At 35.4% G+C, this 57,885-nt stretch overlaps 1 protein-coding gene across 1 annotated transcript; it reads right to left on the reverse strand.

Annotated features, from left to right (window-relative positions):
* Positions 1-28,172: 28,172 nt before the first annotated feature.
* On the reverse strand, positions 28,173-55,924 carry LOC143250952 (sodium-coupled neutral amino acid transporter 7-like). The gene is made up of 4 exons (XM_076502181.1): positions 55,758-55,924; positions 49,013-49,275; positions 39,386-39,585; positions 28,173-34,791 (listed from the first exon to the last, which is right to left on the reverse strand). Exons 2-4 carry the CDS (start codon positions 49,180-49,182, stop codon positions 34,601-34,603), a joined length of 561 nt encoding a protein of 186 aa, XP_076358296.1. The 5' UTR covers positions 49,183-49,275; positions 55,758-55,924; the 3' UTR covers positions 28,173-34,600.
* Positions 55,925-57,885: the final 1,961 nt, after the last annotated feature.

A 57,885-nucleotide genomic window follows, 5' to 3' on the forward strand; every position in this document is an offset into this window, starting at 1 on the left:
TATATTATTTTGCCAGGTTAACACGGTGTGGATACGATTGAATGATTACATTATTTTGCCAGGTTAACACGGTGTGGATACGATTGAATGATTATATTATTTTGCCAGGTTAACACGGTGTGGATACGATTGAATGATTACATTATTTTGCCAGGTTAACACGGTGTGGATACGATTGAATGATTACATTATTTTGCCAGGTTAACACGGTGTGGATACGATTGAATGATTATATTATTTTGCCAGGTTAACACGGTGTGGATACGATTGAATGATTACATTATTTTGCCAGGTTAACACGGTGTGGATACGATTGAATGATTATATTATTTTGCCAGGTTAACACGGTGTGGATACGATTGAATGATTACATTATTTTGCCAGGTTAACACGGTGTGGATACGATTGAATGATTATATTATTTTGCCAGGTTAACACGGTGTGGATACGATTGAATGATTACATTATTTTGCTAGGTTAACACGGTGTGGATACGATTGAATGATTACATTATTTTGCCAGGTTAACACGGTGTGGATACGATTGAATGATTACATTATTTTGCTAGGTTAACACGGTGTGGATACGATTGAATGATTACATTATTTTGCCAGGTTAACACGGTGTGGATACGATTGAATGATTACATTATTTTGCTAGGTTAACACGGTGTGGATACGATTGAATGATTATATTATTTTGCCAGGTTAACACGGTGTGGATACGATTGAATGATTACATTATTTTGCCAGGTTAACACGGTGTGGATACGATTGAATGATTACATTATTTTGCCAGGTTAACACGGTGTGGATACGATTGAATGATTACATTATTTTGCCAGGTTAACACGGTGTGGATACGATTGAATGATTACATTATTTTGCTAGGTTAACACGGTGTGGATACGATCGAATACAGAAATATTTGGTTGTTGTTGTTTTTTTCCAAAATTCCACTTGTCATCCGCTTTTCAGATTTTTTTGTGAAGAAAATCAAATTACCAATGAGTAGGGGCGAAGGAAAATAAGGGTCAAGGGGCTGTGACATGCACAAGAATGGCAGGACAACGTGTTGAGTGACTGAAGCAGCAATTGATGATTGGATATGGAAACTTAGGATGAGCCAATATCAAGGTATAGTTTCTCAAGTCTCCGCACCAACTGCGCCTAGGACATAAAAATTGATGCTTTCGGCCTGTCTGACTTCCTGTGGAGACTTGCCATCCTCTTATCAGCGCCGTCAGGCGAGATAACAAGCTGACCCCTTCTGACCAGCTGGTGGAGACTAGAATATTCAGGTGCTTCGTTAAAAACAAAGGAAGACACTAGAACGGCGCATTCAAAACTGTGCAACGTTTTGTTTAATTATTTATTTCTCATAAAGAGAGCCGGCCCGGCATGGTCAGATGGGTTAAGGCGTGCGACTCGTAATCTGAGGGTCGCGGGTTTGCATCCCCCGTCGCACCAAACATGCTCGCCTTTTCAGCCGTTTGGACGTTATAATGTGTCGGTCAATCCCGTTATTCGTTAGTAAAAGAGTAGTCTAAAAGTTGGTGGTGGGTGGTGATGACTAGCTGTCTTCCCGTTAGTTTTACACTGCTAACTTAGGGACGGCTAGCGCAGATAACCCTCGAGTAGCTTTGCGCGAAATTTAAAAACAAACGAACAATAAAGAGAGCCCTGTGATTTTGTTTGTTGACCGAAACCAAGCTTAAACATCCATGTTGCTGTGAGGCTATTCTGAGTTTTATAAATTAATTCGTCCACCAGGTAGAAACATTTCGTTTATTGTGTTTAACGTTGATGTACATTTCTGTATTACTGCCAGCCAATAGAAATAAAGTAACGTTTTTTATGGAGCAACTGATTTTTCTAATTAAAAATAAACACGAAAATATGTGTTTAAGTAAAAAAATATATAGCATAAACTATAAAAAACATTTTCTTCTACGATGAATATTATTCGGCGAAAATGATGTCTGGTATGAAAAATAAAGAAAATAAACATCATATGACACTGTAAAAAACAATTTATTAGCAGGCTCTATAGTTTAATTTTAAAGCTATCTACGTGTATTTCAATATGCGGCCCGGCATGGCCAGGTGGTTAAGGCACTCGACTCGTAATCCGAGAGTCGAGGGTTCAAATCACCGTCGCACCAAACATGCTTTCCCTTTCAGCCGTGGGGGCGTTATAATGATACGGTTAATACCACTATTCTTTAGTAAAAGAGTAGCCCAAGAATTGGCGGTGGATGGTGATGACTAGCTGCTTTCCTTTTAGCCTTACACTGCTAAATTAGGGACGGCTAGCGCAGATAGCCCTCCTGTAGCTCTGCACGAAATTCAAACCCAACCAACAAACAATTTCAATACCCGGATGACGTAAACAAATAACCATTATTTCTCTATTGATACACAATAAACCAGACTGTTTGTAGAAATAAAACTACGTCAGACTGTTCACTAAATGAATCCGTAGTGCAAACTGATGCACCACATTGTAGCAGAATGCAGATGTTCATACAAATTAAGTTTTTTCTTGAATAAAATGTTAGTTACTTTGATAAAATAGAAACAAATTATTCAGTCGTTTTGGTTGTGTAGTTAGGGCGCTTAACTCTCTGGTTCGAATCCCCCTCACTATCGGGATGTTATGTTGTGACGCTCAATCTCACTATTCTTTGGTAAATGAGAAAGCCAAAAGGTGGAAGTGAGGTTGATGACCAGCTGCCTTACCTCAAGTCTCACACTTTCCAATTAGAGACGGCTAGCGCAGATAACAGGAAATACAAAAAGAATTCTTGACTCGCAATTGGTTCGAATCCCTCCAAATGGGAGACAGTCACTTCTGCTATTCTTCAATAATACAGTAAACCCAATTATAGGCGGCGGGCGATGATGAATAACTGCCTTCTCTCTGGTCTTTTACTCTTAAATTACTGGTACCTATCGTGTAACTTCGAGTGAAATTCAAGTTACGAAAAATATAATAATTCATTATTTGAAATGGATTATCGTGAACAAATACACTTTTAAATTCAACAAGGCTTGTATTTATTTTAATATCACTATTTAACGATATAAGAAGTTTATTTTTTTCGAATAACAAATATTGCAAATTTTGTGGTTGAGACGGAAGACATGTCAAAGACTTTTTTATATTGATAAATATCAAAAACTTCACTAAGTGATTGTAGTATCAGCAACTTTAAAAAAAACTTATTTTATTTTACAAGTCTATAACAGCTTCACGTCAGTTTTATAATAATATTTATACGACATTAGACTTATTATTTTTACTTAACATTTTTTTTTTTGTTAAGGTACAACCTTAAAACCAAGGGTTCGATTTCTCTTGGTGGACACAACAGATATTCCAAGGTACTATAACGGTTATCTTAATATACATTTTTTTCTTTCTGGTTTATTTCTTTTTAGTCTTTTCTAAATGCACGTGAATTGGCGAATTGTAAACATTCTGATCGTTCTTCTTTCTTATTGATAGACAGACAAAAAAAAAAAATTCTCTTTCAATTAGTTACAATATCTATTTTTACTCCATGTCTATCCGATGTCATCTTTCCCCTCTTAGTTTGGAACATTATATATAGGCACCCTGCTAATTTCGCCATTTATCATGAGTCCCTGTAGTTGACACGTGGGATGTTGAACCCCTCTACCTCGTGACCTCGTGCCTCTGTACTGGGGCAGGTCATATTTTTGGTACGTACTTGAGTCTTTCGCAAGTGGAAATTGATGCTGACAGAGATAAAATTTGGCATCATACAACCGTTGGGTGTAAACCCACTTGTTGTTATGACAAGTCAAACAAATAATCCCTACATTTTCTTCAATACGACAATAAATCTAAAACAAAAACAAAATGACATCGAAAAATAAAATTACACGTGGCTTCCTCTTGAACAAGATGAAGTATTATATTAGTGAATCTAAATATTAAAATTAACGATCTTACTGAAGCCAAGAATATTGCTGCAACACTAAACTACTATAATACTAAGTATATACTACATACTAAAGTGCTATAATACTACATATATATACTATAATACTAAACTGCAGCCTACGTTCTTCAGTATATTAAAAGTATCTTTATCCTCACGGCTCAGCGGTATGTTTGTGGGGGTACAATGCTAAAAATTGGATTTCGATACCTGTGGTAGGAATAACATAGATAGGTCATTGTGTAGCTTTGATCTTAACTACTCCTTAATTTTTACTTTTGAACCTCTAGGGTACTAGTTACCAAACATAGGGTTGACAATGCTAAAATTCAGGTTTCGATACCCGTGGTGAGCACAGCTCATGTAGTTCATTGAGTAGTTTTGCGCTTAACTACATATTAATCTCTTTAAAGCCCTATTTACTAAACATCTGAAGTTTACGGATTTTTAAAGCTAAAACCAGAGGTTCGATTCCTCTCTGCAGACTCAGCAGATAGTCCTACATGGATTTGATATAAGAAAAACACACACACTCTCTTTTCATTATAATTCTGAAAGAAAAAAACTTTAAAAAAATATTATTTATATTTTCAGAATAGCTAAAATAAATTTTTAGGGGATAATTTTTTCTAATTTTATAAGATTATGCCTATGCAACTTAACTCTCAATATCAAGTTATTACTTTCCCCAATATACAACAGATCTGTTTATATTTTAAAGCAAAAGTGATATTTTTAGAATTACAACAAAAAGAGACTGCATGGCCAGCTGGGCTAAGGAGTTCGACTCGTAATCTGAGGGTCGTGGGTTTGAATCCCCGTCGCACCAAACATGCTCGCCCTTTCAGTCGTGGGGGTGTTATAATGTTGCGATCAATTCCACTATTCGTTAATAAAAGAGTTGTTCAAGAGTTGGCGGTGGGTGCTCATGACTAGCTGCCTTCCCTCTGGCCTTACACTGCTAAATTAAGGACGGCTAGCGCAGATAGCCCTCGTGTAGCTTTGCGCGAAATTAAACAAACAAACCGAAAGAATATCCCACCTTCACTCTTTCAGTCCAATAATTATATTTTCTAATTCGAAATATCTAATTGTAGACTTTAAACAATTATTTCTATTAGAAGTTACAACACTTTTTTTGTTTTTTTATACTCAAAGTATTTTAAAACTTATGTATATAAATGTGGAGGTTGCCGTTTAGCCAGAATTATTATAGAATTTTCCGCAATATTACTTTACTTCTTATTTGAAATATACAGCTTTATCTATTTGTTTTAGAATAAAATTAATACTAATTAACCAATACCTACAGATAATTAGTTGTGTCTGCTGATGTAACATTTGTATTATTATATCTAATTCTTTCTCCTCCTATCGGCTTAAAACGTCGACCAATAATCTTCTTTAGATGTTGAATTTTTATAAAAAATTATTTCAATTATTTCAATCTTATATTTGTCACGTTCGATAACACCATGTAACAATATTTTTACTTTTTCTTGTTCCTGGACAGAAAGGGTTATTTCCCAGTTGCTTATGCCTAAAGTGAATGGAAAAGACCTATTTTTCTCTTTCAAACTTTGCTTTTGTGACCTGGGAGCGTATAACGAAAACATGATGGGAGACTATATTTGGGGGCTGATACGTGAAAGTTATTTACATTACAGTCGCAAATCTCGAAAAGCTACTCACTTCTAAACATGTTTGTATAACTTTAGTATAAATACATGTAAATCTTGATTCATATGTTGTTTTATTCAGACCTTATGTAAATGAAAATGTGCAAATTTGCCGGTTTTTTACACAGAAAATAGGTTAATTTCTAAATTTCATTATCCAGGTCACAAAAGCAAAGTTTAAAGGGAATAATGGTCATTTTCTGTACTTTTACAACATAAGCAATTAAGAAATAACACATACTATCAAGGAACATAATTTGTGTTAGGTAGTGTTATGTATTAAGGTATTATTTTAACGTTTTGTTCAATGAAGATAACCTTCTACGAAATATAGAAGTTTCATAAAGCTTAAGCCTCGGTGAAAGCTCGAACGTTCTTGAAAAAAAATACAGTATAAACCACGTCAGACAGGGTGAGAAAGAATTTATAATTAGTTCAGAGATCGTTAAAGAGTATATGTTTAACAGTGTAAGTTGGTCTGTGATTCAATTATCGAATAAGTTATTCATTAGTTAGCAAGTTAGTCAGATAACGCACTCGTTATCCATCGATTAGCGAGAATTTTTTCAAGTGGCTTAAGCCTTGTCTGTGACTTAGGCATATATTGGATTTTGGCATATATTCAACTTTTGTTGAAGCCATGTTTGTGAAGTTACACCCACCATTGAACGTGGCCTGTATAGAACGTAACTGAAGAAATAAATTAATTTGTTAACCTTAACTGACTGAAAATCACATTATTTTTTACAAATAATCCAAAAAGAACCTGCTCAACAAACCTATCAGAAGTAGAGTTATTTTGGTGAAAATAAAATAAGTCTTGCACTAAGTTCCAAGATGATAAAGCAAGCACGAGGTGAGACGAACGAATTATGAAACTGTAGCGAAAAGAGACAGAGTATTAAAAGAAGAAAAAAAAGAGGGGAGAAATCCGGAAAATTCAAAGAGGATAAAGAGGAAATAAATAGAAAATTAAAAACACGAAAAGAAATTAGAACAAAAGACCAACGGTCTATGAAGTAAATGTGGTACAAAAGGCATACGAGGCTCATGTTGTAATAATTTCCAAAGTAAATGGATAGAGTAATGACCAATAAGCTTTTCATCTTGTTGCCCATTTCAAAGAACCTGACATTAAGTAACTTTTAAGCCGAGACACAACAACTATCAAGCATTTGCATCTATCTTATCCAAGTTTAAAGTGACACACTAGAAATAAGTTTCCAAAATGAAGACTGGAAGATTTGGAATGGTTTGTCTAATTTTCCACCATGATGCTCTCATAAAATGATGGACTAGTTGGGAAATGATCAGTTCATGACAGACAGATGCCATGACAGATGAAGATATATAAATTAGGCTGAAGTAAAGTAGATGTAAAACAAAATCAACAGTTAGTGGTAGAACATCACTCTATTAAAGTGGCAGATTAAAAAAGAACCAAAGTTACCAACTAGAAGCTTTGAGATCATCAGATTTGGTTGTTATGAACTATAAACTCCCATTAAAGATAGTCTAGAGGAACAGGAGAGATTACTTGGAAAAGTGATAACATGGAATGGATGAAATAAGCCAAAAGATATTATGTGTTTCAAGTGTAAATTTAAATGACATATTGCGAAGAATTTCAGCCAGAAGCCTGAAGGAAATAAATTATCCTTACAATGAAGACGACACCATGAAGAATCAATAGCTGATAATAAACCAAGCAAAATATTCCATAAGGATGAGTCTCTGAGTCAAATAGATCAAAGGATTGTAAAGAGCTAAACAGACATTGAAAAACAGAAATTAGTTGGATTGATGGGGTAAAGTTCAGTTGGAAATATTCCACCTGCTACAAATGAAATAAGAAGCTTATAATTTAATGAAACCAGTTCACGAGTCAATGAGCTTGTCGATTTCATGTTTCGCACTATGTTTTCCGGCTACAGCTGCTCGACCATATTTTGTAATGAAAGGTTAGAAATAACTTCCAAAGGAGATGAAATGATGCAAACAGCACGTGGACATAAAATTCTGAAAACAAGAAAAGTTAGAAACTACCCTTACCATGAGAAGCTTCTAAACGTTATATGAGGTGTGAGTAATAATATCTAGGTATTAGGGATGAATTTACATATGGTAACTGGGATTCAATATAACCAACCATTACATGAGAAACTTCTAAACGTTACATGAGGTGTGAGTAATAATATCTAGGTATTAGGGATGAATTTACATATGGTAACTGGGATTCAATATAACCAACCATTACATGAGAAACTTCTAAGCGTTGCATGAGGTGTGAGTAATAATATCGACCTATTAGGGATGAATTTACATATGGTAACTGGGATTCAATATAACCAACCATTACAGTGTGTTCTGAAGAATTAATGGTTGAAAGAACTCTCGTGAATCTGAAGAGCATAAACGTTATGAACACAATGAATTATAAAATTTAAATCAAGTCTAGATGGGACATTGGAAGATATGCACTTCTACAGGTCGTACTTCCATATCACAGAATATCAGAAGAAGGTATCTTTGAAGCGATATTTAGAAATTTTGATATCAAATAATCACGTAAAGATAGCTATCCACTTCACTTACAAGAGCCGTATGACAATGCTATGTAATCTTTACAGCTGGTCAATGCTAGAAATTACGCGACCTCATAATGGAACATCAAAGTACCTTCTTCGGTAGACTTCATGATTTTGGATGAACAAATAAAACATCTCATACAATTAATAATGAAGATGTAGCCCAATATCTCAGTTAGAACATTCTATTTTGCAAAACACACTGAGAGGTTTTCAAGAATATAGAAGAGTTGAAAAAAAAAAAGAGTAATAGAAATAATTACCAGACCTTTGGAATCACCAATTATACTTGTGAACAAGGAGGATAGATCCACAAAGTTCTATGTATACCATTGTAAGGTTAATGAATTTACAAAAAAGGATGCCTGCCCGCTTCCTAGGATTGAATCTACTTTGGATGACTTATCTGAATTCAAATGGTTTTCTACATTGGATCTGAAAAAAAAAGATATTGGCGAATGCATTTCGTGGAATCAAGTAGAGAGACAACGACCTTTACTGAAAAAACAACTTGTGAAAATATGTTGCTTTACTATCTGGAGTACGTAGTGCACCTGCAACGTTTCAATGACTAACGAAGTTTGCTGTTTCTGATCTACCTTGGAACAATGTGCTCATGTACATGGATGAACAATCACATATGGTAAGATCTCTGATAATTCTTGTAATGAGCTAAAGAAAACACTAACTTTGTTCAGGAAAAGAGAACCTTAAGCTGATTCCCATGAAGTTTAAATTGTTCCATTAACAGATGGATTTCCTGGGACACATTATAGACAGAAACAGAATGTCTATAGGCCCATCTGAGATCGAATCTGTCCAGAACTAGCTAGCAGTAAAAACATTAATAAGGAAAGATGATTCTAGGACTATGCTCTTTATATCATTTTCGTCTTTTACAAAAATTACTTAAAAACAAATAACTTTTTCTGGTTGCTGATTGTGAACAAGTATTAAGTAAACTGGAAGAAAACGAATCCATACTCCTGTATATGCACACCCAACCTTTGAAGATTCACTTCTATTGGTTGAAGGTATCTCTACATCTGCAGTGGAAAGAATATTATTACAAGTACAACACGGAAATAGGCAAGTGATTGGCTACCATAACATAACCACAGAAATGAGGTATTCAATTTTTTTAAAAAACTAGCAAATGCTGTTGGAGCCGGAAATAGTTTCCCTTAGTACCTAAATGACCAAACATTCATACTCTAGAGAGATCATGTAACATTTAAGTAGCTCATAATTTTTCGCATTTAAGAAGGCGAGATAGAAATATGGTTTCAGGAGTAAATGTCAATATTGTAAATCATTTTGGACAGAAACATAAAATACTGACTAATTATTTCAAAGATCATGTGTTAATAAAAATAACGAAGCTTAAGATAATACAAATGATCAATAATAAACTGAAAGGTAGTCAAGCAGAAGACTCGTCAAAAATCGTACAGAAAAAAAGCCCTCAGGGCAAATAGTTGGTCCATACAGCCCACAGGCACAGATGTACTGAGCAGAGTGCGATACATCATGTCAACATTCTCTGCATTAAGGAACACCCCATGTCTACAACCTTCTAACAGATGGACACTTAGCTGTTATTAAGACAATGAAGCGAGTAAGAGAAAGAAAGCCTCTATTATTTTGGGTGCCAAGAATTTATACTGAAGTGATGTAAATCGTGTGAAATATGTTGTGAGTGAAAGGAGCTGTAAAAAGAAGAGCATATATAGCTATCCTGGTGTGATGTTGGAGTACCACTTGAGACATTTGCTCTTGATGTGCACGATCCTCTGCTACAAAGTATAAATTGAACTAAATACCTCATAATTTTTGTGGACTATTTCGTGAAATGGTCAAAACTTTGCGATGCTTCCTTGTTAGGAAGCTGAAACTCTACCAAGAAAACTTCGTAATGAATTTGTTTTAACTGATGAATGGCTATGAAACTTGAATCAGTTCAGGAATGGGACTTTGAGTTAACTTTGTATAAATGTCTCAAATCCTTAGAATAAACAAAAACAGGACAACAAGCATTCATTCATCTTCAATTCAAATGTTAGATAGATATAGTTTTATAGTTTCATATGGATGAACATCAGAAAACGTGGGATTAAGATCTTTCAGTCATGTTTATGAGTTATCAAACGATGATGCCTGAAACTGTTGGCAACATATCATAGTTACTGATGTTTGAGAGAGAACTTGCACTCTGAGAATAATTGCTCAATACAGTCTTACATAGACTATGTAGAGAGACTAAGAAACACTATTGATACCATACATAACTTTACTCAGAAAAAAACTTAAATAAGCTTGTGATAAGATGAAAAACTCACTATGATATTAATGCTGATACATTGGATTTCAGTGAAGTGATATGGTTCAGCTAGACAATCCCCACTACGACAAAGTATGAATTCCAAAGTTAAGTGGATGTTGGAAAGAACCATATTATGTAGTCAAAAGAATTGCTGATCACTTTTACAGAATCCACAATAACAGGCAGTTCGAACCAAAGGTCCCCCATCGTGACTGTCTTTGGAAGTATGTCATTGAGAGAATGACCAACTGGTTGATTTCAGAGAAGTTTCCACCAGTAAATAAATCTATCTATTGAAGAGTCTAAGGGTTTTGTCAAAACAGTTTTAGGGAATAATTTGCCGATGGGAATTCAACTTACTGAAGAATCCAGGGTTTCTGTAGAGACACCTTCTAAAGGATCACCTAGGATAGAATCACCAGTGGATTTTTCGACCATTTATCTCGAGAGAGCTCCCACAGTGACAAGGCAGGAAGTGACAAAAAAGAGTCAACAATGTATACCATATTTGTACCGTGAGTCTCGGAAAATAACCTCGTCAAAATGACCTGATAAATGGACATTTTAGCCATATTAAAATAAGGTATGAAGATTCTGTTTAGTTAATCAAAATTTTTATTGTATTTTGTTTAAAACCGTCAATTAATAACATAACTGTTGAAATGTATATTTGTAAATAATGATATTTTCGTATATTTATATCCACTTATTACTTACATCAAAATGAAACGCGCAAACAAGCGCATTTATATAATAATATGCAAACACATTTTCAGGACAGAAAATACAAAGTATTGTTATAATAGATTAACTTTGACCCATAGTTCTAGCTTGGTGTTGTTATGAGTTAAGTAATTTACATACCTATTAACGTTGGCTTTGGAGGCCTCGCCTAGTATTTTGGTGGATTCAGTAATATACACGCCTATTAGCTTTGGCGGGTATGTCTAACCTCGATTTAGCTATAGTCTTTTAAACTTTTTTTTTTAATATTTGCTTAAAAATTATTAATTAGCAAACGAATCGATTCTTCGACTATGTACCCTCAACTGTTAGGTTCTGACACGTTTAAGTTAGTACCTCATATAAAGGAGAGGCCCTTAAAATCTCCATTTTATAACTTTGAGCTAAAAGAAACAAACACAAGAAAGTACAATATTAGTCAATTATGCATTTTAAATTAAGTAACTTCAGGGATTTTTCAGTATGTCACATAAAGAGGTCTTCAATGATCCATAAAAGAAGTCTTCAATGATCCAAACAAGAAGTCTTCAATAATCCATAAAAGAAGTCTTCAATGATCCAAACAAGAAGTCTTCAACGATCCATAAAAGAAGTCTTCAGTGATTCATAAGAGAAGCATTGAATTATCCATAAGAGAAGTCTTCAATGATCCAAAAAAGATATTTTCAATGATCCAAACAAGAAGTCTTCAACGATCCAAACAAGAAGTCTTCAATGATCTATGAAAGAGGTCTTCAATGCTTTATAAAAAAAACCTTCAGTCATCCATGAGAGAAGTCTTCAATGATTCATAAGAGAAATTACATTAGATTGGATTAAACATTTTCTGGATCTCTAGCAATACTTGCCAATTAATATTAGTTTAGTGACTTAGGCAATGAGGCATAAGATCAGATGTAAGTACCATTTTTCGGCCTTTCTGAATCTTCCAAATAATGACTGAAAGGTATTCGTAAAGCTTATCTTATCATTTTATTGGTGGCCTACATCACGACTCAACTTTAAAAAAAACGTTAAATTATTTTGATCTAAAAATGTATATACTAAAATAACACGCCAGGCATGGCCAGTAGTTAAGGCACTCGAATCGTAATCTGAGAATGGCGGGTTCGAATCTCCGTCGCACCAAACATTATCACCTTTTCAGCCGTGTGACATTACAATATGACGGTCAATCTGACTATTCGTTAGTAAAAGAGTAGCCCAAGAGTTGGTAGTGAGTGGTAATGACTAGCTGTCTCTACCCTAGTCTCACACTGTAAAATTAGGGACGGCTATTGCAGACAGCCCTCGTGTAGCTTTGCGCGAAATCCAAACTAAAATAATAACGTATAAATTAGTCGTTTGCATATATATTAGTGTTATTTAATTAATTCTTAAGAATGCTTGTTTCTGATATAAATAACGTTAATTACTTAATATGAACAGAGATCAATACTTAGTATTTTGATAACTGAAAATATTAACTATGTAAAATACAAAAACTGTCTTATGTAATTACAATAGCCCTCTTCCTGATTCTGGTTGAATATTTCGACAGAAAACAAGTACATTTTATTAAAAAAACTCTTTGAGAAATATTCATTTTTTATTCAAAATGGGCCCGGTATGGCCAAACGCGCAAGGCGTGCGACTCGTAATCCCAGGGTCGCGGGTTCGCGCCCGCGTCGCGCCAAACATGCTCGCACTCCCAGCCGTGGGGGCGTTATAATGTGACAGTTAATCCCACTATTCGTTGGTAAAAGAGTTGCCCAAGAGTTGGCGGTGGGTGGTGATGACTAGCTGCCTTCCCTCTAGTCTTACACTGCTAAATTAGGGACGGCTAGCACAGATAGCCCTCAAGTAGCTTTGTGCTAAATTCCAAAAAAAAAACGAACAAAAAAAACCAAAATTATTCAAAACGATCCTTCACTAGCTGCATAGTTATCAAACAAGCCATTTTATGGAAACAAGGGAAAACTACAAAATACTGTTTTCTGCTTTATTAAGTATCGTTTTGTTGTTTCTCACATAGTTGATGTACACAGAGAATACACTCAATATCTATAAATTTTATTGCTAATAAAATAGCAACCAGAGAGAGTTTTATTAAAAGACTGTTGTAACAAGGTTCTCATAAGATGGCCGGACGTGGTCTATTAGTTAGTGTTCGTGGTTGACGATTGCAAGGTGAATACACTACGCACTTCCAGCTATGAGCGCGTTATAAAAACAACAGTCAGTCTTACTATTCGGTTAAGAGAAGTCGTAGAGGCAGCGGATGCCGTTGACTGATTCCTTCCTTCTGGTCACAAGCTAAAAGTTAAGGATACCTAGGCTTGACCTTTAGAAAACTGGATCTGGCGGTTTGACCCTTGTGATACTTCGAGGTAATGTTCAAGTTAAAAATAACAATTACAAAAGAAAATGCTGTTAAAATTGCTGTTATTACGTAATTTATTTTAAAGAAAAAAGTTAAAATAGCTATATCGCAGTTTAGCTCCAGAAGCCAATGAAAAAATGAGAGAATACTGTAATTTGTATAGTTTGAATTCAAATTTGAAGAGTGATATACATTATTTTAGTTTTTCAAGTAGACAGGTGTTTGAGATACCTTCACTTATTCTGACGTGCTCATTACGCTAGTAACAGCGAATGTCTTTGTTTGTTTGTTTTGAATTTCGCGCAAAGGTACTCGAGGGCTATCTGCGCTAGCCGTCCCTAAGTTAGTAGTGTAAGACTAGAGGGAAGGCAGCTAGTCATCACCACCCACCGCCAACTCTTGGGCTACTCTTTTACCAACGAATAGTGGGATTGACCGTGACATTATAACGCCCCCACGGCTGAAAGGGCGAGCATGTTTGGTGCGACGGGGATACGAAACCGCGACCCTCAGATTACAAGTCGCACGCCTTAACACGCTTGGCCGTGCCGGGCTTGCGAATGTCTTTGTATGATGTAGTTAGACAAACTTATCAAAACCCTTATTTAGTCATGAATATACAACTTACAAGAGACACTCAACTCTTAAATACATTTATTACTGATATTTGTAACTCAAGGCTCAAAGCTATTGAAAAATTTTATTGTGCTTTTTACAAAAATTCGTCAAAGCTTTTAAAGTCGGTGGACATGTTCTTTAGCCCGGCGTGGCCAGGTGGGTTAAGGCATTCGACTTCCCGTCGCACCAAACATGCTCACCCTTTTAAGCCGTGGTGGCGTTATAATGTGACGGTCAATCCCACTATTCGTTGGTAAAAGAGTAGCCCAAAAGTTGGCGGCGGGTGATGATGACTAGCTGCTAAATTAGGGTCGGCTAGCGCAGATAGCCTTCGTGTAGCTTTGCGCGAAATTAAAAATAAACTTATTTCTGGTTTTGGCCCAGCATGGCGAGGTGGGTTAAGGCGTTCGAGTCGTTATCCGATGGTCGCGGGTTCGAATTCCCGTCGCACCAAACATGCTCGCCCTTTCAACCGTAGGCGCGTTATAATGTGACGGTCAATCTCATTATTCGTTTGTAAAACAGTAGACCAAAAGTTGGCGGTGGGTGGTGATGACTAGCTGCTAAATTAGGGACGGCTAGCGCAGACAGCCCTCGTGTAGCTTTGCGCGAAATTAAAAACAAAACAAAACAAAACAAAAAACAAACATTTTCTTTATTTTAATTTGCTCTAGGACATTCTAACTGACTCTTCCTTACAGGAATAAAAATATTAACATAAATTTATGGTAAACTGTATTACGAGATCAAGACTGCACCCTGCTAAAGAGTTAGCAAAGAACTGAGGGATTTATAAGCATGCAAGGAAATGGGTTTTATTAATCGAAAGTATTCATATTTGGGGATTGTATAATCAAACAAGAGTTTTACTAATGGAAGAGTACTGAAAGTTGGGGAGCATATTAGCATACAAAAAGGGAATTTGATAATAGAACGTATTGAGATTTGGAAATAGTATTAGCATATAAGTAGGCAGCTTTTATTAACAGAAAGTAGTGAAATTTGGGGAGCATATTCATATATAATTCAAATGGTTTTTACTCTTGCAATTATGTGAAAAAACAAGCATGTACTTTTCAAAAAATATCATATGCAGAGAATAAAAACACGATGTTCTAAATAAAACTATTACAATAATTTAATTATTGCAAATTTTCCGTTACTACGATATGTAGAAATAACAACCTAATAAATGTTTTATTAACAACAAATTAATGTATTTTATCAATTTCTGTATTAAATGTTTTTATTTATTTAACCTGTTCAGTGCCGTAGACGAGACAACTCGTCCAAGCCGATCGGTAACACAGTGCCACGGACGAGTTAATTCGTTCTCAATAATACCTAACTTCAAGGCTAGGTGTCAGCACAATACACGCATTTGACCTATTTACTAATTGTTTCACTTTCGATCCAAAATGGCGTCACGAAAAACCTTACAAAACGAAGAAGTATTTGAGTTGTATTGTAGCAGCTGAAATACATGGCAGTCATCAGGTTAAATGCTTTCGAAATATATTTCTTTTGTTACTGAGTACAGTCAAAAACACATACAAATTATTTATCAGAATGTTTTTATGATAAATATAGCAAGTAAGAACACGAAAGATTCACTACTATTAGTATACTATTAATTATTTTCTTATTTTGTGGTGAACAGAATGTGTGATAATTACAACCTGCGTATCAGCGCTATTATCTTTTAACAGTTACGAACAGCAACCACTTATTGAACAAATTGCAGGGTCGATTTGCCGCACTTTATTAATAACTAAAAAACAACAACCAGGATTATAGGTGTCGCTTAAGAAATGACGGCAATTTTGAATATATCATATTTTTGTTAATTTGTGAGTAGACTCACAACTTTCTATACTGATAATTCGTTATAAGTATTAATACGAGATTATTAAAAATATCATTGATAATTTGTACGATTGAATATTAGTTTCTGTGTTGTTGTTTTTTCTGAGCACGTTAAAGTAACACAAAAGTTGCACTTCTGTGAATCAGCCGTGTCAACACCTAGACTAACGCTGCTTCCCTCTTATTTCTGTAGTTTATAATTGAATCAAACTTGGACTATAACTTTGTAAACGACATGTAATGATCTCAAATGGAGCTAATAAATCGTAAATGAGTGGCAGTTACAGAGAACACCTTTTGACAAAGAATGCTACAAACACAGTAAGTGTTGTAGTACACAAAAGATCCCAGGTGTTGGGACGGACGCAGTATTTTACGCCAATCTGACATAACTAGAATTAAAGTCGCTCCCTTCTTGTCTTGATTTATTAGCGCCCAGTTCTCGGTGATAATATGCTCAAGCCTTGCTAATAGGTCTTAATGACGCCTCTGAGAACAAGAACAGCCACTAGTGCTAGGGTACAACGCGTACAAACCACGTCTTCGTTTCATCTTGTTCGCTCAAAGACCCGAGAACGTAAAGCCACAGGGTAATAACACATAAAAAAATAATGACGATAGGCTTTCATATAATATTTCACGAGGGATTTGTGTGAAAACAAAGAGATAATTACAATACCTCCCTATGTACAAACATATCACAATATATACTCGGATATATTGTATGAATTACTGTGCATCGCTGTAAAAAACAGAGATAATCACAAGGCCTACAACTGTACGTACAAACCTATCATATATATACTTGCATAGCCTATAAGAAATAATAGTAACAAGCTTTACCGAACCTACTTTTGGCAAAATTATTTAAATATGAGAGATCCATAGTGACAATTCAGGAAGATAAAAGAAAACTATTAAGTAGCATTGAACCGTGAAGACTGTGTAGTGTTACGTATTATTATTTATTTCGGACGAGACTCCGGTTTATTGTGTAACATATGTTAACGTATTACTGTTTTGAATAACCGGAAATTTGAATTTGAATATAAAAGTTAATAAAATGTTAATGTTACATGCCAACAAGATTGATTCACACAATTTTTTTAACACAAATAGATTTGAATATACAAACAAGTTTTTTTTGTTTTTTTTAATTTCGCACAAAGCTACTAGAGGGCGATCTGTGCTAGCCGTCCCTAAGGGAAGGCAGCTAGTTATCACCACTCACTGCCAACTATTGGGCTACTCTTTTACCAACGAATAGCGGGATTGACCGTCATATTTTAACGCCCCCACGGCTGAAAGGGCGAGCATATTTGGTGCGACCGGGATTTGAACCCGCGGCCCTTAGATTACGAGTTGAACGTCTTACCCACTTGGCCATGTCGGGCCGTTATACAGACAAGAAAATAACACAATTTACAATTACGGTCATTACAAATAATGATTTACATACAACAGTTTTAAAAACTTGCAGACTATGCTGAGTTTTGTATCTAGTCTAGTCTAAAACTAAATATTTTATCGACGATACAGATCCCCGACAAACAAATTGCTTCTGAGTTCATACTGTCGCTTAAGCTAGCTAGCTTGACTGGCCTCACACCGTTGACTTTTCACGACGATGATATTTAAAGTCCTCGTAGAAATTCTAACGTCCGAAGTAATTCACTGTAGTTGAACGGTTGATAATGCTCGAAATCTATAAATATTCCTGATCAGATTCTGTAGTTTTGTTTTTTATTAATAGACGTTTATTACAGTTATAGCATCCTAGGCCTATAACACACCGACTGTAGCTTTCCAAAAATATTATATTTGTCTCTCGGCGGATCGGTTATAAAATATGAATTACGTAAGTTTCTATAATTTTCAACAATGATCTAGCGCATTTTAATAAACTAATATTATTGATTCTCAGTTTCTAGAATGCTCTGCAAATTTCATTAATAGGCGGAAGTTGCATAATACACTGAGAAGAATATACGTCACATACAAAAGGAGAAAAACTATAATGAAACAAATGTAGGCACTAAATTAGTGTGTAACAATAAATCTGTTACAACAGCGACATTAATAATTGAAAATAGTAATATTTCACTTGGAGCATTAGATTACGAAAATAAGACATATAGGTGGGGACGTTTATTTCTAGAAATTTATGTCAGTATATTCGCCATAAAACCATAGGTCCTTATTCTTATTGTAATGTTTCTAAATTCTTTCCACACACTATATTTTATACAACTAAACCTAAGATGCACAAGGTATCAAAAGTGCTTAGTACGTCATTGTCATTAACCGCCGTAATAAGTTAATAATTGTTTGATCAATGTCGACATTAAACTTTTGTTACAGTATAACTTAACAATCGTCTACAAAAAACAAACGTTTTATTATAGTATATTTTCGCCTAATATGGTGTTGTGCATATGCTCTGACTTCTTTTGAAAAATCTAAGATAGTGGAAACAAGTCGTTCGTAATAAGAAAGCAGAGAAAGCGAAATTTATTTGCTGTTTTGCTGGAACGAACTATCTTTTATATGAAATGTTGGCCTGGCATGGCCAAGCGCGTAAGACGTGCGACTCGTAATCCGAGGGTCGCGGGTTCGCGCCCGCGTCGCGCTAAACATGCTCGCCCTCCTAGGCGTGGGGGTGTATAATGTCTCGGTCAATCCCACTATTCGTTGGTAAAAGAGTAGCCCAAGAGTTGGCGGTGGGTGGTGATGACTAGCTGCCTTCCCTCTAGTCTTACACTGCTAAATTAGGGACGGCTAGCGCAGATAGCCCTCGAGTAGCTTTGTGCAAAATTCCAAAACAAAAATATGAAATGTTTTTTGTCTTAAACAAAATTATATTTCTTTTCCTTTTAATGATATCCTCCATAAACAGTTCATGTTTCTTTACAATGTGTGATGCGTAATATTAAAACTTTGTAAAGAAATAAGGTACTCAATATAACTGGCTTGTCGTGTTTGCCCAATTTCAAATAAAACTTAAATAAAGGAAAACAAACAGGATTTAACGAAACGATCACTTTTTCTCGACATGACAGTCGATAAACTTTGAATAACTGTTTACCACAAATTCTTCAGATGAAAGTACTAAGTAATTGTTTTTGTAAACTACACAGTTTATACCACTACATAAAAAGTGTTACAATTCATAACTCTGTCTTGGACTATTTATTTCAAAGACTGCTTTAGGCATAAGATACTCTGACATATCAATACATCACCATTACTCTGCCATCTAGGGATCGAAATGTAAACCAATGCTTCGGTTTGTATAAAAAATACAACTTTATTATAATTTTGTTCATCTCCATACCAAGCGTCTTGACAATGGCATTTTACATATCTTTACAGTCCAAAAAATAAGTGAAAAATCAATAAGCGTTTTTGCTCACTTTAAAGATTTGCTTACAATCGACATTACGATTAAGTCGAGAAATTGAATTGGTGCAAGTTTTCTTTGTGAATTAATACTTTTATTTTGAGACGAGGTTCACTTGTTTGTTTGTTTGTTTTGGAATTCCGCACAAAGATACTCGAGGGCTATCTGTGCTAGCCGTCCCTAATTTAGCAGTGTAAGACTAGAGGGAAGGCAGCTAGTCATCACCACCCACCGCCAACTCTTGAGCTACTCTTTTACCAACGAATAGTGGGATTGACTGTCACATTATAACGCCCCCACGGCTGGGAGGGCGAGCATGTTTGGCGCGATGCGGGCGCGAACCCGCGACCCTCGGATTACGAGTCGCCCGCCTTACGAGCTAGGCCATGCCAGGCCCTATTTTGAGACGAGGTTCACTTGTTTGTTTGGGCCCATTTCGAACAAAATTTATATGAACCAAAAATGTTCTCTCTTCAAAGAAAAAATAACAATCAGGTAATGTCTAATTGATATTTGAATACATAAAATGTAAGTAAGCATGCAACTTAAAACTGACGGGTAAATCTTCGGAAACTTAAAATGGAAATTACTTGAGTTTTTAAATATAAATAATGACTAGGAAAGGAGCGTCGCTTGTTTGAAGGAGACTCCTTACACGAGGTTATGGTAACTGTTCGGAATGCTATTTTTACCATTATAGGTGTAAAATTGTATCAGAACGTAACTAGAATTTCTCTGAAAGCTTTGTTTGCAGCTCGGCGTCGTCTTAATTAGTTTGATAGAGTATGAGCCGGAAGGTCCATTTTCGTGTCCTTTTGTCTCAAAATTGCATTACGTTCTTTGAGAGCGTTGTTAAGGTTACAGTAAAATCCCACCATTCTATAGTGCAGTTGGCGGTAAGAGCAACGATAATCAAGTGCCTTACTTCAAATTTATCGCTTCAAAATTAGCAACAGCTAGCGGCTATAAAGCACGTTTTTATGTTAACAAGCTGCAAACCATTAACCTCTATTTACAGAATAAGTACACTAACCACCAAATAACAAATGTCGTATAGCTTGTAATATAAAAGAATTAACTTACAGAAGTTAAAAACAATCAGTTTCAGTGAGTACTTCCCATGTTTTTTCTATACTGGACAGTATTAGATTCAACTTAGATTGGCCTAATATATGAGGTAGAATAACTTATTTTAATCTAACTTTTAAGTTTTACGTACAGCTAAATTGCAAAAACGTTATTTTGTTGCAGTGAAACTAGTTAATACTCCTACGAAAAAAATATTTACATCCACTAAAGTGATTTTGGGGCCTATCAGGCCCCATATATTTTTCCAATAGAAACACAGTGATTTAGCAACATTCATTACAAACAACTTTAGAATGGCTCTGACAAACATTTTTTTTACAATTTGAGCAAACAATTTTCGACTGTCTATCTTTTGATCTGCCGCACAAATGGCATCATCCTCTTTTTGCCCTCTTTGCAGGCGGTTCACATGAGGTTGTTTTGTCATTATCTTTGCAGTAAATTTCTTTGATTTCAAGCACCAATTGCCGTATAAATTCTCTTCTGGCTCTTGATTTATGTTGACGAAGAAATTCTGGATGTTTTGTCGAGTATAGAACGAAAGCATTGTACGCAGCAAGATCTAGAATGTTATAGAATATGCAGACTGACCAGCGCTTTGATCGCCTCTTTGTTGTATAATATCTCACCAGTTGATCGAGAGTGTCGACACCTGTCTTCGTTGCATTGTAAAGATTGACGATTTAGGGCTTTCCATTCTCTTCTACTTCACCAGACTGATGCTGAGAACTCAGTAGTAGCACATATTTTCCTGGTTTGTCTGAGTGCCTGAGAAGAGTGATGTCGTCATGGTAGAAAAACTTTGGTGATAACTCTCTAGATTTTGTATTTATTTCAGGAGGCAGGAAGGTTCTTGATTTCCGTATGGTTCCAACAAGTCCTGCTCTTTTTGTTCGTAGGTACTTGGCAAGTGTCATTGTTGTGAAGAGATTATCTGTCGATATTGTCCTTCCTTTTTCAAGAAATGGCTGACTCTGTTCTCTGACTATTCTTTCTCCTTGATTTGTTTCTGTCGTATTTCTAACCTTTCCAGTATAAATTTGAGCGTTGAGGAGGTAACTTATCTTTGCATCTGTTAGGCACCAAATCTTTATTCCGTATTTGCCTGGCTTTGTCGGAATGTATGTTCTGAAGCCAACTCTTCCTTTGAAGTTACATAGTTGTCCATTCACTGTCAGGTATTCGCTTGGGTTGTAACTGTTTTTGCAATTTTCAATGAAAAAATTCCAGACTCCAGAAATGGCGACATCTTTGATTTCTCTATTTCTATGAGAGTGGATGTCAAATCTGATTTTTGAGCACATTTTTTTGAATTTGTCTTGTGTGATCAGTTTTCGCAAAAATGGCAAACCGAATTCGGTTGAAAACATTTCGTCTATCGATGCATTTTTGGATTTGCTTATTCCAAGGAAAAGATTAGCTGCGATCCATTTCCAGAGGTCTTCTTCAAAAATTGGTTCTTTCATGACGGTGTTTGTTGAGTGAATGGTCTGTTCCATCATATTATCAGAGATGAAAATTTTGAATGTTTCGAATGGTGTAGAGACTCTTGGAGCAGCTTGACTTGTAATGCCTGGGTTCCCATTGAACATATTGAGAGCTGCGGTTCTCCTGTTGATCCTTGAAGGTGTTGTCGAATAACTAAAATTCTTATCTTTGGACAAAAGTTCGTTCACTGGCATCGTAGTAAGATCTTCTTGATTACTTTCTTCACTTTCAGAAGGGTACGGCGCGATTTGTTCATCATTTTCGGCTTCAGAAGGATCATCATCACAACTTTCAGAGTAGTCTTCGACATTATCATGTTCACTTTCATCGTCGGATGGTTTTGTCAGTAAATATACAGCTTCATCAAGAGATATCATTTTTGACACGGTTTGAAGATTTCAGCTCCTATATATATATATAGGATTTGTGGATTCTTCTAGAAGCTTCAAAAATATTCTAAATACTTCTGTAATTATAAAATCAAACTTACTTTGAAATTTAAATTCGGTATATTAAAAGAAATCAGTGTATATCTATCTATACTTAATATAACTTTTATCACTACAACCAGATTGGATACAGAGAGGGGATGCATCCCCCCCCCACTGGCCATACCAAAATTGTGTACGATTACTTGTAACTTGATATTTTATAATAAAATCAATAAATGAGAGTTCGTAGTCATATATGTTTCTAAATTAATTAGATGAAATTTATGTTGCAGTAACAAGGAAAAGTTTACTTGGGGTCGGGTTTAAGTCGCTGTTAATTAGTCGATCACACTCCTCCCCCCTACCAAAAAATCCTGTATCCACCCCTGACTACAACGTATTTACAGAATGCAAATAAACGAGATAGTGTTAGCAAGTAATAATAATAAAACAATTTTGAAGTTACAACTTCCTACGCAATGTTACTACTGGAATTTGTTTTTCAGATTCGAAAGTTAACCACGGGAATTGCGTTACTTTTGACCTGGTTGAGGATATTATATTATAAAGCAACAATATTTTTAAATATATTTTCCAAAGTTTTGATGAATTTGAATCCACGTAAACTTTTATCATAGGAAAATCAAAATAATTTACTTTTGTTAAAATATTGGAATGTATAATAAAAAGGATAAAGGTTACGATTAAATTGAAATGTCTAAGTTCCAAGCTACCTTAATAAGCCTAAATAAATATACAAGTTCCAAGCTACCTCAGTAAGCCTAAATAAATATACAAGTTCCAAGCTACCTCAGTAAGCCTAAATAAATATACAAGTTCCAAGCTACCTCAGTAAGCCTAAACAAATATACAAGTTCCAAGCTACCTCAGTAAGCCTAAATAAATATACAAGTTCCAAGCTACCTCAGTAAGCCTAAATAAATATACAAGTTCCAAGCTACCTCAGTAAGCCTAAATAAATATACAAGTTCCAAGCTACCTCAGTAAGCCTAAATAAATATACAAGTTCCAAGCTACCTCAGTAAGCCTAAATAAATATACAAGTTCCAAGCTACCTCAGTAAGCCTAAATAAATATACAAGTTCCAAGCTACCTCAGTAAGCCTAAACAAATATACAAGTTCCAAGTTACCTCAGTAAGCCAAAATAAATATACAAGCTCCAAGCTTTCTTCGTAAGCCTATATAAATAAATAAATGTCGATTGTTCTTGATAAAAAGATAAATTAAGTTTGGAATTGTATAGAAAATATACGGCAAACCGTAGTATTTTACAACTTTCAAATTTTGAAGGGAACGTCCACAAAAGTATAATTTCACGCGCCAAATCATTAAATCTTTAATAATAACAGAAATGTGTTCAAAATATCTCGGCACGTAAATGCTGATGAAATGTAGTTCTTAATTTAAGTGTTTTAGTTAAAGTTTTAAATTTAATAACATGTTAAACACGAAAAGATTCCTTTAATTACTTTAAAATAGCGCAGATAGTCCTCGTGTAGCTTTGCATGAAACTCAAAAACAAACAAACAAACAATTACTTTAAAACAGTGATGACGTCTTACCTTCATTCATTGGATACACAAGTTTCACAGAATAATTTATGAAGCGATAATGTTTCAAAGTCCTAGCAATTAGGATATCATTTATGTATTACTTTAGAAACAATGATTTTCAAATATTTGTTCAATATTCTTCACTTACGTCACTCTTAAATCGCGATTTCAGTTTATATATATCATAGCTGCAAGATATACAGATGTCATAACTGTTGTATTTTTAAATTAAAAACAGGCAAGTTTCCGAGCAATACGAATTTTGGTATTAAAAATCGGGCACTGACCTTTATTGAACACTTTCTTAAAAATAAACTACACTGCCATCCAAGTTTATATACTTGCTTCACCATTAAAAATTACACTGAATACATTCATTCTTTACACCAATTTTTACACTTTAACTAGAAGGTTCAATAGGCTATAACTTACATTCAAAATAAGAAAGACTCAATTGTTTCCTTTCTAAACTTCAACTGTTTAATTTCTATTATACTTAATATCACTTTTTGGTAATAATTCTGTACCTGAGACCACATTAATGGTTTTCTATCATACATACCATAATATAATTTAGTTTTTGAGAAAGTTTTTTTTTACCTCTATTGATTACAATTATTACTAAATAATTTAATAAACGTTCTTATACCAAGTTTCTTCGTTTTTGTTCCACCACAATTCACCTACTGAACAAAAGACATTTTTGAAAGTTCTAATATCAACTTGAAACAAAATTGTAAATCAGAAATATTTAATTAATACAAATCCTTTGAAAAAAAAACAACAAACACCAACAAAACAAGCATACCCAACTGATAATTCGTCAAGTTTTAGTTTTATTGTACATTTTGTGTACTTTACTGACTCTAGTCAGTTCATTATAGAGAATTGGCTTTACTAATTTCATAAATTATTAAGTTACGACAAATAATACAATTAATTTACATTTGATTACGTTTTTAATAATTATGCTGAATTTTCACATTGTAAAGTCAAAATATCAGATCATACAACAATGTTCACACTTTATAATGAAAATGGTATTTGTTTTATTAGATATTTGATGGTGTTTTTGATATAAAATAACATATATTCAGTCGTCTTATTTAAAAGCTAGAAGATCAAAACTAACATTGCTGGTCGTATGGTTAATGTCATAAACAACTTGTGGAAAAGTGAAGATATAGTGGTGATATATAATGAAATTCATAAAAGTTCATAACATTTACTACTTCCCTATTAGTTGTAATGCCACTTTCAACATTAAAAGTTACACTAATATGAAACCAATACTTTTTTTTTCTGTTCCTCTTTGCAAGCAACACAATTAACATAAACAACAGGTACTAACACACCTCAAAAATAATTCCAAGTTTGTATTTTTTTTAACACAACTTACAATTTCAATACAAAATCATTAACGATGCACACTTTTAAGTAAATGGTAATGGAATGTGTGTGTTTTCTTATAGAAAAGTCACATCAGGCGATCTGCTGAACCCACCGAGGGGAAACAAGCCCCTGACCTTAGCGTTGCAAGTCCGTAGACTTACTGCTGTACTAGCCGGGGGCAGAGGTAACGGAATAAAGAAATTAACAGAGAGTTTGATAAAATATATTCAAATTACCCTCAAATATTATGACCAAATCCACGTGGTAATCTTCCACTGAGAATAAAATATAGGTAAGTATAGTCATATTTTTAAAGGAAGAAATACAACTAGAAACCATATTTGACTTTATAAGATTGACCACTCGTAGTTTTATAATGTATGCTAAACCTACAAATTTTGAAAGATAACAAGTTAATAAAAAACTGAGTGAAAAATATTTATACATCATTTCAGTATTGTATGCAAGTTGTTTATACAATATATCACTAAAGTTAAGGTTGAGATCACAGATAATAGAAAAAGTTGTTTGACATGATCATAGCAAGTCACTAAGAAATTTGATAATTGATACATGCTACTACAGTGTCAGTCACTCTCATTTGCTGTACCAGTGTTTCAGTGTCAGTCACTCTGTCATACTGCTTCACTCACTCTCACTTTGTCGTACCAGTGTATCAGTGTCAGTCACTCTGTCGTACTGCTTCACTCACTCTCACTTTGTCGTACCAGTGTATCAGTGTCAGTCACTCTGTCATACTGCTTCACTCACTCTCACTTTGTCGTACCAGTGTATCAGTGTCAGTCACTCTGTCGTACTGCTTCACTCACTCTCACTTTGTCGTACCAGTGTATCAGTGTCAGTCACTCTGTCATACTGCTTCACTCACTCTCACTTTGTCGTACCAGTGTATCAGTGTCAGTCACTCTGTCATACTGCTTCACTCACTCTCACTTTGTCGTACCAGTGTATCAGTGTCAGTCACTCTGTCATACTGCTTCACTCACTCTCATTTGCTGTACCAGTGTATCAGTGTCAGTCACTCTGTCATACTGCTTCACTCACTCTCACTTTGTCGTACCAGTGTATCAGTGTCAGTCACTCTGTCATACTGCTTCACTCACTCTCACTTTGTCGTACCAGTGTATCAGTGTCAGTCACTCTGTCATACTGCTTCACTCACTCTCATTTGCTGTACCAGTGTATCAGTGTCAGTCACTCTGTCATACTGCTTCACTCACTCTCACTTTGTCGTACCAGTGTATCAGTGTCAGTCACTCTGTCATACTGCTTCACTCACTCTCACTTTGTCGTACCAGTGTATCAGTGTCAGTCACTCTGTCATACTGCTTCACTCACTCTCATTTGCTGTACCAGTGTATCAGTGTCAGTCACTCTGTCATACTGCTTCACTCACTCTCACTTTGTCGCACCAGTGTATCAGTGTCAGTCACTCTGTCAGACTGCTTCACTCACTCTCATTTGCTGTACCAGTGTATCAGTGTCAGTCACTCTGTCATACTGCTTCACTCACTCTCACTTTGTCGTACCAGTGTATCAGTGTCAGTCACTCTGTCATACTGCTTCACTCACTCTCATTTGCTGTACCAGTGTATCAGTGTCAGTCACTCTGTCATACTGCTTCACTCACTCTCACTTTGTCGTACCAGTGTATCAGTGTCAGTCACTCTGTCATACTGCTTCACTCACTCTCACTTTGTCGTACCAGTGTATCAGTGTCAGTCACTCTGTCATACTGCTTCACTCACTCTCATTTGCTGTACCAGTGTATCAGTGTCAGTCACTCTGTCATACTGCTTCACTCACTCTCACTTTGTCGTACCAGTGTATCAGTGTCAGTCACTCTGTCGTACTGCTTCACTCACTCTCACTTTGTTGTACCAGTGTATCAGTGTCAGTCACTCTGTCATACTGCTTCACTCACTCTCATTTGCTGTACCAGTGTATCAGTGTCAGTCACTCTGTCATACTGCTTCACTCACTCTCACTTTGTTGTACCAGTGTATCAGTGTCAGTCACTCTGTCATACTGCTTCACTCACTCTCACTTTGTTGTACCAGTGTATCAGTGTCAGTCACTCTGTCATACTGCTTCACTCACTCTCATTTGCTGTACCAGTGTATCAGTGTCAGTCACTCTGTCATACTGCTTCACTCACTCTCACTTTGTCGTACCAGTGTATCAGTGTCAGTCACTCTGTCATACTGCTTCACTCACTCTCATTTGTCGTACCAGTGTATCAGTGTCAGTCACTGTCATACTGCTTCACTCACTCTCACTTTGTCGTACCAGTGTATCAGTGTCAGTCACTCTGTCATACTGCTTCACTCACTCTCACTTTGTCGTACCAGTGTATCAGTGTCAGTCACTCTGTCGTATAGAGAAACATGTTAGATAAGAGTATTTTAAGATCCTTTCCAATTTCTATTGTATTGAAAACTTCAGAGCAATTTAAACTGCTGATTTATAGACTGAATTCTCCTCTCAATAATAACTAGCTATACACTTCATTTTTTGTAATACTAATAATTTTAGCTTTTACTACAACAATTGGGACTAAATTACTAATGCCAGAAGATAAGGTTTCTTTACTTACTCCCAATGGTAGAAACTTGTTCATTTTGGATTTTTTTCCCACTTTACATTTATTTAGAGAGCTGTCACCTTCCTACAACTGTCTACAGGCAGTGAAGGGTAACACAAACATTGTGGGCTCAAGCCACCCATATTTTGTTCTCATATCTTATTTTTCTTACTTCACATAGAACAGTGTATATTCACATGTTGGTCCTACTTCTTGCCACCTCCAAAACACATGGTACGTCTCGTATTCTACATTATAGCCTGTGATGTTTTTAACATTTGCAGCATTTTTTTCTAGTTGGTAATGCTTGTTTCAATAATTAACTTGTTTTTTTTATCACAGGTTTGGTATTGATGTTTCTAATGGTCCTTCCTTTTTAAGTTAATCTTTTCTTAAATGTGGAAATGTTTTTAAATGCATTTTCTTTTCAGAACAGAAAACAATTTGAACAAGGCACTTTGTTTATATCCTCATGATGACTGTTATAAAAAAATAAAACATTTTTTTTATTACTTTACTAAATTTTGAACTATGGAGATCATTGGTATCTATTGAATAAAGTTATCAATAATGTTACAATTATCACATTTTCATAAATCTAATGTTAGACAAAAAACAACACATTGATAAATACTACAACAATCATATACTACTATGATAAAATACAATAATGGTCTAAGTTTAATTACAAGTTCGTTTGGAATGTGTAACTAACATACTATGCAAATTTGAGAAAAAATATCACTGTTTTAGGCATATTCTGTCAAATTCTGGAAAACTAAATTTTACCATAATTCGACGATGCTCAATTAAAACATTGTTTGCCAAGCCGTACTCTGAAAATTTGTCTTCCAAATATGAAAAATAAAATGGCTGCTATAAAAATACAAAAAATATATGCCCATCTGGATGCCAGCACACAGTGTGCCACTGTGGCCAACATTTGACCAATTTTGAATCCCACAACCATTGAAATAGCACAAATAGCAATATTTCATTTGAACTAAAAGTCACTTATTAGAGTGAATACATCTGTATTGCATTTTCAATTTCACACCAAGAGTGAGCTTCCTATGTATTTGAACTTGTAACTAAGCAAAATAAAATATTTGTTTCAGATGGGTCAATATTTAGCTACTCAAGCATCAGATACGTTTTCTTTCTGATATTGGAGATCATATCCAATAATCTTCTAGCAGTAACATGATATTTATAATTCATTTCTCTGTTGTAGATAGTAGGAATAAATTATTGATAACATGGAGGCACTAGCAACCTTGAAACAAAATGAAAAGTGCAATTTAACCTGTGTGTTCATGCCAGGAAAATAATGCACAACACCTATATGATGCAACTACACAAGGATTAACCACTTTTGCTAGCATTACACAAGAGAACCAAAAGCTTTGAGATATGTAATACAAAGATGAAATAGAAAGGTTACTGACAATGTTAGATAAGTCTTCCAAAATATCCACAGGTGACAAGTACTGTGATGATAGTTATACAAGTAAAGAAAAAATACAAAGAAAACCAATGTTCAAAATGCACTGTTTCTTGTAGTTCTGGTTAAATACAATTATTTGTGGAGGAAGGGTGTGGTAACTCTCCATCAGGTGTTTGCAGCAAAGTATCACCAATTAATTAAGAATTACACTTTTGCTGTCCAGAATATATTCCAGCCAAAAAAGTTGACATCTGGTGCCACATTCAACATGAACCATAAAAACAGAGTGCAGCAATGCTTGATCAGAAGATGAGAATACACATGGCAGGTATAAATGACCCAACTGCGTCAGAGGGAAAACACTGTTTTAAAGGATAAAGACCAATCACATAAAAAGTGACCATTCAGATATTATAATTATTTGATTTTGTGATGAAATGAAAACTTCTGCTGAATATAATGATATATTAGAGCCACAAGAGGTGTACAATAAGTATTGCACAATTGCTAAGGAGTTGAGAGTTAAAATTTCTCATTTGTTCATTGGTAAAATAGTTAGTTTCATGGGTAAGTTAGAATAACAGATTACCAAGTTCTGTGAAATTACTGTTCATCACAATCAACCACCAATATAATGCATCATACTAGTTCCTATAAATATTGGTTACATTCCTGTTTTAATGAAGAAACAATCTCTAGATGGTTTATGAAAACTTTCTCAATGTATCTGCATTCAAACCACAGGAAAAAGATGAATTTCTATCAATGTGGCACCGATAATCAGAAATGACATACTTTATCATCCACTCTACAAAGATGTTAATGCAGTGTACAATAGGCTATATCCCAGAAAGTTTGAACATGTTTCTCAGTGGCCAGCATCTACTGGAAGGTAACAACTCATCATATAGTGGCAAAAAAGAAATCTTTGACAGATTGTCAGATCCTAAATATAGATCGAGATCATGTCTACACAGTTAGTGGAGCAAAATACCTAACACTTAAACATTGTGTTAGATAGAAGTCTTCATCAGGCAACAATCATCAGTTACACAACACACTAAAATTGGTACAGCCTTGGATGAAAATGCATACTGAAGACATTGAATGAAAACTGAGCTGTTATTCTTTCAAATCTTATCACAGATCTTTCTGTACATTTCACAACAAACACTGACATTAATGAAACCATCCTGGATGGCGATGACAGAATCTACGTTATTCAAGTATCAGCTTGTCAAAGAGGGCCACCACATGTTCATCTGCATGATGACATTGAACTCTTAAAAAAGAAAAAAAGAAAAAAAAGACTCTGACTCTTCCAAAACTAAGAATAACACTTTTACTGCCGACATACTGGGTACAACTTATTCATAATTTAAGGATTCTACTCAAGAAAAATGATTCAATAGTTGCATCAAAGACAGCCAATTAGTATAGAAAGCACAAGTTACAAATATTGATTTGATGCTCATGAGGTACTAAAAAAATCCAAAAGACCCTAGACCTACATATACTGTAATCAAGCAAATTAACAGCAAGAATAACCCTGAGATAACATCTGTTGGGTACATACCAATATATCACAGATAGTGTCAATCTTAACTCTGCATTAAAACAGTTACTTCATATTACTGTGTGTTTCAACCAAAATCAAGTATTATAACTACTGATGAAGCTCTCTTTCCAAAACTGAAGGAATTTAAGTAGTCTGTATTTGGTTATAAAAATGTACTTATCCCACACCTAGGTGGACTGCGTACAGTTGGGAACGTTCACAGAATTCTAGGACAACAAATGCAAAATTGTGGCTTAGCTGATATGTGGATTGAAAGTGGTATTTTAAGCCCTAACACAACACATCAGGTCATGGTAAGATGAGCACATGCATTGAGCTACAGCTTACACAGCTATACAATCATTTGGAAGAACATGACAAAGAGGAACTATCAGAAGCTATGTAGTCAGTTAATCCATAAAATTTTGATAAGTTTAATTAGTATCACAGTATTTACAAAGTTCTATGAAAACATGAAGACCTTTATTTCAGAACATAATGAGTATTCCAGAGCAGTATTTTTGTACCAACACATGAAAATGGTATCTTGCTCCTTCACATCAGAGCATAAATGTAATGGAATATGGAAGTGACACATACATGCCTTTCAAAAAAAATGTTTCCATACTTCTTCAGGCATGATCACAAATTATGCCAAATGGGCTACAGTGTACCTTGAGAAAAATGAATAAATTACCACAAAATGTCCTTCATAAACTTTAGAATGGCAACTTTGTGGTAAAGGAATCTAATCATAAGTTCAATCTGATTGATCCAGGACAAAGCTAGGGATGGCTGAACAGCACAAAAAAAGGTAATATTGTTGGAATACCAAGAGTCACTTCTGCATTTTGTAGGACTCCATCATATAACCAATTTCAATCAAAACTAGAAACACTCTGATGGTGGAACATGTAGATGATTATGTTCACAGTAAGATTACTCCTATCAGAAGAAAATGTGATAGTGATAACAAAATCAAAATAGTCTCTAATACTTCAATAATTCAAAGTGTTTGAAGTTCTGAAGAATAATGTTACTGAAGATTTGACAACAGAAAGCATTCAGCAATCACTTCTTAGAACAGAGACACCAGTACAAGAACAAATTGATGCATTTGGCGACTTGTGTTCACCTGACAATATACTCCAAACTGAACTTGGCACACTCTCGAATGAAAACAACACTCTCATCATTGTATGTTGTGAAGGAATAAGAAAAGAATACACAACTATAAAGGCAGACAGAAACATTTCACAACTATTTATTACTGCCTGGAGGGAAAGAAGATACGTTAATCTTGAAAATATTTTACAACATGGATTAATGCCTGTGTTAATATCACTTTTAGTTATAAATGGAAGTTTCTAAATGCATAGTAAATTCCTTCTAAATATGTGCTGACTCAAGGCACAGTAACTTCAAGGTTGATGACACTCACTGAGAAGTCATGTTTGATAATAAATGGCCATGCATTGGAAAATTAAACAAAGCATTATTCATTGACCATGTAGATACATTTAAAGCATTAGTATTTCAAATGGGACCACATTTCCATGGAACTGAAGCGACTTTTGACAGATATCAGTAGGATTCAATTACGAATAGAGGAATAGCCAAATGTCCACAAGACTTTCAACCAGTACAAGAAATCATTGAAAGCTAGTTAGTTCCTTTTACCAGCAAATGGCCAAGCTTTTTGTCACTTGGAGAGAACAAAAAGGATCTGGCAAATTTCCTTTATGATCAGTTATTACTCCAGAGAACAAGACACTTGTCACAGCTGGAAGATTCAAGGTTATCAGAGCTGTAAAAAATGTGAGATCCAAAAAAAAAAAGAAAAAGAAAAAAGATACATCTCTACTGCAAGCAAATGCATATGAAGTGCTGCACAGTGTTCACACAAATTACCCATCAATAGTTTTTTATTTTTTTAATTGACACAGTTGTACTTTGTTAATTGTTCATTTTAATAAAATGCACTACATCAAGTTGTAAATGAAAGGAGAAACATCCAATATCCCAAGAATATTTCTGTTCATGAAATTCACCAGCTTGTATCAAGAAATCAGATAAAGACTTTGCTTGAATTTCATTCAACTGAAGGATACAATAATGTATCAATTTTCAGCACCGAGTAAGAAGACTGCATAGCAAGTATTTCAAATTCACCATAAATTACTGTAGCACTCGAGAAAAAAAACTTAACAATAAGAATGTAAATATCTGTGGGAAAGTTATGCAAGTTCTCACACACTGACAATTGTGACACATAAATCTGTCCTATAAAGGCCACTCTCAAGAAGTTTTGTCACCAACAATTGACGCTATACTGTTTCACATCCAATGCACTCATCATTAGACCAGGGTATGGAGACAAGCCAACTGCCCTAGCCCAGAACTTACACAATAGGTATGGGATGGAAACTTTGGAACTAAGTTAATGTCTCTCCCTCTCACTTCCAATTTGTGCTCTGAAATTATTACAATGTTAGTGGTAGACTGTTTACAACCAAATGTTTAAAATATATTAAATAATAATGGTAATATTTGTTGGCTAAATGAGTATTTCATTTATTTCAAAATTTAGAGTATGAGAGAAGGAGAGAATAGGAGAACAGGGGAAAGCAAATACGTGAATAAAAACACAACATTGTGAACCTGCCTATTGATATTTTATATAAAAACTGGGCTCAAAATAAAACCAGTTGTTCATAAAACATTTCAAAACACATCTGTGACCAAGATTATACCCAATTGTGGACCAGATGTCAAACATGGATTTGTTATCTCTATATTACTGTAAACTTGATTTGTTGAGTCTATTCAACAATATTTGTTTTGAATCATCTAAGGTTTGTATTATAATGTATACATACAACCTGTAGTTAATCAGTCAAGGTATTCCTGACTTTAAACACACTGACCAAATGTTTGACTGAATGATTAGCTTACTTGTGCACAAGATTTATTTTCAAGCTCAACTAATAAGAAAATAACCTTTCACATATTTAAAAAGCTTTTGGTAAAAAACTAATACCATCTTCCCACCAGCAACTATTGCTTTTTGTTAAAAGCAGTAAATTCACAGAAACTTAAGTAGTATGTTGCCATTCTGTTTTTGAAAATTGTGAGTCAGAGTTAACATAGAGCTTGACAAACAATATTTCTGAAATGAACAAACTTTAAATGTACAAAATGCTCATTTTCCAACTTTTAAGACCAAATGCCTACAGTTTTACAATTACGAGCACATATTTTGAATTTTTTTCCCTCCTGTAATTAAGCCTAAAAATTTAAATTTATAAAAAATGGTCATTTATACTGCACCTGAGAAAAAATGTTCTCATTTGTTTCACAACACAGATCTTTTATGAATATTGTATTTGTACCTTAGATTTCAAGAACAATTATGCACTTTACGAAGGATGTTTTTCTTCAAAAAAGTGTAAGCTATATACGTTATTAATTGCAAAGATTTACTGTCTCCATTTCACTAGGATTGTTGATATCTTCTGCAATGGACTGAGTTAACACCAACCCAAAAGTACCCATTCCTAGGGCAAGAAATACTCCAGAAATAAAAACAAAGAACTTGTTTCTTAGTAGAATTATCGAGGGGTCTTTTCGAAGGGTTTCTTGTAGGAGACAGAGTCCTGAAAAATATGAAAAAAAGTTATTTTTATTTCAATGACAACTGAAGTGTAACAAGCTATATATAAATATCCTATCGTTTATGGTTTAACTTGATGTGACACGAAAAGGAAATTAAATTAATTGAGGTAATAGGGCTACATGAAAGTATACACCCTAAAATACTCAGCAATAAATGATGAAACATCATTTGCAAACTATTACATACATTAAAATATAACTGAATAAACCATTAGTAAACAATAGGCAAAGAATCTTAAAAAATCATTATATCTGAGTGGAAAACATTATGATTTTAATGGAAAGTTCTATGAGTGACTATACATATGCTAGTAAAATAACTTAATGGTTAATGAAGCTTCAAAAATGTGAGAAGTATGAACATAATACATATTACACACAGACATTTAAGTACATTACTTAATGAATATACTTAGAAAATTATATCAGAATCTGGATTTTGTATTTTCTGCTTAGAATGGTTTTTAAATAGTTTTCTCCTACTAAATGCAAATTTCAGAAGTATTTTGTATTTTGAAGCATTTTTATTGGGGGGAAGTTATGCAATAAAAAGTAAAAATCAGCAAGTTAATAATTCACATTATTAAAGCCTTTGAAAAGATTACAGAACGGTAATTAGAGAGAAAGAGAGAGAGAGATGAAACTTGGAGGTGGAAGCAATTGCAGGTGGTGTTAGAAATGTCACATAAAGGCCTTGAGGGTCATCCACATCCTCGTTTACGATATCTTATCCAGAGGATGCTAACAGTCAAAGGCAAGAAAAGCTACGAGATTATGAACTCCATTGGAAGTAACAAGAAAAAAATAAGCCACCTTCCATACAGGAACAGACAAAGTGGATAACCATTTAACTCAATCAGCCAAGATAGAACTAGACGGATCTCATGGCAAAAAGAAATTATTTTCACTCTCTCAAAAAGAAGCAGCACGAACCATCTAATGCAAACTGCCTGAACTGGACGATGAAGACAAATTTAAATTTTAACAACTATGCATAAAATAAATGAAAATGGGTTATTGGAGAAAAACAACAGATCACTGTTCTGAACAGCTCAAGTCTTGGGGGTTAAGGAGAAGACTGGGAATAAATAAAATCTGCCTGTTCTTATGGTGGAGTGTAGAAAGTCTCCAGGGCAAAAATATCAGAACAAAGTTTCTTGTAAATGACAAAACAAATAAATCTTAAAAGAAAGATGATACACAGAACAAATAGCCAAAATTTGAATAGAAGATATTGTAGGACCTCTAAATACTAAACAGATGTTCCAGTCCAAGAGAGAAACAGGATAAAGAGGAGGAGTGAATAGAAAAGCTCAGAAGAGATCTGTAAGAACAAGAAAGGAAAATGACCATGGAAAAATACAAAGTTTTTGGCAGAGCCACGTTGTAACCAGTTTCCAAAGAAATGATAAACCACTTTATAAAGCCATGTACAAAAAAAAGAAAAAGAAAAAAAGAGTCAATGAGACAAAGAATAGCCATACGACCTGGAGTCAGGGAGTTTCAAGTGGACTAACATCAGTAAATCTACTTATCTTACAAAGGACCATACAAAAGCTACACATGAAGGTATGGAAAATAATGGTGAAAATTGGATGTCTGAGACTGACTTGAAAAGGGACTTCTATGATGGAAGAGGTAGAGGCCACAGGATTGCCAACAAACAGGTGAAGAAACCAAATCCATGACTGAGTTGACCAAAGGGCAATAAAGTGAACCTGGCAAAGAATTCGTGAATTAACCTTTTTGCAACAGGCCAGGGTTCAAAGGCCATCTCATCATGTTTGTCAACTTGCATTCAAAATTTTATTGAGCCACTATTTTATGAATTTATGTCAATAAGCCTGGAATCAAACTGTAGATTATAATTTAGACTTTAGTATTATATATGAGTTAGTTTCTTAATTTAAAAGTAAATATTAAAAGAACACAAATAAATATAGATTTTAGTGAGTCATGTGGCATACTGAATGCAGAATTGTTTAAAATTATGTGTGTGCAATATTAAAATAAAAGATTATAATCTTGTACAAATTAAGAACTCAAATTACTAATACTGACAAGCTAAAATATAAGAACCTCATATCTTTTTATTTTGCTGAGATATGGTTTATGTATTAAATCAAACATGGTGGCTCTGTTAAACTCTTTCCATTTTTGAAAGCAGTCCCTTGTATACTCTTACTGCAGGATATGACATGTGAATAACCAATCAGCAAACTAGAATGTCCCTAGAGTGGTTTTTCTCAGCCATTTTAATTTTTGAAAAGACTACTGCATTCTTTTGAACCACGTTTTCAAGAAGGTAAGTTGTGTCTTTAGTCTGCTCAATGTTTCTTTTTTTTTTTTTTTAATGTAAGTAAATCTTAGTTACTAAGCTCAATAACTTACAGTGCAATTCTATGGTATCGGTGTAGTTATTTCCAACTTTTTGGTCATTCAACACTGTATATATATGAAACCTAAACTAGTTTTGTTTCATATCCTCCACATGTGAAATTTTAAAAGGCTTAGCAAACTATGTCCAGTAACAGACAAGTACAAAGGTCGTAGTGAGAAGAGAGAATTGTTTGCTTTATTTCTTGATTTATTGTTCTATAATTTAAGAAAAATAAGTTTAATAATTTATTTCTAAATAGCAATAACGTATATATATATGTAATGTTTCATAATTGAGATGTGACTACATATATTACAAAATATTAGTCCACTAAAACACAGCCAAGACAGGGAAGACTAAAGATCATTTTTATATTACTGGATACGTGACCCGAGTGCACATGCACCTCATCAATGCTAGTTATATAATGCTAACTAGGCATGAGCGAAAGGTCAGTATAATAAAAAATAATAAATATATATGTTTATATAGAGAGTTATGAGACTTAAGCTACTTAACTTAAACATTTGTATTTTCATGTTATAATATGTAGTCATTCTAGCAAGAAAAAAGCATGATTTATATTTATTTCTTTTTTTTTTTTTATCATGGTTACAAGGTTGGTTAAGTAACAAACCACTTAGCGTATACAAAATAACAAAATATGAAGTCTTACTAAAAACTAACATTTCAAATATATTTACGAGGTTTTAAGAGATTATGCAAATAATATTTAAGATTTTTGGGATGAAGAATAGTTTTTTTTTTTAATAATAACATGAAATTATTTTGCACTCAGACTAATAACAAAACTATTTTCATAAACAAATCTTTGGTAAAAATATTTCATTAAAAAAATCTGATTTTTTCTTTACAAAATACTTATAACATTTACTAAAAGCTTACCAAATTTTGTGAAGATACACATGCTGTATGAAAAGTAATAATGCAAATACTTAATGTTTGCAAGTGTATAGACAAACTCATTTACATTATATACAGAGCCCATAGTAAAAGGGTTAAAGAAGTCAGAGGTGAAAACATGTATGGGTGTGGAAAGAAAAACAAAGCTCCTGGAGGAAGAATTGTGTGATTTAAAGACTTTCTACAAAGTGAACCTACAGGTGAACAAAGTGTAGGAGCCAAGCTATCACAGGACTAAAGCTGTGGGATACTTTTAGAAACAACTGACCAATGAGTCTTACAATGGTTGGTTTCTTGAGAGTTAGGGCAACAGAACAAGGAAATCCTAAAAAAAATATACTAAGAAAGAAGGGTGCCAAAATGGAGCTCCCTGAGATAAAAGCGAGTCCAAGAAGTTTGTTTTTCAATATTGCACAAAGCTACATGAGGGCTATCTGCACTAACCGTCCCTAATTTAGCAGTGTAAGACTCGTTAAAAGAATAGCTCTAGTTGCCACTGAGGTAAAATACAGACTGTGTTCTAAAATATCAGACTGATTAAGAGGAGAAATCGATGTAATGTAATGAAAGTTAATAATTTGGATCAGAAGCTCTAACTGAAATGAATTAGTGTATAATTTTCTTTCTCCAAATTAGACAAAGGTAAGAAAGATAACACTTTGTTAACAAAGAATTAAAAATATGCACATAAACTACACATTGCTTAGTGATAAAACATGCAGGGGAAGGAAAGTTCTATATACAGAGAATGAGTCACTCTCATAGAAAAAGAGGCTATAATCTGATGATGATTGCATCACAAACTGGTGCAGTTTACATTATCATATGTAGGAGTTACAATCAGAAGATCAGCACAGGTACAAAACCTTTTTAGCAATAATATTAAGTATTAAATGTCTTATGAAGAATCAGTAGTTTTTGTAATAAATAGGTTACCTTGAGGCACAACTTAAAACAATTTAATTAATAGATCTGTAACTTAAAAGAGATACGTCTACATCTAATAGTCTCAGTCTTAATGGCACCTGAGTTTTCTCTTATTCTGAGTACTAATTACAAACCAAATTCTCAAAAAAATGTAAAAAAAAAAAATGTAATACTGAAGGCCAAATTATTCCACTAATGGTGGAGTTTAAGTTACAGTTAGCACTTGATTTTGTATAACAGTCTGTAATAGTTGTGTATCAAATGAAAAACAGCCTTTTAAACTAAAGCTTATTGGATGCCTACTGATGTATTAAGATTAATTGAGTGCAAGTAATCTCTCTTACCTGGAAACACAAAAATGAAAACTGCAGCTAAACTTCCTAGCAGCTGGATCACTACTCCAATGTTGGGAGTAACAGCTGCTAAAGTTAAAGTTGTAATAAACCAAACAAGAGCAGTCATGATTCTCCTCTTTCGTTCACCTCTAGCTGCAAGTTCAGCAGGCAAACCCCTTGCTTGAATATAGATGTCGTCAATTGCTGTTCTAAAAGAAGCAGAGAAAAAGTAAATTTGATGTCAATTACTACATAAAACACCAAGTTAGAAGTTCCAAAGTCTTAATCCCACGTACATGCAGGGCAATTCAAAAGTTCACCAATAGACAAATAATTCAGAAGTGGACAGCCACAAGAAAAGTTAGTATGAACTTACCTTCTCTCACACTACAGCTATTACTTGACTGCAAGAGTTTCTTTTCCTTTGCTCAAGTAAGCAATGGTTTGATTTTTCTCTCACTCCAGTTGCTACCCATTTAATTGCCCTTGACAGTGTTTTATCTCCCAATATTCATAACCTCTATCCTGGTACTATATACAACCACTTCCTTCAGATAATATTGTCACTTTTTCAAGACTGGTCCAATTTGCAGTTTCCAACACTGGCTATTTGTGGGGAAGAATGGCAGGAAAGAGTAAAAGGAAAGGAGGTAAGTATTATTGGAAATACATTTTCCTTTTATGAAACTACTAGCTTACAAAAGATACTGACATCATTTCACATTATAGCTAGAATACAATGTTGATAAGGCAGAGGAGCTGATGATGGCATTATTTATAGAAAATCTGGTTGCATGAATCATGGATGTGCCAAAACAAATCAAAGACTGCCACATTAATAAAGAAATTACTCTGTATCCAGAACAGGTATGCTCTTCACCTGGAAACTAAATTATGTACTGCAGGTGGAATTCAACATGATCTGTCATCACCATTCACCAGGCCCCAAACAGATAGACAAGGTGCCACTGCTTGGAGTTGGAATTACAGGTTCATGGCCTGTAAATGCCATGTTGGTGGGTATGGCATTTGGGCTGCATTATATATAATTGTGAGTGGATCCCAAACTGTAGCTATAAATTGATGCATTCTGAGCCACCAGAATAACAAATAGGTAAGCAACATTTAAGTGGACAAACCTTGTTCTCAACCTGAAGAAGTTCAAAAGGCAATGTCTCAAACTCAGAATTATAGGATCCTGTATGACATACTTGACCTGATGAAACAGAAATCATCTGGTTTGGATTTATGACACTCATCCTCACTACCCAACTGTATGGGCATAGCAAATTCTATTGCCCCCCAAATTATGGAAAGGACACGGAACAAACTGTGCTCAACCAAGGACCCAGAATGGGACTACTCTGCATTCAGAATTATAAAGAAACAATGGACCCTCTTCTATGAACAATGTACTGACCAAATATTAATCAAAAACAAGGACCATGCTCAACACAATCATGCAGCTAAGTGTCAAATCTGATCTGGTATTACAAGTGGACTCCCTCACAGGCTGGTGCCACTCATACACACATCTGAGAAAAAAATCAACAAAAACTTCTAAAGTCTTGGATAAGAATGCCTCAACTTCACTCTCTTCTCCAAGACCATAGAAAAGTCACTTGAATGATCTAGAACAGGGGTGTGCAACATTTTTCGTCGGTGGGCCATATAACCAACTTCATCAATCAAGCGGGGCCACTTAAAAAACAAGCTTATTCGTGTACATGCACAATAAATTAAAAAAAATTCTCAAAATGCAAGCAATAATATTTTATATTTTTGCATGAGTGATCATTTTAGTGCGACACTTGAAATTTAGAGTCCTTGCAGAGCTTGTCGATATCAGCTTTGACAGAAGTGGTTGCCACTCTTAACTGACTGGTCAAATGTTCATCAGTCAGCTGACTTCTACATTTGGGTTTGATGAGCTTCATTTTGGAGAAAAATTGCAAACAGCAATAGGTGCTACCAAAAAGGGAGGCAATTCTTTGTGCATGACGGGACAAATTGGGAAACTTTTCACGTTACACAGAGTTTGTAAAGTCTAGCAAACTGTTTTCAGAGAATTTCCTTTTAGTGTCCATGTCAGCCTGCAGTTCAATGAGTTCCATTTGGCAATCATCAGGACTGTCTTCCACTGCCAAATCAAAAGGTTGAGCGAACAATTTCAATCTAATTTCAGTTTGTCTGAAATCTAGAAATCTGTTTGCAAACTCATCACGCAGCTTTTGTACACTGGTTCCATATTTGTTGTAATCCAGATTAGGAAATTCCAGTTTCCTGGTTGCAAGACATGTGTCAATATGGCTCTTCTCAACTGAACCTGGAAAAGTTCCAATTTCTTCTCAAAAGCACAAATATGCTCAAACAACTTATTCACAAGTTGACTTTTCCCTTGTAGTTTTAAGTTTAAATCAGACAGATGCTGTGTAATGTCTGTGAGGAATGCTAAGTCATTCAGCCAGTTCTCATTGCTCAAGAAGTCCACATTCTGGCGTTTGCTCTCCATGAAGAACTTAATCTCCTCTCGTAGATTCCAGAATCTCTTCAAAGTAGCAGCTCTACTAAGCCAGCGTGCAGCAGAGAAGTACAAAACATCTGAATACTCACTGTCCAGCTCATCTAAAAAAGTTTTAAATTGTCGATGATTTAATCCTCGTGTTCGAATATAATTTACGCATTGGACGACATTTTCATGACTTCTGCAAAATCCAGAACTTTGGTGCACAAGCTCTCTTGGTGAATAATGCAATGGCTTACAACTACGTCTTGTGCTCCAATTGCAGTAAGAAATTTCTTGGTGAATCCATTTGTCCTACCTGTCATGGAAGGAGCACCATCTGTTGTAACACCACATAATTTATAAGGATTCAGTTCAAACTTTTCTACAACCTTAAGCACTTGTTCACAAATATCCTGTCCTGTGGTTGTGGAGGAAAGGCTTGCCATATCTAAAACTCTTGAAAACATCAAAGCCTGCAGTAACAGCTCTGATGAAAATGACAAGTTGGGATGTGTCATTGATATCAGTGCTTTCATCCAAAGCCAGACTGAAAGCTTCACACGAATTCAATCTCTCTTTCAAAGTTTCTTTGATGTCCTCTGAAAGATCTTTTGTCCTCGTGAGACAGTAAAGCGGGAAAGGCTAGTTTGCTCCACCAAATATTTTTCTCTGGACATGCATATTCTGTGAATATTGTTAAACAATTTTTAATAAATTCTCCATCACTGAAAGGCTTTCCCTTTTCTGCCATACATTCACAAAGCTTAAAACTCAGTTTTGTCACCAGTTCTGAATTTTTCTTGAAAGTGGTAAAACACCTTGTTGCTTTTCAATGGATGTTTTTAAATGTTCAATTTTGTCCTTTCGTGCCTGACCAACAATTTCATCAAACTGGGAGGAGTGCTTAGTTGCGTAATGTCGCTTAATATTGTACTCTTTCATGACTGCAATTGTAGTTTGACAGACGAGGCAGACAACACCTTGATTATGTGGGACAACAAGATATTTTGTGCACCATTCACTGTTGAATAACCTTCCCTCATCATCAATTTTTCGTTTCTTAACTGCTGACATTTTACTAGCCCTGAAATCAAAACAAAATTATTCTCACGAAAATAGCAAAGTAGAAAAAACATAGAATTTATTTACACATGGAACCTCTTATGGACAGAAACACATGTTTCTAAATTGGCATCCGATCATAGCCTTCCGGTACTTAAATTAATTGAGAATAGCAAAATACAGTGTGACCTCGCCTATTCGCGGTTCGCCATTCGCGGCCCCGCATATTCGCGGGTTATGCGCGAACTGCGTTTTGTAGGTCACAGAGACTGAAAGGGCTTTTCGAGGAGATTTCTGTTGTATTTACTCAATCAAGCCGTTTTATCAATTGTCGTCTTCACCAAACAAGATTGGACTGCTATTGGCTGACTGCCTCAGCTTCCCCAACAACGCAAACGGCAAAGCACAGCCCGGTAACGCACGGTACAATTTAGTGAAATACATAACAGTATGCAATATTGCTACATTATTACTGCATCAATGAGTATAAGTATCATTAGTGTTTGGGAAGCATTTCATATAGTATATAATCGCATACATATACGTTTTAAAACTGCATCCAATATTCGCGGTTTTTCGCTATTCGCGGGAGGGTAAAGAACGTAACCCCGCGAATAACGAGGTCACACTGTACATAGAATCAGATGCATCTGAAAGCAAAATTTTAATAAATTCAGTAAAGTCACAACAATATGCTAAATAATAATCAATTTACCTTCAATATCTTGTAGTAACTGTAAAAGGTAATAAAATTTTCACCAATAATGAATGACGGACAGCAGAGGTTAGGGAAAATTGTCGCCAGCGGACGAAGGCGAGGTTCAGGACATGACGTTGAGTCGTAGACAATAGTGCTAGTGCACGTCACCAATTCATGCCCTAAGGAGGCCGACCAATCGAATTCGGCCTGCTCCTCTCTAGCAAAGATAATTTTAGAAGTTTGTCGAGTCGAAGCCTGGGAATCCCGTAGGATCGATGCTTTTAAAAATATTCCATTTGCGTTGGATTACAGATCAGGCCAGATGGTTAGATTACAACAACTAGGGCCACACTAAATGGCTTGGCGGGCCGGGTTGTGGCCCGCGGGCCGCCTGTTGCACACCCCTGATCTAGAAGAATGATTTTTGTCTGCCACCCCAGAGTGGTAAGAACCCCCTAGCTCCACTACTAGAATCTGATGAAGTAGGGTGCTGGGAAGTCCTGATGGAAACAGTGCAATAGACAAACCACATTCTCTAAGTTTTTAAAAGGAAAGAAATGCTAATTTATTCAATACAATGATTAGCAAGAAAGGACAAGATCCCCTTATGCTTTACTCATAACAGTCCATAAGTGGTGGTCCAGCATAGTAAAGTAATACCACCTGGCCAGACTTTAGGCAGTTTTATGGAACACTTCACTTTGCAAATCCTGTTGTAACCAAGATAAAGTATTTTGAATTTGTAGTTGTTAGTGTAGAATTAGTTTGATAAAAGCACAGCAGCCTGGGCAACTCTCACCACACAGTTGGATCCTGTGAAATCAAGGTAAGGGATCCTGAAGCAATGGAAATCCTCATCCCTCTGTATAATCTAGTGGAAGAGGTTAAGATAACCTAAGAGAGTAGTCAAACACCCTCAGATGAAGATACTGCCAGGTTATGCAAATAAATATAAATATAAAGGGAGATAAATATAAAGGGAAATCCATATACCAGTTTACAAAATATATTCCAGCAAGCAATTCAATTATGTCACTAAGGAAATAGAAACATGAGAAATATGATAAGACATAACTCGCACAAATTCCTTGTCGCCAAAGAAGCCCAGAATACCCAAATAAATAAATTGTATCCACTACATAAAGAGAACTGAGGATAAATCCCAGGAAAGTGAAAGGTCACAATGAATAAAAAGTCATTGTCTAGCACCTTTAAAAACTTTAGTGCAGGCAAGATAACACTGCAAAGCCATCAAATCACCATAACAAATTATCAGGATCTAATCAGACATAGTGGTGAGAAATAGTGAATTGATTACAAAAATCTATTACCATCTCTGTCTTTGTGTCATAGGTAAAAAGAATTAGTCTGTGTATAAAAGGACATAGGTAGAATAAGAAACCACTGTATGTATGTTCAGCACAAACAACTCTGACTGGCAAAGTCCACTGACCAGAAGCAACAACAAATAACCCTTAATGGAAAGGTGATACACGATTCATGAGCTAAGGGACAAATGGATATTGAGAAAGAGAATGTAACACTACCTTTATATCCCAGTTACGTAACTGAAACAGTCACTTGGTACTAAGGATCAGAAAATACTTAAGGTAGCCAGAGAGCACTAGAAACTTAAAGAATTTCAGTCTCTTCAAGTATCTAAGGTAGCCAACAAGGCAACCTTATACAGAATGATTGTAGAATATGTAAAACCCTTGTCAAAGAGCCATGTCAAAACAACATTAATAAATGTTCATTTTGGGATGACAATGAGTCCCAGACAAGTACATGGTAGCATTAGAATATAAACATATAACCTCCACAGATGAAACTTGAACTTTTATGTGGATGGGTGAAAAGATGTCAGATCATGAATGCCTCAACAGATAAAGTGGAAGAGGTGGGCAATCCCAAATGTGTTAAAGAAACATAAACCAGGGTTGAGCCAGCCCATCTGGTGCTACCAATAGAATGTGAAAAGAGGTTGAAGGAATCATTGCTAGAGTAGGTGAGTAACAGACAAATCAGTAGGTGGGCACATAGGTGCAACCCAGTCCAGTCCCAACTTATTATATCTATTGCTACTTCCTGAGGGTGAGGTACCAAACACCAAATTGGCAGTAGTTGAGTGTTACAATAAGTGCCAAATACATTCATTATCAATGTGTCACACCAAGACAAAATAAAAAAAAAACCTAAATGAAACATCTATTCTGTCAGGAGAATATGCTTAGATCAAGTCACTGATCTTTAACCATGTGCATCACCTTCAGAACATGGCAAGTTAGCAGGATGATATGATGGAAATATGCCCAATATAGAAGACAGAAGGTTCAAATACAAAAAAACCTGGACCAACTGCTTTTTTGTAAATGAACTGCCACCATAAAGGCATCATGATAGTTTCAGACCTAACAACACTACTCTTTGAACAACAAGAGCTTTTAAGTTCTAAAACACTGATGCAGAGGGAAGCCTCATCATTTGTCCATAGGCCCTGGGATTCCTAACCATTGAAATATGCATACAATCCCTGAAGCAAGGCATTCATGAAAATATGGATCTATGGAAAAGGTGGTGGCAGAAGAACACATATAATAGTATTGTTCCAATCTAACAACCACTTGAGATCAAAAATTTAAATCCTGAATATAATACCAGGAAATTAGTGGATTATTGTTCATGATCCATTGGTCATACAGAAACCACTAAAGGGATTTCACATATACTTGTCTCAATAAGGGATTTGAGAGATGCCCACATCTTCAAAGAGAAAGAGCTATCTGCACAATGCATGAAAGAGATACAAGTGTTGGACTACCCATTTCCATAATGTGGAGCTGAATGGAACTCAACTGAGCCCATTTGAGATATGTGTTGAAAAAGACACCCAGATGGATAATATATTGGAGTAAGAAGAGGTTTCTTGGGTTTGATAAGAAATCCTGCCTGTTGCTTCAGAAAGTACTATTTGGATGTGATGTTTTGCCAACTGATGAGATGGTGCCAGTGGTAGCTATTTTGTTAATGTAATGATGTGACTACAGGCCCAGGGAATGGAAGTGATAAAAAAAAAGATTCATACAGTTTAGCAGAACACAGGGTGCCAATGATAGTACTAGGGCAAAACCCTGATCTACAGCACTTGACCCTTATATAAAAAAATACAGATGGTGTCAGGATGAATCCACTATGTAAACATGCAACTAGATATTGGTGACACTGAATTTGGTCATCCAATCTTGGCAAAAAGGCAAATGTGAACTGAATTTTAAAGGATTAAGGAATTGATCTGAATGAGAAAGATCGATGACTGAACACCAATCTTTCATCTTCTTTGGCACAACAAACAGATAAGAATAAAAATCCTCAGAAAATTGTATTGTCTCTCTCCACCATCTTGACCAATAAATGTTTGATAAACATAGAATGAAGTTCCAAAATCCAAGGATCTGCAGGAAGTTGAAACATGAAAGAAGTTGAAGGTAGATAATGGCAGTGGAAATGTGAACTGAATGACTAATCCTGATGCAAGGACCTATAGTACCAATGGATTTGTGATAAAAGTTTACCATGCATCCAGAAATTTGCAGACCCTAGCCCCCACAGACCCCAAAGGTATATGGTAGTCACCATTGCTACTGGCAGGATTACGACCAAGTAGAGGTACCTTGTGTATATAAGAAAAATCTTTTTTTGGATACCAATGGACTGAGGAAGTGGTGTCGGAGATGAGAACACTCAAATTAGGGATGAAACAATGACCTGCAAAATATACAACCTTGAAACCTCAATGGTACTGTCACAAGACAGGCCCTCAGTAACCTCATTCTATATCACTAGCAATTACTTTCCTATATCTCTTCACTTCTGAAATCACCTTACACATATTTGCAGACATTGGAACCACAGAAAAATTAAAATTTTAATAACTATCAACAATCTGTTGTGAATAAAATGAATACAATTTATATTTTCTTGTCATATATCTTACAAACTTCTTGCACTTTATGTAACTGTCATTTCACAGTTATACAGAATAAAATTAAAATAATTTACACTAGTCATATTCTAAGTTGCATACTGTAAATACAACTACATACTTCTAATGTAATGACAGAAATAATAATGAATTGACAATTCTACTTAATAATGTTTACAAACAAAGTTATAGCTTAGCTTTGATTTTAAGAATGGAATTCCAACACTAAAGTTCCAAGTTTAGTTCCCAACATATAAAATTTACAAGTACCTTTTATAAAAAAGTTTAATTTCTCAGTTTGGCCCTATATATAAATCCTCATTTCTGCTGATACGTAGATCTACATATTAAAAAATTTATCTTGACAAAGCACAGTCTAATCAGAAACATTGATCTCGCAAGACAAGTCTTAAGTGCATTTTCTTTTACTTAAAACCACACATTTCCTTCAACATCGTTTACAGATGATTGAAAAAAAAAGATTCTATTACACTCAAATAACCCTTTCAATTCTCTACAAATGGAGATCCACATATTGCATCATATTGAACACTTTCATATTTTTTGCCTCTTCCCAACACTCAATGTAAAAAAACTGACCAACCAAAATTGGATAGGATCACCCCCCTCCCCTTTTAACATAAAATAGATAGGAAATCCCCCACAGTAATTAGTGGGATTACCTGTAATATTGGGTGGTATTTTATATTTTTCTGCATAACTTGTATGTATATTGTTAAGGAGAGTGTAACCAAAAATGTCAGAGATACACAAGCAATTTGTTGCATAGATAGTTTATACAGGGGTGATTTTAAGGTCAACTGATAAGAAAATTATTTTTGAATGCACATAAAGCAAATACATCCTGAAATTTTCCAGAGTTAATTATTTCTGAGAAATTCAACAATCCTTGAAAGATTCAATGTGTTCACCTTTGTTGTTACTTGTTTTGTTTGTTGTTTGGATTTTGTGCAAAGCTACACTGGAGCTATCTGTGCTAGCTGTCCCTAATTTTGCAGTGTAAGACTAGGGGAAAGGCGGCTAAGCTAGTCATCACCATCCATCACCAACTAGTGGGCTACTTTTTACCAACAAATAGTGGGATTGACCGTCACATTATAACACCCCATGACTGAAAAGGCGAGCATGTTTGGTGTGAAAGTGATTCAAACCCATGACCCTTGGATTGAGTTAAGTGCCTTAAACACCTGGCCATGCCGAGCCTTTGCTGTTACTTCATGGCTTAATAAGTTTCATAATTTTTTTTTTGGTTATAAAAGGAATTGAGATGCACAGTTTTTACAGCAGTGGGATCAATAACAGCACAGTGCAATATTAGAAAGAAAGTAACATAATATTTTAACCTTTTAATTTGACTCAACTTACCTGCCACAGAACAAAAGGATGGGATATGTAGTGTGCGTTTTAGCAGCAAGGGCCACTATTCCCACTAATACAACAGGATCATTGGCATCGTAGGACTCTAAGATGTCACTAGTAACAAGGGAACCAAAGGTAAGGTACCCAAAGGTGGCAGCAACAGTGTAGGTAAACATGCAGATCAATATAGCCACAATTACAGTCTTCAGAAAAATGCTAATTCTTCGGTCATTCAGACAAGAATACACAGGAACACAACTAACATGGCACTGAAATTGTTTTAATATTTCATTAGAGTAAAATTAGGTTTAAGAATGTCTTACTTGTTCAGCTTTTGAGAATACATTTACATACCTGGAATGCCAAGAAATAGTAAAATAAAAATTGAATAAGACTTACTCAAGTTAATTTTGATCTTACTCTAAAATTTTGTTAAATACAAGTATTTTAAGCTTAAATGGTATGACACAAAATAGTACCGTTTGTATTTTATTGTCGATGCATAGTTGTTTTGTAGGAATATTTTTCTATCAAAAATTATAACAAAAGTTTAACATTAATTGTGCTTAAACTTAAAAATCCAAGAGATAGAAAGTGTAATTTATTATTTCAGTACATTTAAAATATGATCATTGCAAATTATTCCAAGATATCCTTTGGAAAAAAAAAAAGTAAAATTTTTAAAATACAATGTTTTTAAATATTCAAGATAAACGTATTCCTTATAGAAAGAAAATAGTGGCTATGAGCAAAAACCAGTTTTTCACAAAGGATAAAATTACAGAAAAGCATCACAAGTTTAAGACAAAAAAATTGTTTGGTATTACAGGAGATTTTGAGGATCACACGAATTGGTCAAACAAACAATTAGGACATCAAAAAGAACATATATGAAAAAAAGTAAGCTGAAAATGTAAAAATTAACAGTAACGATTTTGTTAAATACATTCAGGGTAAACAATAATGTTAGAATGTGAGCAGGGCTTTTGATAAAGCCATCTAATGATTACAAGATGGCTGTGATATTACATTCTACTTTTTCTTCCTTTTGGACTCCAAGATTTAACCAATATTCCTCATCTTAAACAGTTGATAAATGAAAACAAGATTGAATAAGATGATCAAATTAATTCTGAACTTAAGAGATAACTGGGTAGTTTAAAGAACAATAAGGCTTATAGGTCAAACACTAGTTCACCAAGGGTTTTGAAAAAGATTAATGATTCTTTATAAAAGACACTTGGTATTATTTTTTGTTAGTCCTTGAATAGTAGACAAGTACAAGAGGATTGAACGTTGGATAATTTTCAAGGGTTGGTTGGTTGATTTAGTGTTTTATGGCACAAAGTAGCTAGGCTATCTGCACCAAACATCCGGTAAAAAGTTCAAAGTAAATTTAGTAAAATTCATAAAAGGAAATTAATGTAAAACAAAACAAAGTTTAAAAAAAAAAAACAAAATGGCGTAAAACCAATGTTTAAATCTAGTCTACAACGTCAAGAGAAAAACTACAGTAATTCAAGTTGTAAAGGACTTTCTGTTGTGTAACTGTAATAATCATAACATGCCAGGAAGACTAACAGGTAAGTACAAAAACCACCGTCAGTCACACCTGAAGTTGGCATTTCCAGTCCTTGTTTCGAGTTAATGTTACGGCCAGTTTCTAATTTCAAATTGAACTATATGAACTGTGATTTTTAAAAGGGAGCCACATTAAAAAGGTGTAATGTATAAAGTAAAAAACTTAAATGGCATTAAAAAGATTAATGGCCTTTAAAAACTAAAACATATACAAGGTGGACAGTGTCACCATAACCAATAACACTATCTAACGTTATGGACAAACCTTGGGACAGAATATGGTGAAAATGATGCTGTCGTTGTGAATCGTAATGATGACAAGAAAGTAAAATGTGGCTTATTGTGATCTGAGTGTCACACAAACTACACACTGGTGCATCAGTTCCAGATAAAAGAAAACAATGAGTTAAAAAACTGTGACCAATGCATAGTCTAGTTAGAACAACTTACTCTTTCTGATCCTCATGGAAGCAAGAAGGCCAAAGTCCAATATAGGGTTTTATTTGGAAGAGCTTGTTTTCACATTGCTCACTCCAAGTCAACTGCCAGATGGCACGGAGTCGAGCCTTGAACATAGGACCATAGTCCATGTTTGAGACAAGCATAGCAGTGATAGTGCCAGAGCAGACAGACTTAGCTGCAGTGTCAGCGAGCTTGTTCCTGCGAATACCAACGTGGCTCAGTATCCAAAAAACTGGAAAGTAGATGTTAAAGAGAGATGGGCCAGTTGGTTTTGAATATTGGCGAGAACAGAGTATAAACCAATGTGAAATGATTCCATGGCCAGTAGAGAACTAAGCGAGTCAGTATAAATCATGCAGTTTGAGTACTGCTTAGCTTCTATGTGATCCAGGGCAAGAGAAATGGCATACAGTTCAGCAGCGAACACAGAAGCTGTAGCAGAGATTCTGCACGCAACCATCAAACCACAAAAACCGTGGCAGAGCACACACAGTCGCCTGATTTCAAACCATCTGTATAAATAGGAATGAAAAGATGTTCAGCAAATAACAGTCAGTATATCCAATTAAGAATGTCTGCTTTTCTCAGATGACTAAAAGATAGGTAACAATTGGGGACTGTAAGAAGCCATGGTGGGATGGGCTCACAAGTGGAGAAAGCAATGTCATCCAAGGACAGACCCAATTTATCCAAGTGCACTTGGATATGAAGGCCAATAGAAGCAATAGCAGACCATCTGGTCTGAAAAACCATGGCCCATCGAGAAAGGAAAACACAACCTCAGATGGGATGCTTTGGTAAGGAACAAAGTTTTGAAGCGTATAGTAGACAGTGGCAAATGGCAGAGGTGCAAAGAAGGTTCATGAGACTCTACGTATAAGCTCTAAACTGGGGAAGTGAGGAAAGCTCAAGTGCGGAGCCAAAGTCCTTGATGATGAATAGGGTCCAGTATCTTTAAGGCCGAGGATCTGTCAGAGCCATAGACCAGTGGATCCATAGTTGAGTTTTGATCGAATGATAGCACGATATATCTTTAGCATTGAACATCGATCTGCTCTCCAAGTGGTGGAAGGGAGGACACAGAGGATGTTCAGTGCTCTTGTGCATTTGACCTGTAGCTGCTTGATGTGTGGTATAAAGGTCAGCTTATGGTCAAAGATAACCCCCAAGAACTTTGTCTCAGGGACCACAGCTTCACTGATACGGAGTTCAGGACCAATGGTGAATATGCCGTTGGTGGCAAAAGTGCATGCAAACAGTTTTAGAGAGAGAGAAGGTAAAGCCATTTGCTGTGGTCCACTTCAGTAAATAACTGAGGGCAGTCTGTAGCTGCAGCACAATATACCACATATTCGACGACTGACATGAGATGTAAAGTCGCCTATATAGAGCCCATGTGCAACAGTGAGAGGGAGTTGTTCAGTGATGGCACTAATTTTTATACTGAAAAGTGTGACACTCAGAACACAGCCCTGAGGGACTCCAAGTTCCTGCAGAAAAGAACGGGAAAGTGTCGAACCCACATGAACTCGAAATCTCCTGTCCATAAGAAAAGTTTTATAAAAATGGGTAAATGGCTACGTAACCCATATATGTGTAGGTCTCGCAAAATGTCATACCTCCATGTTGTATCATAAGCGTTCTCTGTGTCAAAGAATATTGATACAAGATATCGTCGTTTGAGAAAGGCTTCTCTGATTGATGTTTGAACTCAAATCAAGTGGTCCATGGTGGAGTGCTGTTGTTGTAACCCACACTGGGTGGGTGAGAGGAGATTGTTTAATTCAAGGAACCAAACAAGACAAGCATTAACCATCCTCTCTAAGGTCTTACAGAGACAGCTCATCAAAGCAATTGGATGGTAGTTTGAAGGAATCTTGGAATCCTTCCCAGGCTTGGAGAAAGGTACGACAATGGCCTGGCACCAGGCATCAGGAAAAACATTCTCCTGCCAGATCCAGTTAAAACAATAAAAAGAATATCAAGAGAAGCAGGAGATAGATGGCACAGAATCTCATAGTTTATATCATTAGGTCCAACTGATGTACTGCCAGACCAATGAAGGGCCAGTTTGAGTTCCAGTGTTAAGGGATGATTATAGTCAAAGAGACAACCAGCTCAAAAGGAAAGAGGTGATTGCTCTGCCCGAGTCTTGATGGCTAAGAAGGTGGAAGAAGAGGCAGAAGTGCAAGGTACCCGGTAAAAGCTTTCACTTGGAGTATCGGCAATGCTCTGGGTATCAGCCACTTCCTAGCCATCAGAGAGCAAGATCAAGAGGAGGACAGAGTTATATTGCCCACTGACCTTTCAAATCTTTTCCCTTATGACTTTGGAACTGGTGATAGAAGATTCTTTCAGGCTTTGATGTCTTATCCACACGTTAAGGAACCACGACATGATATCTTTGAGTGACTGAACTGCTAACACTGGAAACATCAGCCATATAGCCGTACCTACAGTTAACATAACCTGCCTTGATAGTGACAGGTGGACATGGTGATATAAATGTCAGAACATGGATATTGGTCAGCATTGTAATTCCATCTTTCCAAGTGGAGATACACCTCACTGCAGAAACTCTGAGCGGAGAAACCAGCAAGAATCTCTGACTCAGGGATGTTCTTCAAATCTCTCAACAATAATTCCTCGTGATGAATTCAAAGTAGCATGAGGTGTAATCTCAATAGGTATATCCCCAATTGCCTATGGATGCAATAAGAGTTCACTGTGTTGAGATGTGGATGTTTCCACCAATATGTCACCAGATCGTAGCTTCTTTACTGACTTTGGAGAGTCCCTCTAGTCTCTTCTGAATGAAAAGGGAGACACTTGCCCTAAGGGTTTGTCTGAAAGAGAATGTTGGATACGAAAATGAGGTACAAGTGTTACAGATGTTGAAGATTGCTGCTCAGAATCTTCAAGACATGATCGTTACCTATGGACTGTTTTTCACTATTTTATTTAAGTTTTTATTTAGAGGATCCATAATAAAACGGGAAATTTTAGTGTCCACTGACCCTATCCACCAAGGAGCCTTATGAGAGGACACACTACAATGCCAAACAAGGACACTGCAACAACACCAGGGTTTTCGTGAGCACTGCACTATACCCAAACACCAGCATCAGATACAACGTCCACAACACCTGTTGAGAATAAATATCCAACACTGGTACATGGTTGACCCTAGCCCAAGTAGACCAGTCAAATGACCCAAGGCCACCCATCTACAAGAATTCAAGGCCAAAGTGGTGTGTTAAAGTTGGACCCCTCAATGACCAAGATCCTCTCCTCCCTTTCATGGGTCACCACACACTGCAAACATGTGGATGGATGTTTAGATCCCAGAGGAGGTAAACTGAAAGAACAGAACCTTCCCTGGGAGGTACCCTCACCCCATACAGGAATCCACACAGAGGGGGGCTGAAAGGGCGAGCATGTTTGATATGATGGAGATTTAAACACGCTACCCTCGGATTACGAATCGAGCACCTTAACCATCTGGCCATGTCAGGCCCTTCTCGAGGTAACATTCACATTTATACTTACAGCTTGGTTACCTACAGAATTGTGTTACAAAAGAGAGCATATCTTAAGTTAGATTACCAAGAACCTTAATTTCATGTGCTTTCTTCATAGTTTCTACAGAGCTTCTAATGAACCAAAGTTTTCTTCAATCTTTTGAATGGAACAGATTTTTGCAGTCATAAACTTTGATTTATACATTTACCACCAGACTTTTATTTCTTTACAGCCAAGAGTGCATTCACAAAACTACTAATGAGAATAGTATTACTGCTTCTGTTGTTATAGGCATTATGCTGGTGTGTTGCTACCTGTTTGATTGAAAATCCCTCACAACATAAACTGTATCCTAAGGTGCATGAAAGAGGAGGAACAATTATACTGTGTAATAATTTCTTCCAGGAGACTTACTAAAATTTACAATAACATTTACAATTTTATTAATAAAAGTATTAAATATAAGGAACAGGCAAACTACAAAAGCTTCTATGGCTACTCTGTACTAAGTCATCAGGTGAGTACATTAGCTGCTAGTAATCTTTTCAGCTTTTTTTTTATGCCCATTGTATCAACTTTCTACAATAATTTCCAATACTGTATGTATAAAAATTTATACAAGAAGATTCAGTTTCTACGTGCTGTGTAACTCCACCTAAACAGCTAGTCACACTGACTGCTAAGTGGTACAAGTGAACTGCCTTGACCTTGAGGTTTGCACAAATATTAAGTCTTTCAGCTCACCTCTTGAGGAACCTGAGGATTTCCCAAAACCTATTATTTTAAACTGCTGGACTCACCAACTCCTGAATGACACCAAAGGAATCATCTAGGTCCTAAGGTTTCCAAAAAGGTAAAATTCTTCACACAACCCCTTAGAAAACCAAAATATTTTTTGCAAAAAACATTTAACAGGAGCTTTCCAAAAGAGGCCCCTAAATTTAGCCTTAAGTTAAAATATAGCACACAAGTAAGTAGACCTACTAATTACTGTTCATAACTTGTTTAACAAAATGAAACATATCATGCGACAAGAATCATTAAATTGAAAAAGTGCAAAATAGTAGTTTAAGCATTAAGTTTGCATTATAAGGCCAGTAAATAGTACACAAAAAATAAATGAATTCATTAACATATATTATATAGCTAACATTTACATGTGTGATATTTGGTAATTAACACATACCTGATAACTAAAACAAATAACTGGTACAGCTAAAAAAAGCTCTGTCCACACCTCAGGTCTTGTTTTTATTGGTCCTGCTTTATGGTTACCTTCATAGTATTTGTAAATAATTAGAAAAACTACATACAACACAGCAAGGACTCCTACAGAACTAGAAAGAAAAAAAAAACAAGGTACTTACAATTTAAAGTTCAATAAATGCTATTTATTTGTATTTCTGAATACAAGTTTCATTTTTAAACAACAAAATGCTCATGCAAACTCTGTCAAAATTTAAATTTTAGCACAATGTGATATTAAAAGAGAAAAGTTAAAGAATACATCCTTAAGCATACCCTCTCCACCTGAATCAAAACTAAGTAAAATATCCGAATTGCAACTTGTCACCAAGGTAGGTAGGTAGGTATTTCTTGTTTATTGGCACAAAGCTACTAGGCTATCTGTGCTAAACAAGATGTAGTAGACTATAACGGTATACGAAAATGAAGGTTAAAAATACATAAAATATGTAAAATTAAGACCTGCCAGGAAGACTGAAGCATTAAGTTCAAACATGCTGTCAGTCACCTGAAGTTGGTCTTTCCAGTATTGAGTTCAGGTCAAAATAAAATTAGAATGTGTTGAAGAAATCATGCTAAAACAGTATACAGTCCAAAAAAAAAACCTTAAATTTAGTTAAAAAGATCAATAGCTCTTACAAATTTAAAAACATGAGTGAGGTGGCCAGTATTACCAATGACATTGGTCAATGTCAAGGGCAAACCTACCTTAAAAAATGTTTAAAATGGCATTGTTATTCTCGGTTGTAACAATGGCATGATAATAAAATATGTACAGTCATGACCCGAGTGCCACAAATACCACACATTGGTGCATAAATACCAAATAAAAGGAAGTGGTGAGTTAAGAAACTGTGACCAATGTGTAGCTTAGCCAAAACAACTTTCTCCCTTTGATCTTTACAGAAACAAGATGGCCAAAGAGCTAAAGAAGGCTTGATTTGTAAAGCATATTATTTCGTTGCTCACTCCAGATCGACTGCTAACTGGCGTATAGTTGGGTTTTGATAACTGGACCACAGTCCAGAATAGGGACAGTGGTGATAGAGCCAGAGCAGATGGATTTTGCCTCTTTGTCAGTTAGCTCAATCCCACGAATACCAACATGACCTGGTATCCAAAAAACTGGACAAAGATAGATGATAGGGAAAGATGGGCCAGTTTATTTTGGATATTGATAACAATAGGATGGTAACTAACATGGAATGATGTCAGGGCTAATAAACAGCTGAGTGAATCAGTATAGATCATACAATTCGTATATTGCATAGTTTCAATGTGATTCAGGGCAAGAGAAATAGCATACAATTTGGCAGTGAACACAGAAATTGTAGAGGGGATTCTGTGTGCTACAACCAAAGTGTAACAAACCATGGCAAAACCTACAGAGTCACCTAATTTTGGAACCATATGTATGTATAGAAATGGATGGATCATTTGAAAGATGTTCAGTAAATAAAGAGTGATATTTCCAATCAGGAGTACTGGCTTTCCATGATGACTCAAAGAAATGTCACAGTTAGGGATAGTAATTAGCCTTGGTGGAAGAGGCTGAACTGTTGATACTGCTATGCTATTCAAAGATATATCCAATTTTTCTAATTGTACCCAAACATGAAGGCTAATGGAAACAATGGCAGATTTTCTATTATAGAAAAGTGTGGCCCATTGAGGATGGAAACAAACAACCCCAAGTAGGATGCTGTGGTAAAAAGCAAAGTTTGGAAGCATACATAAAAGACAGTTGCAAAGAGGAAATACACAGAGGGGGTTCATGGGACTCCACATACAAACTTTGGACTGGAGAAGTATGAAAGGCCTCAGTGTAAAGCCAAAGTCCCTGATGGTGGATAGGATCCAGCATTTTCAGTGCTGAGGTTCTGGCAAAACCATAAACCATAGACAAGATTGGATCAGATAAGAGCACAACAAATTTTAAAAATGATCAGCTCCCCAAGAGGTGGAAGAGAGGACACAGGATGTTCAGTGTTCTCATACATTTGACACGAAGTTACTTGATATGGGAAATAAATTTTAATTTACAGTCAAATATAAAACCTAAGAACTTT

The sequence above is a fragment of the Tachypleus tridentatus genome, chromosome 5 (assembly GCF_004210375.1).
Source record: "Tachypleus tridentatus isolate NWPU-2018 chromosome 5, ASM421037v1, whole genome shotgun sequence".
NCBI lineage: Eukaryota > Metazoa > Arthropoda > Merostomata > Xiphosura > Limulidae > Tachypleus > Tachypleus tridentatus.

Coding starts and splice junctions, on each gene's coding strand:
- LOC143250952 (XM_076502181.1), bottom strand. CDS start 49,182: ATGTTTACCTACACTGTTGCTGCCACCTTTGGGTACCTTACCTTTGGT. Junction 39,586..49,012: donor ATCCTTTTGTTCTGTGGCAG/GTAAGTTGAGTC, acceptor TGCTTCTTTTAG/AACAGCAATTGACGACATCT. Junction 34,792..39,385: donor TTTCATTTTTGTGTTTCCAG/GTAAGAGAGATT, acceptor CATATTTTTCAG/GACTCTGTCTCCTACAAGAA.